This window comes from Salvelinus fontinalis, chromosome 14, assembly GCF_029448725.1.
Source record: "Salvelinus fontinalis isolate EN_2023a chromosome 14, ASM2944872v1, whole genome shotgun sequence".
In the NCBI taxonomy this organism is placed as follows: Eukaryota; Metazoa; Chordata; class Actinopteri; order Salmoniformes; family Salmonidae; genus Salvelinus; species Salvelinus fontinalis.
In genome coordinates, this window is record NC_074678.1 from 32,228,521 (window position 1) to 32,300,609 (window position 72,089).

A 72,089-nucleotide genomic window follows, 5' to 3' on the forward strand; every position below is an offset into this window, starting at 1 on the left:
ATGGTGACAATCAATAATCAAACAAGAAGACTTACTCTTACTTTCAAACACACATGGATGAAGAAGATGTAAATGCCAATGACACTGCCATGGTGGAGGGTCTTGGATCTGGAGAAAAAGCCATCCTGATGGATTTTGAAGAACTAGAGCAGTGGCCAGGTTAACCCTCCTTGCCTGACTTAACAGCAGAAGACTGGTATAAGCTTCAGCTGGAAGACCCACACCTCTCAGTGGTAATATGCTGTTTTGAAGTAGGTGAGAAGCATTGTGAGAAACAAAGGATGCAAGAACCTGCCGAAGTGGAGTGGAGTGGAGTGGAGTGGAGCTGAAGGGTGGGACTAATAACAAGATAAACAATGTAGGGCATACGGGATCTGTGAAATGTGTATAGGTGCGGAGCTTTTGTGAAATAGCACAGTTACAAGTGGAAATCAAACTGGATGGACAACAGAAATAGAGGAAGGACTAAGAACAAACAAGAGAGAACTATTATAAAGTAGACTGTGTCTGTAAAATGTGTATAAGATGTATAAATTGAAGGTAAAAACAGAAATGTTTATCAGTTTACTCCAATTGGGGGATCGGTGGTAGGGTTTGCGGGGAATAATAATAAAGGTATATTCTTTAAAAAAGTATGTATGTCTATATAGGTATGTGTATGTATATGTGTATATGTATGCATACGTGTATGGATATATATATTTACCCCAAAAAATATGGGGGATTGGAAATGATGCAGACAATTACATTGGAAGCAACATGCTTTCCGCAATATTAAGCTGATCCACCCCTAATTTTTTTAAAAATAAATAAATAAATAAAATAAAATAGAACCTTCCGAAGTCAGGATAATGCTCAGAGAATGGGATAAGTTTGTGGTCAGAAAAGGCATGATGTTTCGAAAAGTTTAAGAGCAGCGTGGAGAACCTTTCTTCCAAATGGTAATACCCATAAGGCAACGTGCACTAGAAGGTATCCATGATGAAGCTGGACACCTCAGTACTGACCGAACTCTTGATCTTGCAAAGGCTTGCTTCTACTGGCCTAGAATGGCATTCAAAGTCGACAAGAAGTATAAAGAATGTCTGAGGTGCATGTTACGCAAGGGTTGAGGGCAAAACCTAGTGAATATCAAAGCACAGCTACAGCTAAGAGTTCGGTAGATGAAGATCAGATAACATTTTATGACCAATTTATGCAGAAATCCAGGTCATTCCAAAAGGTTCACATACTTTTTCTTGACACTATATGTTACTAGAACTAGTCTGTATAGATTCTCTCACAAGAACCTGACAATTCAGACACCAGAAACATCTTAGTTGTCATGGCTGTTGAAAGATGAGGTCCAAGGTGCAGCGTTGTGAGCGTACATTTTCTCTTTATTTTAGAAATGACGCAGACAAAACAATAAACAATACAAAACAAACCGTGAAGCTCAAAGGCTATGTGCCCTAAATAAACTCAACTTCCCACAAAGAACGGTGGGAAAAAAAGCTACCTAAGTATGGTTCCCAATCAGAGACAACGAAATAGACAATCATAGAAACACAAAACATAGAATGCCCACCCCAACTCACGCCCTGACCATACCAAAATAGAGACATAAAAAGGATCTCTAAGTTCAGGGCGTGACAGTACCCCCCCCCCCCCCCCAAAGGTGCGGACTCCGGCCGCAAAACCTAAACCTATAGGGGAGGTGCACCTCTGGTGCGGGGACCCTCGCCGCCGACCCCGGACTTGGGACCCTCGTAGCGGGCCCCGGGCTGGGCACCCTCGTTGCGGGCCCCGGACTGGGCACCCTCGTTGCGGGCCCCGGACTGGGCACCCTCGCTGAAGACTCCGGGCTGGAGGCCGTCGCTGGAGGCTCCGGGCTGGAGACCGTCGCTGGAGGCTCTGGGTGGCTGGAGGCAGTCGCTGGAGGCTCTGGGTGGCTGGAGGCCGTCTCTGGAGGCTCTGGGTGGCTGGAGGCCGTCCCTGGAGGCTCCGGGCTGGAGGCCGTCCCTGGAGGCTCCGGGCTGGAGGCCGTCCCTGGAGGCTCCGGGCTGGAGGCCGTCTCTGGAGGTTCCGGGCTGGAGGCCGTCTCTGGAGGTTCCGGGCTGGAGGCCATCTCTGGAGTGGAGAGACACACAGGAGGCCTGGCTCTGGGAGCAGGCACAGGACTCACCAGGCTGGGGAGATATAGAGGAGGCTTCTTCCTTGGCCGAGGCACCGGATACACTGGGACGTGGAGGCGCACTGGCGGTCTTGAGCACAGAGCTGGCACAACTCGTTCTGTCTGGATGCCCACTTCCACCCGGCAAATGCGGGACGCTGGCACCGAGCACACCGGCATGTGAATGCTCAACCGAGACACAGTGCGCATCACCCCATAGCACGGGGCCTGACCAGTCACATGCTCGCCACGGTAAGCACGGGGAGTTGGCTCAGGTCTCCAACCTGACTCAGCCACACTCCCCATGTGCCCCAAAATCTTTTGGGGGTGGGCTGCCTCTCGGGCTTCCTTGCCAGCCGTGTTCCCCCATAACGCTGCCGCTCCGCCTTAGCTGCCTCCAGTTCCTCCTTTGGACGGCGATACTCCCCAGCCTGCCTCCAGGGTCCCTTACCATCCAGGATCTCTTCCATGTCCAGGAGTCCTCTCTACCACGCTGCTTGGTCCTTTGGTGGTGGGAAGTTCTGTCACGGCTGTTGAAAGATGAGGACCAAGGTGCAGCGTTGTGAGCGTACATTTTCTCTTTATTTTAGTAATGACGCCGACAAAACAATAAACAATACAAAACAAACCGTGAAGCTCAAAGGCTATGTGCCCTTAACAAAGTCAACTTCCCACAAAGAACGGTGGGAAAAAAATCTGCCTAAGTATGGTTCCCAATCAGAGACAACGATAGACAGCTGTCCCTGATTGAGAACCATACCCGGCCTAAACATAGAAATAGAAAATCATAGAAACACAAAACATAGAATGCCCACACCAACTCACGCCCTGACCAAACCAAAATAGAGACATAAAAAGGATCTCTAAGGTCAGGGCGTGACATTAGTAATGTCAGATCATTTTACAAAGTACTCTTTAGCTATCCCAACTAAAGGTCAAACCACCAAGACAGTAGCCAGAGCACTTTGAGAGAGTTTGATTTTACATTATGGATTTCCTCAGAGTATTCATAGTGACCAAGGAGCCAGTTTTGAGTTTGAGCTGATAGCGGACATATGCTCTATTGGAAATCACAAACAACCCCTTACCACCCTTGTGGTAATCCTGTTGAGAGCTTAAATAGGACTTTATTCGACATGTTAGGCACACTGAGTGACAAGAGAAAAGAAGAGTGGAGACATTATGTGAAACCCGTAGTGCATGCATACAATTGCACTCGCATTGACACAACAGGTGTGTCAATGCGAGTGCATTCATTCGACTCCATTCTTTCTCATCTTTGGGCCACAAGCTTGGTTACGCATTGACCTTTGTTTTGGCCTGAGGCCTGCTGGCCACAATGCAACCATGCATCAGAACTACACTAGACAGCTAAGAGATGACTGAAATACACTTACGAGTTGGCTGTGAAATCTGCAGAGAAGAGTCAGATGTCCAACAAATGCAGATGTGACTCAAAAGTGATTGCATCTACAATCACTTAAGGTGACAGAGTGCTCATCTAGAAGTGCATTCGAGAGAAACACAAGTTACTGATCGCTGGGAGTCTGAAGTGCACATTGTGGTACGGAAGATATCAGATGACATCACAGTGTTTGAGGTGAGGTCCAAGAGAGCCGACGGCCCAGAAAGAACCCTCCACTGTGATATGCTAAGACCCTGCGGCTTCCTGTCCCCACCTGATGATAACCAGCAGGAAGAAGTGAACGTCCTGACTCCACCTAACACCAGGCAGAGAATGCGGAAGCGTGGAGGTGATGTTTTAGAGAGATAGATAAGGATGTGGATGAAGACACCCTAGAGCCTTTCCCAAGTGGTCATGAGAGTCATGACATGGGAAAGGGTGTGTCAGTGGATTTCGAAGTTCTGGTAGATGATATTGCGAATGGTGAACCACAATCCTCACCATTAAGGCTTGATCATTAAGGCTTGATCTAGAAGCTGAAGAGTTATCTTAGCCCAATGGGGTGGAGTCCATTGTGGAGACAGTGGAGGAGGTCACTACTGCTCCAAGAAGTTTGACTCAGGAGCGCAGACCTTACAACAGATTGAGTTATCCTATGATGCTGGAGGAAATCACACCTATGGTATCAGACCGTGAGGATCTCAAAGAGCTCTCTGACCTAGGGAGGTTCTTAGTCAATTTTGTCACAAAACAAAGTGAATTAATGCAGCATCCGTGTAAAGTCATTAAAAAGCTAATAGAACTCTTAGCTCAAACGAACAATCATGTAACTTGATTGTCGGGACAACAATGTTAAGCAGTGGAGAGTGTAACACTGTGTTACTTTTGGATATCACAGTGCAGTTGATAGTGGACACTGCCCTGTGTAGGGTGCCGTCTTTCGGATGGGACGTTAAACGGGTGTCCTGACTCTCTGAGGTCATTAAAGATCCCATGGCACTTATCGTAAGAGTAGGGGTGTTAACCCCGGTGTCCTGGCTAAATTCCAAATCTGGCCCTCAAACCATCATGGTCACCTAGGGTCCCGTGTGGCTCAGTTGGTAGAGCATGGCGCTTGCAACGCCAGGGTTGTGGGTTCAATTCCCACGGGGGGACCAGGGTTCAATTCCCACGGGGGGACCAGGATGAATATGTATTTACTTTCCAATTTGTAAGTCACTCTGTCTGCTAAATGACTTAAATGTAAATGTTAAATGTACCTAATAATCCCCAGTTTACAATTGGCTCATTCATCCCCCTCTTCTCCCCTGTAACTATTCCCCAGGTCGTTGCTGCAAATGAGAACGTGTTCTCAGTCAACTTACCTGGTAAAATAAATAAATAGTAACAGTATAGCACTATAGTAAAATTGTGCGTTGCCCCTTTAAAGTTCCTCAATTTTCAACCAGAATTTGAGCGAGTCCTTAATTATTCTACGGCTGCTGCTTTATCCAGACGTGTTCTGTATTACTCGCAGAAGTATTCATGTGGGATGTTTTGTGAACGTGTTTGGAGCTACTGTTTTAGTCACATGGAACTCTGTTACTAGGTGAATTATGGATACCTGCACATCCTACACCATTGCTGTTGCTAAAAGGTGGAACTGGTTCTGAAGTCATCACGTGATCAGCGAGGGATCATCTCGTGTCCAACATAGTTCCACTTCCGTCACATCCCTGCTCTTCAAAGCCATTGTGCACAAAGTTTTACAGCTTAGATAGGCATTATATTTCTGGGTTTTCCTTTCCTTTGACCATAGGTTTATTTCTGAATGCTTGTATTTAGTTGTTAACTTGAGATTACTGTTTATTGTAATTCTTGAAAATAACATCAATCTAGCAGTAATCATTTGTCTCTGAAAATACTGTTGCATATTAACTTCTGCATAAGCACACAGCTATATTTGATTATATTGTCACGGAATACTAGGTGTGTGAGGGAAGAATCAGGCGCAGACAGCAGAGAGTTCCATAGGGAGAAGTGCACTTTAATATGGCACCAAAAGCAATGCCCAAAACACAGGGTGCGAAAAATATGGACCAACCCAAAACACAGGGTCCCCGGTCCGGAGCACGAACACACCCAACAACACAAACACGTAACACAAGAATAATCCCGCACAAAACAAGGGCGGGTAAACTAGCTTTAAATAAGGAAGCCCATCAGGCAAACACAAATAGACACAGGTGCAACTAATAAGACAAAACAAACAGAAAACGGAAAAAGGGAACGGTGGCGGCTAGTAGGCCGGTGACGAACAGGCAGGGGAGCCAACTTCGGCGGAAGTCGTGACAGTAACCCCCCCCTGACGCGCGGCTCCCGCAGCGCGCCGCCACCGGCCTCGAGGGCGGCCCGGAGGGCAAGGCGCCGGGCGATCCGGGTGGAGGCGGTGGAAGTCTCTCAGGAGTGAAGGGTCCAAAATGTCCCCCACCGGTACCCAGCACCTCTCCTCCAGACCGTACCCCTCCCAGTCCACGAGGTACTGTAGGCCCCTCACCCGGCGTCTCGAGTCCAGAATGCCACGTACTGTGTACGCCGGGGACCCCTCGATGTCCAGAGGGGGCGGAGGGACCTCAGGCACCTCACCTTCTTGAAGGGGACCAGCCACCACCGGCCTGGTTAATACGATAATACGTAGGAAGTTGTAACCTGTAACACACCTCGTTTATCCCCCTCAGGACTTTAAATGGCCCACACACTTTCGGCAGGGCAGGCAGAGGGGCAGGTTTCGGGTCGAGAGCTAGACCCGGTCCCCCGGTGCGAACACGGGGGCCTCACTGCGGTGCTGGTCAGCGCTCTTCTTCTGCCGTCCCCCCGCCAGTCTCAGCGATTCCTGGACGGCTTTCCAGGTGTACTTTGAGCGCTGTACCCATTCCTCTACCACAGGAGCCTCGGTCTGGCTCTGATGCCATGGGGCCAGGACCGGCTGATAGCCCAACACACACTGAAAAGGGGACATGTTCGTTGAGGAGTGGTGGAGGGAGTTCTGAGCAAGCTCAGCCCAAGGAACATACCTCGCCCACTCACCTGGCCGGTCCCGGCAATATGACCACAGAAACCTGCCCACATCCTGGTTTACTCACTCCACCCGCCCATTACTCTCGGGGTGGAAACCCAAGGTCAAGCTGACCGAGACCCCCAGTCTCTCCATAAACGGCCTCCAAACTCAGAACGTGAATTGGGGGCCCCGATCAGAATCGATATCCTCAGGCACCCCGTAGTGCCGGAAGACATGGGTAAACAGGGCCTCCGCAGTCTGCAGGGCCGTAGGGAGAACGGGCAACGGGATGAGACGGCAGGACTTAGAAAACCGATCCACAACGACCAGGATTGTCGTACTTCCCTGGGACGGGGGAAGGTTGGTGAGGAAGTCCACCGATAAGTGTGATCACGGCCGTTGTGGAACAGGGAGGGGCTGTAACTTCCCTCTAGGCAAGTGTCGAGGAGCCTTGCTCTGAGCGCACACCGAGCAGGAGGAGACATAAAATCTCACGTCCTTAGCCAACGTGGGCCACCAGTATCTCCCCCTAAGACTCCGCACTGTCCTCTCGATGCCAGGATGACCCGAGGAGGGTAGAGTATGAGCCCAATGTATTAGTTTATCACGGACCCCCGCGGCACGTACTGAGCCCCTGCTGGACACTGAGGGGGGGCCGGATCTAACTGTGATGCCCTCTGTATCTCCACGTCCACCTCCCATACCACCGGTGCTACGAGACATGAAGGTGGAAGGATGGGGGTCGGCTCGACGGACCGCTCCTCGGAATCATAGAGGCGGGACAGCGCGTCGGCTTTAGTGTTTTGGGAGCCTGGCCGGTACGAGATGGTGAAGCGAAACCGGGTAAAGAACATGGCACATCTAGCCTGACGCGGATTCAGTCTCCTCGCTGCCCGGATATACTCGAGATTACGATGGTCAGTCCAGATGAGAAAAGGGTGCTTAGCCCCCTCAAGCCAATGTCTCCACACCTTCAGAGCCTTGACTACAGCTAACAACTGCCGGTCCCCCGCGTCATAGTTTCGCTCCACCGGACCGAGCTTCCTCGAAAAGAAGGCACAAGGGCGGAGCTTTTGTGGCACGCCCGAGCGCTGGGACAGCACGGCCCCTACCCCAGCCTCGGACGCGTCCACCTCCCCTATGAACGCTAAAGAGGGGTCCAGATGCGCCAACACGGGCGCATTGGTGAACAGCTCCTTCAGACGACTGAAAGCTCTGCCCGCCTCTGCTGACCAACGCAAGCGCACCGGTCCTCCCTTCAGCAGTGAGGTAATGGGAGCAGCCACTTGACCAAAACCCCGGATAAACCTCCAGTAGTAATTGGCAAACCATAAAAACCGCTGCACCTCTTTCACAGTGGTCGGAGTCGGCCAATTACGCACGGCTGTAACGCGGTCACACTCCATCACCACCCCGGAGGTAGAAATACGATAACCCAGGAAGGAAACGGCCTATTTGAAGAACACACATTTCTCGGCCTTGACATACAGGTCATGCTCCAGCAGTCGCCCAAGTACCTTACGCACCAGAGACACGTGCACCGCGCGCGTGGCAGAATAGATCAGGATGTCATCGATGTACACTACCACTTCCTGCCCGGGCAGGTGTCGGAGAATCTCGTCAATGAAGGATTGGAAGACGGCTGGAGCATTCTTCAACCCATATGGCATGACGAGGTACTCATAATGGCCAGATGTAGTAGTAAATGTGGTTTTCCACTCATCTCCTCCCCAGAAACACACCAGATTATACGCACTCCTCAGGTCCAGTTTTGTGAAGAAGCGCGCCCCGTGAAATGATTCCACCGCCGTAGCGATGAGAGGTAGTTGGTAACTAAACCCCACTGTGATGTAATTTAGACCTCGATAATCAATGCATGGGCGCAGACCTCACTCCTTCTTCTTCACAAAAAAGAAGCTCGAGGAGACGGGTGATGCGGAGGGCCGAATGTACCCCTGTCCCAGCGATTCAGTGACATATGTCATATGTCTCTCCGACCACAACTGGTGCAGGAGGAAACTCCTCCTCTTGTCCCCCTCGATGCAGCCCCCCCTAACTCCATGGGGATGGGAGCAGGAGGGGCTGGGGGTAGAAACAACAGGGCCTGTTCCGGATGCCCGTGGGCAGCCAGCAGGTTGTCCAGACGAATGGACATGTCTATGAGTTCATCCAAGGTGAGGGTGGTGTCCCTACACGCTAGCTCCCTGCGGACATCCTCCCTGAGGCTACATCGGTAGTGGTCTATCAAAGCCCTGTCGTTCCACCCTGCTCTTGCGGCCAAGGTCCTGAACTCCAGGGCAAAGTCCTGTGCGCTCCTCGTCTCCTGTCGCAGGTGGAACAGCCAATCACCCGCCGCCCGACCCTCTGTTGGGTGATCGAACACAGCTCGGAATCGCCGGGTGAACTCGGGGTAGTGATCCCTCGCCGAGTCTGGGCCATTCCACACTGCGTTAGCCCACTCCAGGGCTCGTCCCATCAGACAGGAGACGAGGACGCTCACGCTCTCCTCCCCTGAGGGAGTAGGACGGACGGTCGCCAGGTATAGTTCTAGTTGGAGGAGGAACCCCTGACACCCAGCCGCCGTCCCATCATACTCCCTAGGGAGCGCCAGACGCAGAGCTCCGCAGCCGGATGCTGAAGAGGTAGGAGGTGCTGGTGGAGGGGGTGCTGGAGATGAGGTGGGAAGGCCACTCCTCTCCCATCGGTCCATCCTCTCCATCATCAGATCCATTGCCAATCCTATTCGGTGGAGAATGCTGGTGTGATGGAGGACCCTTTCCTCCATCGACGGGAGAGGAGGTGCGGCTGCTCCTGCTGATTCCATTTTGGTGGTGCGGGATTCTGTCACGGAATACTAGGTGTGTGAGGGAAGAATCAGGTGCAGAGAGCAGAGAGTTCCATAGGGAGAAGTGCACTTTAATATGGCACCAAAAGCAATGCCCAAAACACAGGGCGCGAAGAATTTGGACCAACCCAAAACACAGGGTCCCCGGTCTGGAGCACGAACACACCCAACAACACAAACACATAACACAAGAATAATCCCGCACAAAACAAGGGCGGGTAAACTAGCTTTAAATAAGGAAGCCCATCAGGCAAACACAAATAGACACAGGTGCAACTAATAAGACAAAACAAACAGAAAACGGAAAAAGGGAACGGTGGCGGCTAGTAGGCCGGTGACGACTACCGCCGAGCACCGCCCGAAGAGGCAGGGGAGCCAACTTCGGCGGAAGTCGTGACATATATACACAAATCTACAGTTACACATGCAAAAGAGAACTATTAATAATGTATTTTGAAACCGATGCTCTTTGAAAATTGACATAGAGCTAGGCATGTACTGTACAAACCAGGCTAAAAAAATCAAGACAAATAGGCCACAATAATTATTTACGTATTGAGGTAACCACCTGACAGGCTAAATCCCATTTTAAAGTGGAGCTACGAGTAAAATATCCTCAAAATTTGGACCGCCTACCCAAAAAGCCTTTTCTACAATCACATATCGGATGTTTCTCGTGATCCGAAGAAGCACCTTTGGCGTCTTTATATTTTACTACTGCACTATTGATGAATCGCACCCTGATTTATAGATCCATTGACACGAATGAATTGATTGACTTCAGCAGGCAGCAAGGTTTAAACATCTAAACTGGAACAACCATTTCAGTAACGGGTGCAAAAAGTCCAAATAACAGATTGGAATAGTTTTGAAAAATGTATGCTATTTATACTGTATTTGATTAGCGTAACATTTATTTATCAATCAACGTACATGCAAAAACAGATATTGAAACAAACAACTCTGCTTATTAACACCAGTGTTGGTTTTTCACCACTGAGTGTTAATTTAACTTTTTACAGTGTTAATTTAACTCCTGAATCAACACTAGAAATGTTACATGGAAAAATCAACACTTGTTAACACTGTGCTATAAAATAGACACATCTGCAGGCTTCCATACATTTCAATAACCTTTTAGAATTCTGAAGAACCATAGATGCCATGTGAAGAACCCCACACTTACCTCAAAGGTTTTTTATCAGGCAAGAGTTCTCGAAGGAACCTTAAGAGCTGAGGAAGAACCATTTAAGAACCTTTGTTTTTTTCAGTGTATAGTGTCCAACTTTTGCCACAATCACTGCATACACAGTGCATACAGCATATAGGCCTATTGCCTATACCTTTCAAGGGAATGTATGTTTTTTGTATGTTTTTATTTGCAAACATTTCTAAAAAACAGTTTTTGCTTTGTCATTATATGGTATTGTGTGTAGATTGATGAGGGAAAGAAGCGTTTTAAACAATTTTAGAATAAGGCTGTAACATCACAAAATATGGAAAAAGTGAAGGGGTCTGAATACTTTCCCGAATGCACTGTAAGTATTCACACCCCTGAGTCAATACATATTACAATCACATTTGGCAGCGATTACAGCTGTGAGTCTTTCTGGGTAAGTCTCTAAGAGTTTTGCACACCTGGATTGTACAATATTTGTCAATTATTATTTTCAAAATTCTTCAATCTCTGTTAAATTGGTTGTTGCTAGACAATGATTACAAGCATATCCATAGCATGACGCAGCCACCACTATGCTTGACAATATGGAGAGTGGTACTCAGTAATGTGTTGTATTGGATTTATGCCAAACATAACACTTTCTATTCAGGACAAAAGTTAATTGCTTTGACACATTTTTTCCAGTATTACTTAGTGCCTTGTTGCAAACAGTATGCATGTTTTGGAATATTTTTATTCTGTACATTGTTCCTTCTTTTCACTCTGTCAATTAGGTTTGTATTGTGGAGTAACTACAATGTTGTTGATCCACCCCCAGTTTTCTCCTATCACAGCCTTTAAACTCTGTAACTGTTTTAAAGTTACCATTAGCCTCATGGTGAAATCCCTGAGCGCTTTCCTTCCTCTCTGGCAACTGAGATAGGATGGACGCCTGTATCTTTGTGGTGCCTGGGTGTATTGATACACCATCCAAAGTGTAATTAATAACTTCACCATGTTCAAAGGGATATTCAATGTCTGCTTTTTAATTTGGACCCATCTATCAATAGGTGTCCTTCTTTGCGAGGCATTGGAAAACCTCCCTGGTTTTTGTGGTTGAATCTGTGTTTGAAATTCACATCTCCACTGAGGGACCTTACATATTATTGTATGTGGGGTAGAGAGATGAAGTAGTCATTCAAAAACCATGTTCTACACTATTATTGCACACAGAGTGAGTCCATGCAACTTATTATTTGACTTGTTAAGCACGTTTTTACTCCTGAACTTATTTAGGTTTGTCATAACAAAGGGATTGAATTCTTATTGACTCAAGACATTTCAGCTTTTCATTTTTCATTAATTTGTAAAAATGTCTAAAAATATATAAAACATCTCTATTTCATCTATTTTAAATTCCAGCTGTAACTCAACAAAATGTGGAAAAAGTCAAGGGGTGAATACTTTGTGGAGGCACTGTATGTCTTTCACACAACAAAATGCATAGCATTTTTCCAATGACTTCTCCCTAAATTTCTAACAAACAAACAACATATATCATGTGTGTGAAATAAACAATGTGTGCGTCCTCTCCTGACTGAAAACTCCAAGGTGTATAGGCTACCTTGCAATTTTATGAAGTGCAAGATTGTTTAGAAGAACAGAGCTTTTTATTCATGGCAGTAGCAGGATGTTAAGCATGTCAATTAATATTTAACCATTGAGAAATCACATGTCCTGGTGCCAAGTTAGGCAGCTTTATCAGGCTAAACCAAAGTCTCTTATCCAGGACTCCCAAATAGCTCAAGGTAAATGTTGCTTGGCGAGGGCTTGCAGTTTTGCTCAAGATACATGTCTGTCTCTTATCTCTTTAAATGTCTAATGTAATCTTGTTGAGGAATTCCAGGTTTAGTTTACAACATGAGCAAACCTCTGTCTGACAAAGGGCTAATGATGTCAGACAGCCCCAGACTGAATCAGTGGCGGACTGGGACCAGAAATCGGACCTGGGAGTTCTAACGCAACTGTCCATTTTTCTGTTGTGGCCACACTAGCCATTTTCTTCACCCGAGACACCCACACCGGACAATTTTTTCCTTGAGGCCCCCATTATTAGCCAGATAAAGATTATTTTGCCCATAAAACCCAAGTCAGATAGGGCCACTGGGCTAAAAATGGAACAGCCCATCTGGCATTTGCCCGAAATGCCAGATGGTCAGTCCACCTCTGGACTGAATGCTAACACTGTAACACAGTGCGTGCACACATGCACAGTCACGTTTTAACATTTGCGCGGGCACGTCAACATACACGCTGGAAGCACAGCCTTTGCTTTCGATAGTAGTGGTGCGCTACAGCGAATGGAATAGGTTACAAACAAGCAGGCACCATACCAGAAGTGTGATCAGTGGTTTGTGGCACAGCTCTGTCGCGGGCAACTGATCGCTTGAAATCATGCTGGATTGACTGAAGAGGCTACTACAATCAATGGCTTGGCTTTGAAATCGTTAACATTTTATTGGAAAGGAGTGTGTGAGACAGAGGGAGAGCGAGGGAACAAAAGAGTGCGCACGAGTGAGAGAGGGGAGAGAGAGGTGTAAATAAAGATTATTTCAACAATGGAACTTACAATGGAAAACATTGGAAATCTGCACGGCGTATCTCATTCTCATCAAACGGGTGACTTAATGAACTCTCCGCACCACGCACGGCAGTCCTTGGCGTCGCATCGGAACTTGGTGTCGCACGGACGGTCAGCCATGGTGTCCAGTATGGCCTCAATATTAGAGGGAGCTGGAGAATATCGCACAGACCATGCATTGTCCGGTCCCTTGCACCCCGCCATGACTATGTCCTGCGACTCCGGGATGACCATGAGCAGCACTTACACTACGCTAACACCGCTGCAGCACCTGCCTCCCATAGCCACCGTCTCGGATAAATTTCACCATCATCCTCACCCGCACGCTCACCACCATCCGGCCCATCAGCGTCTCACCGCCGGTAACGTCAGCGGCAGCTTCACGCTCATGCGGGACGACAGGAGCCTTGCCTCAATGAGCAACCTCTACGGCCACTACCCTAAAGACATGTCCGGCATGGGCCAGCCACTGTCCCCTCTCTCCAACGGCCTCGGGTCTTTGCACAACTCGCAGCAGACTCTTGGCCCCTATGGTCCGGGAGCCCACCTCTCCAACGACAAGATGCTCTCGTCGGGAGGCTTCGAGTCTCACGCAGCGATGCTGTCCCGGAGCGAAGAACACCTGGCCCGGGGATTTGGGGGCCACGGGGCCGGGATCATGTCATCCCTGAACGGTATGCACCATCACAGCCATCCGCACTCTCAGGCTAACGGATCCATGCTCTCTGACCGGGAGAGGCAGACGGCGGGGGGCGGGCAGGGAGGTGGGTCCGGGCAGGTGGAAGAAATAAACACCAAGGAGGTGGCACAGCGAATAACAGCGGAACTCAAGCGCTACAGCATTCCCCAGGCCATCTTCGCCCAGCGGATCTTGTGTCGGTCCCAAGGAACCCTGTCTGACCTGCTGAGGAACCCTAAGCCCTGGAGTAAACTCAAGTCTGGCCGGGAAACCTTCCGGAGGATGTGGAAGTGGCTGCAAGAACCCGAGTTCCAGAGAATGTCGGCACTCAGACTAGCAGGTGAGTAAAGAGACGTCCAAATGTGAAGGGATCTTAGAAGTCAATGTGGCGAGACTATCAATCGCTACTCAAACAGATATCACTGTAACAAGTGAGCATGGATTCTTTGAGGAGTTAACCATGGCTATTATTCTTTAAACTTTGTTAAACAAAGCATGTTGAATTGGTTGTTTGAAAAGATATATAAATCCAGATTGGATTGACTGCTTCATGCTCATATAATAAAGTATGAAAGAGTAAACAGTAGCTATGCTGTGGTAGTCTACTCTGCAGGTGATTTTCTAATTCGCGATTAAACTTGAAGAAAACAAATAGAATGAACTTGTTTGAAGTTTTTGAATACTCACTAGTATGCTTCCAACGTTATACTTGTATCAATTTTAAGCACGCGCGTAATGGGAAACACACACACACACACGACAAGGTGTTTAGACCACAGACAATAGGAAATCAAACAGGGAAAGTCCTGCATCAAATTGATTGTGCTTCTCTGTAACTGTATCATTGGGCCACAATAACGCATGTTGGCCTACACTGGTGGGATTATTGACCAGAAGTTCAACATGCACACATTCACTCTTCTTCTGGTGTTGAGTCGTTCCATTAGCCTCATGTTAAATATCGTTTTGTCAGCGTATTATGTATCAAATGGACCTGGAATTCTCGTGGGCTTTCCCTTCCCCTGTCTACTCCGCGAGGCGCAAACAAGGCGCGTCTGAGATGCTAGGGCCTAGCAGCGAGTCGGGAGCGTGACCTCTTGCGAATCGATACTTCGGGTCCCCGCGTCCCTTTTCAAAGTAGAACACTGATAAATGATCGATTTGCTCAACAAACAGATGCGGCTGTCTTTGATTTTCAACATTCTGCGGCTTACACTTTATTTATAAAGTCTTCAAGTCCTTTATGGGTGAACTAGAGACTTCATAGTGATATATTGTGATTATGAATAAGTAAAAGTAAAAGAAGAACTGAAAATAAGAACTGAATGGAGGTGAAATAAAAATAGGCCTAATGTCAGAATGAACCGTGAACGATGACTTTCCTTAAATCTACAACATACCAAGTCTAAAACATCAGCAATAACACTACAGCCGAAGTTGTACATTGTGTTGTAGCATGTACTGGCTCTAAAAATACATAAGCCTAGTATAGCAGCCTAAAATGTTGTTGTTTTTACATAGGTCTGTGCAACTCTAATGCACAAAACTAAAAAGTATTAAGGCCTACACTAACCTACTTAAGGATGGCAAAGCAAAAAAGCTAAAGGCGTTTACTTCAATAATGTTATTGGTATTAGTTGAACCCCAAACATAATCAATACTTGGTCTCAAGTTTGGAAATGCACCAGAAATGTACAATTTAATTGGCAATCGTTGCTATAATCACTCCACTTTGAGACTGAGAAATATATTTCGAGAGATGGGATGTTTATATAGCTACGATTGAACTATTTATCCATTATTTCCAAATTTACCTCTGAATTCACAAGTTATAACCATTTATTCATTCATCAGTTAATTTATTAATTTTGCCAGTGAGAGGTAAGAGTTTGGAACAATGACCACCGGGCTATCCCAAGCCCCTGCGGTGAAAGTTCCAAGAAGGCAAAAAAAAGCAACCGAAAATTGTGTTCTTGTACAAGCTATAAAGCTTAGGAGCTAATTAACGAGTAGGAAGTGAGGGCCACTTTCATTGATGTTTCTGCAAATGACTCGGTTTGGACATGCACGCGCTTCAAAACGCCAATCAGTACTTCTCTGTCTTATTTCAGTGGACAGTTCAATTAAGCAGATATAGTGGCATATTTTAGTTCCAGTCAATGCCCTATTGAAAAGCACTTAATGGCATGTAAATTGTTCCGCATTTAGTGGGGTTCTGGTAAATAAAGATTTAAACACTCTACAATTGTCTCTTTAAGTGCCCTTGCTGTTAAACCTAATTGAGCAGTGGGGTTTTAAAGCCCCCCCCCCCCCCACCCACCCACCCCACACACACACTATGATACAAACCTCTCAATGAATGGACTGGATGCACTGTACTAGAGCTATGGCACATAACTTCCCATACATGTGTATTTCTGCATGCATGTAGTCCTACAGTATGCCTGTGTATGTGTAGCATGCATGTAGTCCTACAGTATACCCGTGTATGTGTAGCATGCATGTAGTCCTACAGTATGACTGTGTATGTGTAGCATGCATGTAGTCCTACAGTATACCCGTGTATGTGTAGCATGCATGTAGTCCTACAGTATGCCTGTGTATGTGTAGCATGCATGTAGTCCTACAGTATACCCGTGTATGTGTAGCATGCATGCACGTTCGTATGCATTCATTTTAGAATTGATACGCCTATGCTCCATTTGTACCCCGATGGCTATTCTTCATACTTCATTAGTTTACAGGCTATAGGCCTAATAGGTATAGTGCAAGTATCATTATTTATTATCAAGTATCAATCAATATCATTCGTAGTAGTGATATTATCGTGATTGTTATGGTTATGATTATGGCTATGATTGTTTAATAGCTGAGCTCTTTGCGAGCGAGTGGTTATCCTCTGGCCCTGACGTGAGGTCTGTTGTCATGTGAGCTACCTTGTGCTGTCAGTTGCTCGCAGGCAAAATGACAAATGACTGTGGTATGTAAATGGTGGGAGCTACATTTTACTTATTGCATTTCAATTCGCCATTATCCACTGTGCGCATGTGGGTTGGGAGTGGGAGTTAGGATTCTAAAAGGGAGGGTGCGGATTCTCGGTCGGCCACATCAATCAATACATTCAAATTACTATTCCAAATTCATCATAGTCCCACAAATCAATGCCGCTTCCCTGCTTAGCTAATGTGAAAATGCCCGTGTCTGCACACTCACATAACAATCTTCCCCAGAAAATTAAAAACAGAGCACGATGTAGTCAAATGAGGGGGGCTGCGTGCCCTTTATTCGCACACCATAAAACACATGGTTACAAATGTGTGCTGCGTTGTCCGCGAGTGGAGGGCAAGGTGAATCTCATTAAAGTGCAAACCTATAGTATGGCCTACAATTAAGTCCAACCCGTGCCTCGTTACGCATTACGTTGATCATGTATCAAGCTGATTGGCTTTTTAGGACAGCTAATTTACAAAAACAAGCTCACAAAGTGTACATGTTGAAATGTTGAACCAACGAAAACAAGGATGCATTATAGGTAAAAACAACAACTTGGATTGTGTCGAGAAAGACACGGCAAAGTGAGGTCTGAGAGACATTTAAAGATTGCATTTACGATCAAAACAATTCGTATTTGCATCTGCGTTGAATTCCACACTCCATCTCAATGTATTTAGTCGGGTCAATATTGCAGTGATCGATAACGATAGCCAGTGCATCTATCAATTATTCCGCCTCAGCACTCTCTCCCATTGGACTCTCCCAGAGCGGTGGGGGGGTGTCGGGGAGCTAAAGGGGATGGAGAGACTGTAAAAATCCCCCATTGCACACCTTTTTCTCTCTCTGTTGTAATCATGTTACATCTGTAGACTGGATGGCAAACTCACTCTCAAAACACCCGTTGGGGGTTGGGTTATACAATCAGCCTGGATCTGTGTAAACATGTATTCACCAACGCATTGTTCCAGACACACTCGGGAGCCAAGAGGAAGACAATAGAGACAACAAAAATTATTCGATCCTGCCAAACCACCGTCATATAATACGACGCAATGAAACATTTCGCAAGACCATCATTCTCATTTATCCAAAATGTAAAGGGGGAATATCAAAATTGTATCGTTAGTAAAAATTCGATTGGGAAATTGAGGATGAGATTATTCTCTGTTCTGTTCTGTTCTCTACCAAAATACAGGCAGACTATGGATAGGGAGAGAATAGCTCAATCAACTTCATCACAGACTAGGCCTACATTCACATCAAGGGAGGTCAACCTCTGCTGCCCCCATACCTTTTCCTATTTCTGGATGGAGCAATATTTAAGATGGCTATGCTACTCATGAAAAGCTAATATAAGTAAAAGGAGTATTTTATGAATCTATCATCTAGCAGTCATCTTCATGCATGCATCCTTCATATACTCGGAATAATGGCTGCCTGCCTCTAAACATTTGGGACATAATCCCAATGCCATCACTGTACCTAAGCATCGACCAACCCAGCCTGTTCCACACACCACTAGCATTTCTATCCACCTCCAAGTGTATTTGCTACAGAAATGTTCACCCCCACCGACAAAAAAACATTTTCATTTGGGATCACCGCTGTCCATGGTTCTGAAATCTCATGCCTTTATGTACGGTACTGTTGGCCTATGTTTGTGGTAATGAATTTTGGCTTTGCTGTAGCCCTTTCCTGCAGTCAAGTGACCTAGTGAACCAATGGGTGACATTTTATTAATACTTGTCATAATTTCATAATTAATAAACTTTTTACGCCGAAAATCCGGTGTTTCTATGTCAAACAGTTTTGTTTTATTTCAGTCTTCTGTGATGTATATAAAGTGTAATATTGGGATGCAAACTCAACATGTAATACATTTCAACTATATATCTGACATGGTACGGTGTCTTCCTTTTTTAAGCCCATAACCATGTGTGGGGTGTATTGTGTATAGAGCTGTGTAGTAATAAAGGGCTGTACAACAATGTATGGTTGAGGTAGGCTATGGAGATACAGTATGTTAATATCCCAGATGAGTCAAATTCTTTATTTTGACATGTTCATATAGCCTGCGTCTAGCATACTGTATGTCCTTCACCCACCATCAACATGTCAAGATCAATAATATCACACAACGTCACAATCAGATCTGTCTCACCATCCTGTGTGAGCTATGTTAAGACACATAGTTCAGAGTCCATAGAATAAGGTCCATATTCTCAAATCTGGAAAACACTTTTCTGGGAGATTCTTCTCAAGAATGCACCTTTTCCGGTACTTATAAAAGCAAAAGGTTTAACCAAAAGACACTCAGCAACATATTAATCCAAAGCTGTGATGCAAGAATGTTGTTTATGTTCTATCCCGGAAATCCGGTTAGCGGTTTTGATTGAATAGAGCCTTTAGGCGTGATTGATTTAGAATAATCGAAAGCAGGCTTTTTCATGAAGAGACGGGTTGATGCAGGCCTGCGAAATGATCGATGCGAACTTTAATAATTGATAGGCATGGGGAACAGAAGGGGAGAGAATCATGCCGCTGCGGTTTCACAGACGCATTTTGTTAAGCACAGCAATGTGTGCTGTAAATAGGTCTACTGGGATTCACACACGCGCGCACGCATGCACGCACACGCACACACTGAAATCATGTGACTGTTGTGGACAATGGGGGCCATTTTCTCCGGGGCACTAATGAAAAGCTATTCACATTCTTAAAATCCATTCCAAATGTTTGTCAATGCAGCCAGATGACGAATTCTGATTTGTTTTTCTGCGTTTGAGGAGGCGAATTGAGTATAGTGATGGAGAACGTGCACTCACAGACACGGCTCCCCATTTTTCCAGTGTAGCCTATGTGCCTGCATGTGTGTATGTGATCGGGATACTGAGTGCGTCTGCGCCATACATTGTTAAGGCCGATCTGGCGAGCTCTGAATCTGTATCGATTTCCATTCCCGGGTCTCTCCCTTCCATCGCTGGAGCTACGCCATGCAGGCATAGGCCTACTCCCGCTACCCCTTCCCCCCTCCGCTCATGTGCAACACCATTTTCCCCATTAACAGCCCACCCTTCATAACGTACAACGGAATTACTATTAAACGCATGCTTTCATTGGCACTTGCATTTACACGACCAAATCCTAACTAGTATTCCGCTAATCATAGGCTATGTTATGTTGACTTTTCACTAAAATGGTGAAGCGGTATTCTATGGATAAGGGAATAGCCTAAAATGAGATTAGGCCTATGCCCAGACAGACCTACTCTGAAAATTACAATGTCACCATTAGACAAAGTGATCAATAAATGATAAAGTAAATCTCTGAGACAGAAGACTGTTCCGTGCCTTACACAAGAAAATGTGGGCAGTCGCAACTGCCTGCGCCCTACTCACACTGTACAGTACTCTTGCTGCATATTAAGGGACCAATATCGTTCAGATTTTCATCCTGTATGCACATTCTGACACAGGCTACACACAGTACACACACAGCACGCGCTCGCGCACACACACACAGTCAGGCAGAGAGAGAATTCACACCGGGGCATGCAATTATAAATGCAGCACATATAGGTCTATCTAACCCGTTTGCCTCAATAGGCCTACAGTTTAGAATACCGTCTATTCTATTTTAGATGATCAATTCCTCCGCTTTTCCGTCGCCCCCTCGCCAAACCGGATCGATAGGAGAGAATGACCTTTAAATCAAATTGCTAGGAGACTGAACTGTGCGCACGAGGCTAGCATCTAAGGGTTAAATGGCGTTGCGTCACCGATTCCAAACATAAAACAGTAAGAGAAGCCATTTGCTGAATTACTGGATCATTGTTGTAGCCTGAAATCACAGCAACATTTCCCAGCCAGATAATAGAAAAAGTATTCTGTTTGTAGGCCTATCATATGTTTTCTAGGGACACATTGAATAGTCTATCCAAAATCACTTTGCTACTGTAAACTATGACTCCAATTATCAACACGTGAATTGGCATATGGCTGAAACAAAGGCTGTTCGGTTTAATCGATTTCCCAAAATATTTTGGTGAAGTGGAATGAGTAGCTAACGAGACAACATTATAGCCAAGCTAACGAGACAAAATGTATAGCATAAATTGGGTATTTGTAGTGTGAAAAATTTGTGACAACAATCAACCAAGCCAATGCGCGTGCATGTGATGATGGAATCTGAGCTCATGCAAGTCAACTGCATCCACTTCTATGGGTGCGTATACTGTCCAATACAGCACTTCCCGTGCGCCCTGCGTGACCTGGGCCTGGTAGTAAATCGCTGAGCAGTGGTGCTGAAATGCTCTCTCTCTCCTGTTAGCAGTAGACGCTTATCTGACGTCAGACAGGACATTGGTTATTAAAGGTCCGATAATGGCTTGTTTAATGCCCGATCTAAGGCGAATACTGCAACGTTCAAAGAACAAGGGAAAGACAATACCCACGCAATTCTTTGAAGGAGAGAAATTGCACACATCCCCATTTAAGCCTGAACGAATAGGTTAATAGTAGGGCAGCATTAGCCAATAGCCAACAAATTAGGCTGCACTGATAATTGAATGGCAACATGCAATGACAGCAGCCTTATGCATAGACCAATACTGAATTCATAGTGATTTAACAAACACGACCGTGTCTGCATATTACAGGTTCGGTTGTAGACAATAGGCCTACACAAATTCTAAGGCAGTATCACGGATGATAGAAATAATATGTTTTATGAGTATGCTTTTGTAAAATTGTGATTAAAACTGACTTCAGAAAAGGGTCACATTAGGCCCTTATTACCATAAAACGTGCTCGGGCTCTGCATGCCAACAATCATCTGCAGACAGAATTGGCTTAATCGATTATTGTCGAAAGAGGATCATGCTTTTTAAGAGGACAGCAAAGAGATAAATAAGCAGTCGAGGGGCGTAATGTTGTGCATGCATGTATCAAGATTATTTGCACAAGAACACATGGTTGTGTCTACATTTTACAGTGGTGTGAATAGTAAAACAAATCAAAAATACGGGAGATGTTACGCCTCCTTTTCATTTTTTTTTTTTTTTACATCATACACATTTTTTCCAACATAGAAACTTTTCATTTAACTCAGAGTTGAACGGTAGACAGGTAATTCCGAAGAGCATGCAGCTTGACTCATTGAAGACGGAAAACTCAAAGTTAGCACTTATTGTTATTATCCATAATTTCACAATAACAAATATTTGATCATATTACGGACATATTATTGAATAAATAAATCATTAAAGAGCCTGAAAAGGACAAATATTTGAATGTCCAAACGGCCTAACCTGAGAGAGCCGAGCCTGCATGCGCTCAAATACACTGACTGTAACCTGGGTCGATCACCAGCAGATCGCAGAAGAAACCGCAGTCACACACACACAGTACCACAGACGCAACCCGAAACTCCAGTTGGGCAAACCCACACAAATCAACAAAGGAACAAAACGACCGTGAAATCAATTGATGAAATAATCAATGCTATATTACATGCGAAATAAACAAACGGAGTGTAGTCCAATATAAAAATTTGAATTGATGTTTGAATATATATTCAGTGAGGCTATCGTTTTGATTATTCAGGCCTATACTGAGCCGGAATCTTTAGACCCCTTTTCTACTATTGGCTACAAATGAAAAATGTTGCTGCTTATAGAAGCTATATATATACATAATTACATAAAATGCATATATCACATTCAATAATCCAATATCAAAATGAACACACCTAATATATGTGTGCGTGTGCTTGTAGGTAAATAATTCCCATGCATGGCATTAATTGCGGTTTATTACTATTCGTTCAGGATTTTCACACGGCACAATAATTACACCACGGTGTATATCTCAATCATATAATGCAGGCAAGCTCCTTTAGCTTATTTGTTTTGGGTCCAATGCAGATAATTATGTTACCTAAACTAGCCACACGAGTGTTGCCATTGTTGATACTTTCACGCCATCGTTTGCAGTGTTTTAGTTGTTAATGATACAGGTCTTGTCTCCAATTGCATTAACGCAACTCACACCCACATATTATGTGACTTCAAGCCCAACTTTTTTACCATGCTCCACTTTTGATCGATAGACTATAGTTATATAATTGATAAAATATTGGATTAATTTTCATTCAATTTACTCTGACTTGTTAATTCTAATAATAATAATCATCATTATTACAATTATTATTATTAGTAGTAGTAGTAGTATTTATTGATACTACAATTCTGCTTTTATTGCATAGGCTACTATTTAGTCATATTTGCAGCCATTTGAGCTGCCTCGTTGGTTGAATAACATTTTCCATACAAGTTCTCATCTGCACTGTTTTTTCAGCTGACTGCAGAATTAAATCCATCAAAATTGACCTTTGAGATGATTAGCAGGCTGCTTCAGTGATAAAAATGTTCAGACCTTCCCATAAATCACTAAAAATAAGAAAAATACTCGAAGAGTGACGAAAAGTAAATCAACTTAAGGTTTAACTTAATAAACAGAGGTAGGACTGGTACCCTAGGCCTAAGCAATATGTTTTATGGCGTTACAGAGCAAATTAAAGTTCTGAACATGCCAGGAACAGTAGGCCTATATGAGTACGGAGGAACAAACACCACTGTGACGTTTGAACAAGCATTTCGCTACACTCGCATTAACATCTGCTAACCATGTGTATGTAACAAACACAATTTGATTTGAACAAGATTCCCTTACAATGTTGATAGGCGGGTACGCAGTGTTAATGTTGGCCACACAACTCACTCAAAACCGATATGCATGGTTTCCTGTGGTAACCATGCATAAATCATCCATACTGCCAATGAAATAACCCTGAGTGTTTTGTCTTCATTTTATTTGAAAACGTAAAACAACATTCCTCAACATAGTCTCTGGGCCAGGGTATTGGAGTTTTTCATTGTCTATTGGAGTTTTTCATTGTCTATTTGATGTTGTGGCCTGTAGGCATATATATATATATCACTTGATGGTGTATTTTTGTTAACCAACCCATCTATACAGATTTGTTGCTATAAAACAACTTAAGAATAGGATAGGCTATGCAAAAAAAATGCATAAGTACGATCACACAAGAACAGACTGCCCACCTTCACAATATCAACATAATATAACTGCAATTAAATAATCGAAAACGATGAGGTGATGCTGTAATAATCCCTATTGCAATAAACAAAATAACAGCCCATATTAATGATTTGAAAAGCATATTGCATGTCCACCTCTTACATTGACCCAATGACTTGTTACAAGCCAGTTATTCGTAGTAAGTAATTAGGAACAACAGGTTGAGTCCATGGTTGACATAGTGACTGTTTCTCGCCCGCAGTAGCCCGGCCTCTGCGGGAGAGAGTCGCACCGCACCCAATTTCAGATCAGCCCCATTCAAGCCATCGATCCCAGGCAGACCGGTTGGCTGAACGGTGCGGTTAGTTATCGATTCCCCCACCATACCCCACCCCCTCTGCTCTCCCACTTCAAATCCGACAGAGCACACACCTCTAGCCTGGCTGCTGAGACAGCTTTCACACGCTCACATATTTATTTATTTCAGAAATGTGTTTATTTATTTATATAGGCCTACCTGTTTGTTTATTTTTTAAAAAGTCATCTGTAAGCATGAAGTGTCTTTTACTAAAATTGAGGATTTGTAACTCAGGTATAACCTAAAAATAATAACAATGAGATCAAACGTGTTATGATTATATACATCAAATAAGTTCACAATTAATTTACAACGAATCCCATAATATCAAATGATTTATAAACTGACAATGTCGTCCAAATTTGAGATACATCTGTTGTTATTTAGGATTTAGATAAGAAACTCACAGACACGACAGACCTCTTGATGTAAACATTATATTATTATTATTATTATGTAGTCTTAAGTATAGATCAAGCTAATCTCACCGAAGTTAGTCAATGTACTAACATGATCCCACTCTTGCAAACATGTTGCACTAGTACTTGTATTGCTGTTTCACATGAACTGTATTTCTCCAACAAGAAGAATCAGTCGGTTATTGCCTTTCTTAATTCAGGGAAACACCAACATGACAGAGTGCATAATATAAAGTAATGAGGTGTCACTCAATTCTAAATGTTTAATCATAAAACAAAAGTAGAGTTTACATCACTATTGCAATCTATAGATGGGCACTCCTACTTTTCCCCTGCAGTCTGACTGCTGTGTTACTGAGAAATGCCACCATATTTCATTGTGCAACTTTCACTGACAATTATGATACGCTTTATCAATCAATTTAAGCATGACGTCTACAACATTTGCCAAGTCACTAATTCAGTCATATTTGACTTCAGTTAAACATTACCGGTAATAATCTGAACGTTTCCATCGATAATCTGAACACTTGAGCACTGTTATCACAAGTAATGAGGTGCGTACATATTGTATTATTTTGATATTGTATCACATCAGGTTCTGGGCCTGCGTACTTCATAATATGTATCTTAAGGTGATTAAGGAAGTGCTCACTTGGCTTCTATTTAAGAGCAAATATTAAAACAAACAAAAAAACATTTGATTGGTGAATGTTGCACACAAAGAAATCTCTTTGTCTGATGATCTCATATATAATGGTAGCCTAATGACTGGTAAAATATGAACTATCAATAACATAATATTTTTTTATTTTTTTTAAAAAGGTCAAATGAAAACGTAGGCTACCACTGAATTTATCCTGAACTGCAGTTAGAACCATTCATCTTCCATCAAGTGATTTGAGCCGGGTGACTTTCAAAGTGTTATTAAAGTTGTGGGGGAATGCCTTGCAGCAGAGCAGTGTGCAAGGTAAACAAACACATTGTATCAAGTTATCAGTATATTAGCATCAACTCTGCCTCATTACATTAAGGAGTATTGAGTTGGAAGTACTTTGCATTGGGAAACCTTGGCACTGCCCTGCGGTCTGAATGGAATAAATACTGTACAAACTAGCCTTTAAAGTGCAGCCCAGTCGATACACATACTATCAATCTTTGTGCAACACAACATAAGTGAAAAACAAAAACCATTCCTTTATAATAGTGCACGTCCCATCTTACAGCACTATTCAAGGTCTGGAGAAAAGGTGCATCCGATTCTGTGGCATCTAGAATCCTGCAGGGGCAAATAATAGAGTTTTAGATAACACATTGATACATGCCAACTGGCAGTGCATATAAGGCAGAGATAAGTGCCTCGGGTTCTTTTCTGTAAGGGCAATGGAAGCAGGACTTGAAGGTGGCTTTATAGTGTGTATGATGTTGAACCGCAGCCAGTAAAAATGTTTATTGGTAGATTAATTACATCAGTAGTCTAGTGCTAGAGTAGATCATACACCCTATACACTTTAACCAGAAGTCCTAAACGGACATCTGTTTTACATTTAGGACTGTTGACATTAAATATTTAGCCATCGCTATTAGACATTATTAGCCATATTGTAGGACTAGATGACCATAGCGCTACCGGGCTGGATATTCTTTCTGCATGGACAATAACCAAAACTCATTACAAAATGTCGTTCATTCCATAGATCCAATGTGATTTCAATGTCTAAAGATTAGGCTACTTCTATCTTTTGACTCGAACTTTATTTTACACATAGTAGGTTTCTGTTTTTCTCATACAAATAGAAAGGCAGCACAAAATGAGCAACATGGCCTTTGGATGGCCTTTGGATGACCCAGGAACTGTAAAGCGAAGTCCTTGGAATAACATGCTTCATAGGCAAGTGCAATTACATAGCGGTTTATGAGAACCATTGTTTCTACAAAATTTTAGCAAATAAAACCTACAATTAACCAACTCGAGAGACGCTTGCTCCATGGCGCGTCACGACTAGGGTCTGTAGATTATTTAGCATCCGTTTCCTTTCCCTGCATATTTTGTGTCCCTGCCCCACCTCTTCCCATTCTCCTTCCGATGCATATTTAATTGGACGAACTGATTTTCACACATTAATTATTCACAAATCTACCAACCGATATTGAACACCCAGGGCCTTTCCCGTAACCTCTGTAATGCTAGCAGTAATAACTTCCAGAGAAAGAGGAAAGTTAGTCTATTTTTTTTGTTTTTACTCAACTTTCAACTTTATATTGACTCACATTTAGACTTTACATTGTGGTTCAATACAAATGAGTTCAAGTCAGGATCCTCCCGTCTATTGTGAGATTGTTTTGAGTGACCATGACAAAAGCCGACACCCATAGGCTATATTATGCTAAACCCTATACCAACCCAAATGTATCGATTGGTAATTATGATGATTAATTGAGTAGGCTAGGCCTATACTCTGATGGCTATTCTGATTACCATCGCTAAAATGTGTTAAATGGCATCTTACAGAAATGTGAGAACTTAGGCTCGTATTCTGCACAATATGTCAATACTAATAAGAGGAGTAGGTACATATAGCTTCAATCTTATATGAACACATTTCAGAGCACATTTTGCTTCTGCCAAAGCATGAGGAATGAGTTGCTTTTATAGCAACTTCCCCCTAACCTTATACGCATGCCAAACGTAGGCTATGGGCGATTATTCAATACAATTCTCAAGTTTAGGACGGAAAAATATTGAATAAACAAAACATATATAATTGTATATATTTAGTTTATATATTTATTAATTTTACTACGATGATTCCACTGCAGCAAAAGCTAAGTAACGAACGGGTAGAATAATTGCCAGGGTGTGAGGCCGGAAAGAGTAGACCAACTTGAAAGCCAGAAATAAAAGCCAAATATATTTCTATTATGAGTCCAATGTGGGTAGTTCTTTGTGCATGAGTTTATGTCTGTCTCTGTGCCTACTGTAGCTCTAAAAGCTGCAGTGATCGATTTTCTTCTTCTCTACGGCGCGCTTGGTTCAGTAATCAGGGCCCCCTTCCTCATCGATCGATCGCTATTGATTACTAAATCCAGCGCCTGTAGCAAGGCAGCCCAGTATGGGGCCCCATACGGCCAGGGCACAGCGCTAGTGACACCTTCTGACTGACTAAGAGACGATAAAACAACGGGGCCAAAAGTCTCCCACAGAGCTCTGTGTACAACTCGAACATAATGAGATGAAGGGGCTGGATGGAGAGAGGGATAAGAGTGGATAGCTGTGTTAATAATTATACACTACACACATCAATAGCCTGTTGAATCTAATGTCATCTGTTGCTCAAGCTAACTACAAGGATGATACATCCAGACTATATGAAACTATCATCATCACCACCATACATCACCACCACAACCAAATCAGCAGCACTAACTGATGATCTATACATTTATGTCAATAGGATAGGCTAAACACTGTACAAGTGTGTCTATAGTGCAGACCCAGTGTGTAGTGTATGTGGGTACAGTAGGAGAGGCCTGTAGTGTTGATGTGAAATATGAATATGATGGATGTGCTGGTGTGGAGGTTAGACGGCTGTAGTAAACAGATTTGACATGCAATGGCTGATCAATGGGCTCTGGACCACTGTAATTAGACACACAGCGCCAAAGCCTGGCTCCAGCCACTTCAGCACAATCACACACACACAGGCGCACACACATCAGAGAAAGTGAAGAATAAAGGAATAAAGGAATATTGGAGTGAAAAAAAGGTAGAAAAGAGGGTAATTATGGCAACAGCAGGGGAAATAACCCACTGCCTTGAATCCTCAGGGACGAAGCGCACCTCCTCCGCATCTATACCTGTCTCATCATGTTTTCACGGTTCATTTCACCTTTATACATAGTTCATACTTAGTTCACTGTACATTACATATTCTGTACATTTTTATTTAGTGCCTCTAAGTATTACTAGATGTTTTCTCTTCAAATTGCTCCTCATAGAAGTCAGTACACACTCAACACTCCATTTTGTGTTGGAGGCAGTTATAAATACCACCTCAGAGCTCAATGGATAGGGCTCCAGTGGCTCTCTGTTTGATGTAGCAGACGGCAGACCTGCTGGAGGGGATTCTGACCTCAGTCCCTGTAGAGAACCCCCCAATTCCTACAGCAATGTGGGTCAATATATCCCTCTCTACCACTCCCTCTCTCATACACACATGCACACACAGTAAGCTCTCTTTCTCCCTTCTCTCACTCTCTGTCTCTCACTCACGCGGATGTGTGCGTGTGCACACACACGCGCACATACACACACATACACACAGGCACACAAACACACACACACAAACGCTCACTTTTGTGTAACAGTCACTCAGTCTCCCATTGCGACCCAAACTGCATTAATATTGAATCAAACAGCAGTGTCTCCACCAGGCAGCCAGAGCAGCTCACCGCAGGCTAGCTCCCTGTCTGCACTCTGCAGGATGGAAGGAATATTCCCACTGGGCACCAAGTTTAATACATGGCAATATAAGGGAGCTCAATCTATCTTGCTGCTGTTGAAACCTGTTTTTATCTCTGGCTAATGGCTCATTTCCCACACCTTCCCCTAATTCTCCCTCTGCATCTCTCACCATTTTACTCTATCTGAAATACTCATATTCATATAGTATTACAGTACTATAACTATAACACTGCATTTCTGCTATGTTTATCTCTTCCCTTTTGTCTTCCCAACCCCAACTCTACCACCACTTACAGCCTGCAAGCGCAAAGAGCAGGAGCAGCACAAAGACTGCAACATGGCGCCCAAAAAGCAGCGGCTGGTCTTCACAGACCTGCAGCGTCGCACGCTCATCGCCATCTTCAAGGAGAACAAGCGCCCGTCCAAAGAGATGCAGATCACCATCTCCCAGCAGCTGGGCCTGGAGCTCAACACCGTCAGCAACTTCTTCATGAATGCCCGGCGCCGCTGCGTGGACCGCTGGCACGACGAGCACGGCACCAGCCCCGGCCAGCCGGGCACCTCGGCCACCACCTTCTCCAAAGCCTGAGAGGCCCGGGGGGAGCCACGGGGTGGGATGGGGATGGGAAGGTAATACCTCCTGTAGCCCACTCCGTTCCCAATCACCATGTTGATGCCTCATTCGTTCCATGCAACCACCTCTTGGTCAGTTGTAACTTTAACCACAACGATCTGAAAGTCTCACCACTGGACTGTTATGAAGCAAGTGAAACGTAAAGGTAACATGTAGTCAGGTCCACACAAGGACAATCATCTTTTTTTTGATTGAATTGGGTTTCTGTTGATGGTGTCAGTCCATCTACACTACAGGCACCATGATATGTTGCTATGTTTAAACGATCTCAACATCAAGCCTCGGCCAGTCTCCCTATCCAGGTAGCTGCTGCTCAATCCCTCCCAGCTGTCCCCTTTGTGTCTGCTATGAGTCTGCTCAGCCCCATTCTCTACTCACATTTCTCAACAAAGACAAAAGAACGTCAATAAACCTGACAGCACACAGCCCTGTTATCTAACCCAGTCCTGTGCGCAAGACCATCCTAGAGAAAACAACACAACCCCATGAAAAAACAAAAGCTCGACCGGTCTTCTCCTCCCTCTCTCCACTCCTTCTTCGCCAAAGGTATTCCCTGATGGCCAGCCATTTCAGCGAGCCACTCGGATCATACGCCGGCAAACTAATGAATTGAAAAATGAATCGATGCAGACAGGGAGAGGGAGCAGGGCCTTGACCCTTCCTGAAGGTGAAACAGAAGACGCTTGGCAGTAAAGATACTCAGGTCTGCCCGGCTGCCCAGGTCTATATTTTTGCACAGATGTTGGAGGCCTGCAGGGAGACTGTCATTGCTTTGGAGAAGCAGAAGCGTCTGTGTTTGTGACCATCGGGGAGGCGATATGTCTGGACATGCTCTTTGTTCAGGAGGGAGCTGCTTTTCACTGATCAATACAGAAACCAAGCGACAACACGGCCAGGCAGGCGTCCAGCCAACTGTATTACAGCTGCTGCAGAGAAGAATGTAAGAAGAGCACATGGGGAACTCAATGGAGGTGGCGACACAATGGCCTCACCCGGCGGCAGCGTCCAGTCTACTGCACTGAAGGTGCCCTAGTGCCCCCTGCTGGTTATAGGAGAAGCTGCAGACCGCAGTCCTCAGAGGAGAAGCTTCTCAGTTTGTTCCAGGGCTGAGGAGAGAGAGGCCATGGCACAACATTTTCAGGCCCTCGCACCTCTCTGAAGGCAGATCAATAGAGAGCCATTATCCTATTGTTGTTCCTCATCCAACAAGGACTGGTGAAGTAGGAGGAGGGGATGGTTCAACCAGCAGCCTATACACTGGGAAAAAGAAGAGGCAGATTTTAGCAAACACTCCAAATACGTTACCTTGATAACACTCACCAAGCAAATAGATTACCTTGTGTCACAACATACACGTCAGGTTATTGAAAAGATACACTCAGAAACACATACAGTTGATATAGGAATATCTCAGTTTAATTTATTGGACAGAGGGGTAATGATGGATCCAGAAACATTTGAGGTGCTACAGAGATTTAGTATTACATCATCGTTTACGCAAAAAATGGTGGGGAGGCTTCCTGTTTTGAAACTGAATGACACACAGTTTAGATGCATCATCCGTCTTTTACCAAAAATAGGGATCAGCAGATTTGGATAAGAGCCAATCTTCCACTTGATATTCCCACCCAATGGTTATTGTTTGTGGCTTGCCGCGACATACTACAGTCACAAATGCGACAAGAACTAGTGCCAATGCTAACTGCCTTAATGATAATCAGAGAATATGGCATTGCATTCACATACAGCTACAGTGTGCCCTACTCCTAATGAGAGGCAGTATGTGCCATAGCAACCCACAATAAACTTTTAAGTGAATTAGAATCTGCTTTTTTAGAAGGAAAAAAAATGTACCCGATTTTATTAAGGCATACAATACCAAACCTCAAAACTACAAAGATACCACAATATGTTACAAAGAAAATCGACCGACACATACTGGACACATTTTGAAACAGAGGAAAATCTCTCTCGCTTTCATTCTATCTTTGGTTATCTACTTCCTCTTCCCCTACCCCCTCTTTTCCCTCTCTTTCTTTCTTACACTCTATAATATTGATGCGGGTAATTAGTACCATAGACACAAAGTTTATATTTCTTGTTACTTTTGTGCTCTGTCGTGCATAAGTAAGGCACCTTGTTGATAAATCAAAAAAATACAAATGTAAGGACTTTTTAAAAGAAAAAAAGATGGATGCAAGGACTGAGACCAATGAAGGACATCTTTTTTTGCATTATATGTGAATATTGACGAGGAGGAGACATCTCCCAGGAGAAGGAGAAACCAGGGAGATGGATGATGTATTCTTTCGTGGCGTTTCATGTCGGGCGGCGGTCCGTACATCAGCACCCCTTTAATCTGAGCCTCAAAATTGGCTGTGGAAAGGGGAAGCAGCATGACCTCCATACGTCCTTTCTGGTTATGTGTGTGTATGGGGGGGGGGGGGGGGATGAAGGTTAAAGGGGAGTTGGGACATGGATGCTATCTGAATGGTCTTAAAATGCAACTGTAGCATTTCCAACAATATAGTTAGATTAACTGTGCAGATTAGATAAGACATTGTCATGGTAAATGGTTTGATAAAATGGCTGTAAACTCACTTTGCTATAAGCAGTGAGTTTGAAGTCTCGAACGATGAGAAAAATTGATTTGTGGTACACAGTTCAGCAAGGATAGGATTCAGCTCTATGTCCGTGGCTGAAAAAATGACCTTTGTTTGTAGTGAGAACCAATGTGGCTACCTCACTAAGCTGAGTGGTTTGTGAAACCGCCACGAATACCAAAGATTACTCCAGCCTGCCAGTCCAATGCTGCCTGGGGGACACACCAAAAAGAGCCCCCCTCTGCCCCAATGCTGTTACAGACAGACACAATGACACAGTTAGACACACTGACATATTCCATACACACACAGTGCAGTCAGGCTGCATTGTGCCACAAAGGAGGAGGTGGCTACCATGCAGATTGAGTTGAGTGCCTTTTTCCTTCAACCACGGGTGGGACTGCTCTGGACACACACACGCACACGCACACGCACACACTCATACATAGACATTACATTCAGTATTAGATGGACAGAAAGGGGGGCCAAATAAAGGGCGTGGGGGCTGTGTCAGCATCTTCTTTCATGTTGACTTTCCATCTTGATACACTAGAATCCAAGCACTTTATCATGAAGGAAGTCTAGAAAACATTTTCTATTCACTATTTATTTGAGACAAAAAATATGTTACTTCGAATTCCTTCAATCGCTTTGTTACCGCACAGTAGTTGCTGTCGGAGTAGCGCAGAGCCCTAGTTTCTGTAGCCTGGTGTTCTTCTGCTCTTTGTCCCTTTACCCCTCCCAACAGAGATATTTTTATGTAACAGAAAGGGAGGAGGTTAAGGGCTTGACAAAAGTCAGAAGTGACCAGGTTGTAGTTGTAATATCTCACCACTGCATGCCACTCTCTCTCCACACCTGGTGCCAGAACTAATGCTGCACTGGGCACTGGAACAGTCATTGACAATTATAGACTGACACAACTTCCCTCTCCCTCCACCCCCACCCTGTCTACTCTTCTCACACATCAACCTCTCCCCCTGGCCAGAGCTAAGACTTGGTAGGCATGTGTTGACAATTAATTCTGAAATACCTCAAACCTTTCATGTAAAGTTTATGTAATTTAACTTAAAATAGTAATGCTAATGATAACAATGATTATGATACTACGATACTATGATAGTTAGTTTTGGAACTTGTAACTTGAAGCTTTATACTGTTACATTTTTGAATTTGTTTGCTCATTTTCTTGTCTGTTTCCTGCTTGTTTTGCTACGGCATGTACTTAATGTTTTCATAAAGGAAAGACATTGTGAATGTTTCTGTGGAAGTTAAAATGGGAAAAGAACAAGGGACAGGAGAGAAGGCTATAAGAGGAAGGAGAGAGAGAAAGAGTGCTACAAGAGCTACTTTAACACATAGTTAGCTCAACTCTGAGAGGTGTGTTTTTTCAAAGACAAAAAACCCCAGATTTGGATCGAATTCAAAAAAGTATCATTTGAATATCAACCAAAGGAAGACCTTTTTTACTCATCCTAAGCTTTCTTCTGCCATTTTGTTCTCTTTTCTCCAAAACAATTTCACAGTTACTTTTGAAGGTTCCTGAGTGTGTTCAAGTACTCCTGATGTTATTAAAATATAAAAAACAGCACCTCTCACTGAAAGGGGGGTGCAACCTTTTTTTCTGCATGGATATTGTATAACTGTATAGAAACCTACAGGAATTACCTGTGATTTTGTGGGAGAGGAGGAAGGAAAGACTGGGGGTGGGGGGGTGGGGGGGTATTTGGTAAAAGGGTGGGGTTGGGGTTTGGCGTTGGAGGGGTCTTTGTTTTTAGACTTTTTGTCACTGTTGGATTCACTGGTTGTGTGCATGTGTTGTTTCAACCCTTTCCCCCTCCCCAATGTATATACATCCTGACAATAGGGGGCAGTGTGCTGGGGAGATTCCACTCCTCCTCTCCAATCAATCTCATTCAATCTCATTCCTCAGCCTGGCTACTAACAAGGTCCTGTTGGTGGCTGTCCTGCTTTTCCAAGGCCGGGTTGTTTCCTTGGAGTTAATCAGAGGGACTAAGCCACAGGCCTGGGTGTAGCTGCCTATATGTACTGTATGTCTCATCCTTTTCTTTCATCTGTGTGTGTATGTGCGTGTGCATTTGAATTTATGTGGGTTCTAATCTTTTTCATGCAAAATGTAAACATTTACCAACCAACCAGTACGTTGGCAACTGACCCCTCCAACCAGAGATGTTCTCATCTTCTGTCAAACAGCATATGTGCATCATTTCCCCTTGGGATGTAAAGTTGCCAGTCGGCCTGCAGTCAGACCCCGTTACCACCCCCAGTCACACTGTGCTCTCCCTCTTCTGGTACCTGTTAATCAATCAGAACCAAGTGTCTTTGTGATGGTAGAAGACAATCAGTTTCAAAACAAGGAAAAGGTAGAGAGAGGACAGGCCGGTAGGGGGGATTGGGAGGAGAAATCGGGAAAAGAGGCTCTCCGGGTCGTTTACTGCTGTAGTGCCCCAACTGCCAAAATAAGCCCACAACCCACTACCCCACACTCCAATCCGCTCCCTATCATAAATGTCATCACAAGCCACACATGTAGTAGGGTGGCAAGTAGCCCAGTGGTTTAGACTGTTAAATCCTGAGCTGACTAGGTGAAAAATCTGTCAATGCGCCCTTCAACAAGGCGCTTAACCATAATTGCTCCTGTAAAAACCACATTTTTAAAACACAAAAAAACAGTATTCACTTGACTCCATGTTAACCCCACAGAACAAAGTTATACAAGCAGAAACTGTATTTAAACCATTAACTTGTATTTGCTGAATAACAGTAATGTTTTAGCTAGTTGCTTTTGTTTGAATTTACACTAACGAAATACAAAGCTCTGTCTGCTAAATTACTAAAATGTAAAATCATCCCAAACATTTAGCCCTTACCTTGAGAAACTCTTACTCTGACATCCCTTGTCTATAATAAGAACCAATTTCTGTTCAAGAAGGACACACGACAACATTCCCTCTCACCTGTCGGTCTCACGTGCCTTCACTCACTGGCACTGCATTGTGTGGGAGAAAAACTACACAATTCAGTGCAAAACAGCTATCACTACATTTCCCATCTAACCCCTCTCCTTCTGATCTAATGTTGACAAAACCAGCCGTGAGAGATAAGAGGATCTGGCTGGTGGCTTTTGCACAGAAATCTATGCAAACACCTGACCCCCCAATCATAGTCATTGCTGCTGGGTCAGAGTGTACAACCTTCTATCCCCCACCTACCCTTTCCATTTCATAACCCCTGCCCCCTCCCGGTTTCTCCCAGAGTGGGTCTAGCAGCTCCAGACACTCAGGGTACCGTTGAGTGCCTGGAGAGGAGAGGCACTACAGCACTGACTCTCTAGTGGGTACCAGACTGTGTTTTTACTAGATTTTAGAACGGCCCCAAACTGCCATTGACATGACATGGAGTCCATGCCCATACACGGGTAGCCTAAATCATTTTGCTACATGGTCACATGTTACAATGTTGGATAGTCTCTGTTTAGGGACACGGAAGGCCCCAGTCAATCAATGCAGACATCCAAATGGACCATCATTTTCACAAGTTTCAAAAGGCAAGGGTGACTTTCAGTAAACACATACAAACTCATACAGACACACACACTCACATACATGGAATTAAAGTCTGCCATTTGAGAGCGTATGCTAAAAACCAAAGACGAAATCAGAGGTATGAAAATCTGACGACTGAACCAAGACAATGGCCAGCTCTCAAAGCTGCTCTATTGATTCCGTGAATGATTCTAACACTGGCCATGTAAACATTCACTCACACACACACACACACACACACACACACACACACACACACACACACACACACACACACACACACACACACACACACACACACACACACACACACACACACACACACCTGTGCGCCCAGCCTCTGGTCTGAGAGCCTCTTTTCCCTCCTCCCACTGCAGAAGCCGGAGAGCCTGTGGATAACTTTTTGTTTAGCTCTAATGGAGACTTTTGAGATGGGACAAAAATCTGAGTAATAGCTAACTGTTACAGAAAATAAAAACTTAAAAGGATAATATGGGTAAATTGCGTGTTTTGAAATAAATTAACAAATAAAACAAGGATAAACATCTTTGCTGTCTCAGTTTGGTTTGTTGCTTTTGAAAGGATGGAATCTTCTATGGGCAAACACAAAAATATATCCCAAAGCATGGTGCACACATCCTATCAGTGGAGGCCCCTCAGAGGAAGAAGGGGAGGACCATCCTCAAATCAAAGTTAATTTCATAAAAATAATAATAGTGAAACATTAAAAAAGTTATCCTTTTCAAAAAAACTATATAAAATACACTATATATACAAAAGTATGTGGATACCCCTTCAAATTAGTGTATTTGGCTATTTCATGCTGACAGGTGTATAAAATCATGCATACAGCCATGCAATCTCCATAGACAAACATTGGCAGTAGAATGGCCTTACTGAAGAGCTCAGTGACTTTCAACATGGAACTGTCGTAGGATGCCACCTTTCCAACAAATCAGTTTATCAAATTTCTGCCCTGCTAGAGCTTCCCCGGTCAACTGTAAGTGCTGTTATTGTGAAGTGGAAACGTCTAGGAACAACAACGGCTCAGCTGCGAAGTGGTAGGCTACACAAGCTCACAGAACGAGACCGGCGAGTGCTGTAGAGCGTAAAAATCGTCTGTTCTCATTTGCAACACTCACTACCAAGTTCCAAACTGCCTCTGGAAGCAACGTCAGCACAAGAACTGTTCGTTGGGAGCTTCATGAAATGTGTTTCCATGGACGAGCAGCCGCACACAAGCCTAAGATCACTATGCGCAATACCAAGCGTCGACTGGAGTGGTGTAAAGCTCACCGCTATTGGACTCTGGAGCAGTGGAAATGCGTTCTCTAGAGTGATGAATCACGCTTCACAATCTGGCAGTCCGACAGATGAATCTTGGTTTGGCGGATGCCAGGAGAACTCTACCGGCCCCAATGCATAGTGCCAACTGTAAGGTTTGGTGGAGGAGGAATCTGGGGCTGTTTTTCGTGCTTCGGGCTAGGCCCCTTAGTTCCAGTGAAGGGAAATCTTAACGCTACAGCATACAATGACATTCTGTGCTTCCAACTTCGTGGCAACAGTTTGGGGAAGGCCCGTTCCTGTTCCAGCATGACAATGCCCCTGTGCACAAAGCGAGGTCCATACAGAAATGGTTTGTCCAGATTGGAGTGGAAGAACTTGACCGGCCTGAACAGAGCCCTGATCTCAACCCCATCAAACATCTTTGGGATGAATTGGAGCACCGACTGCAAGCCAGGCCTAATTGCCGAACATCAGTGCTTGACCTCACTAATGCTCTTGTTGCTGAATGGAAACAAGTCCCTGCAGCAATGTTCCAACATCTAGTGCAAATCCTTCCCAGAAGAGTGGAAGATGTTATAGCAGCAAAGGGGGACCAACTCCATATTATTGACCATGATTTTGGAATGAGATGTTCGATGAGGAGGTGTCCACATACTTTTGGTCATGTAGTATATCACCAAATAATTGATTAAAACACGCTGTTTTGTAATGAAGGTCTACAGTAGCGTCAGCAGCACTCTGTATGATAGCACCATGGTGTAGCCGAAAGAGAGCTAGCTTCCGTCCTCTTGGTACATTGTCTTCAAATGGGGCGGCAGGGTAGCCTAGTGGTTAGAGTGTTGGTCTAGTAACCGAAAGGTTGCAAGTTCTAATCCCTGAGCTGACAAGGTACAAATCTGTCATTCTGTCCCTGACCTGGCAGTTAACCCACTGTTCTTAGACTGTCACTGAAAATAAGAATTTGTTCTTAACTGACTTGCCTAAAAAAATACAAAGCCTAGGCTCATGGTTCTCACCCCCTTCCATAGACAGTAATTTTGACAACTTCCGGAGTACGTACTCCAACAAATCAGAGCTCTTGCAGCATGAACTGACATGTTGTCCACCCAATCAAAGGATCATAGAATTAATCTAATACTGAAAGCATAAGCTACAGCTAGCTAGCACTGCAGTGCATAAAATGTGGTGAGTAGTTGACTCAATGAGAGAGAAAGACAAAAGTTGAACAGTTTTGAACAAATTCATTTCTTCCAAAATTAAGGAGAAGCAAGAGAGAGAGCGAGAGAGAGAGAGAGAGAGAGAGAGAGAGAGAGAGAGAGAGAGAGATAGCTAGCTCTACGCAGCCACACTCCACAGTCCTGTGTCTGGTCAGGAGAATAATCTAAGGAACACAAACCAAAATACAATATATATAAAATATTATATCATACATTCATATCATAATCATCACATTCAATCTGCAGCCTTAGACAACAATCAACAGTGATTGCTAAACTCCACAGGCCTCTGTTGACGTCCATTCCATGAATTCTAACCACAATGGTGGCAGAGAACACTGATGCTAAGGTGACGGTAACGGCCATGGTCTGGTAGTCCAGAGCAGAGTTATAGAAAACCCCCAGGGGCATGAAGAAGAGGACCAGGGAGGTGTAGAGGGCATAGAACAGGGTGGCAGTCAGCAGCCAGGGGTTGAACAGCTCCTGTCACTGGCCAACCTTATGGAGCTCAGACTGCCCTCTGCACTCATCTCCTGTAGCAGGGAGGAGATCAACAACAGTATGGTAAGGGTCAGGAGTGTTTCCATGACCACATGGAGTAAAATAAACTCTGGGCCCCTAGGGCCCTACCCTAGGGGGAGGCCTTTCTCTTATCTCTTACCTTCTCAAAAAAGCCCAGGCATTCTACTGGCATGTCGGTGTAGAAGACGTTGTACAGGATGATGAACCAATTCTCATACAGAGACTGGAAGAAAACAGCCCAGAAAAAGGCAAAAACATTGGGGTCTGTTAAAAAAGGTTGTAGTTCCATTTATGATGCAAAACCAATGTGACCAGTTGGACCATCTAACCTGGGCACTGAAGCCATTGAAGAAGCTGAACCAGATGTGTACCAGAGCAAAGCCGCTACCTACATTACCTCTACTAACCTGTACCCCAGCGCATTGACTCGGTACCGGTACCCTCTGTATATAGCCTCATTATTGATATTTACATTTTTTATTTTTAAAAATGTATTTTATTTGGTCAATATTTTCTTAACTCTTTCTTGAACTGCACTGTTGGTTAAGGGCTTGTAAGTACGCATTTCACGGTTGTATTCGGCGCAGGTGACAAATAAAGTTTGATTTGATTTGTACAGGAAGTAGCGCAGGAAGACAGCAATGTTGCGGTACGACCAGCTTCTGTGGACCAATAGGAGTCTCTATAGGAAGCTGAACTGGGGCAGGGCATAGTCAGCATTCTGCACTGCCTGACCCCCCTCTACACCAGCCAAACCTACCCCTATATGAGCCGGTAGAGGAAGGAGAAGGGGGAGAGGGAGCGAGAGAGAGGGAGAGAGAAAACATGTTAAATACAACCTGCCTTCGAACAGACATAATTTCACTGCCAACCTCTCTGTCCATCACACTCACCGTTGATCAGGTTCACATTGTTGGCATCTTCGCCTATCGCCATGGTGATGGAGGTGGTGTGTTTCCAAATGAGCATGACCACATCAGCCTTCTGGCCCGGAGTGACACGACAACACAGCACTGACTGGCACAGCCCTCCCAGGGACATGAACCTGGCGTCAAACTCTGCCTGAACACTATCAACATGACACTGCCTTTTGTGTGATGCTTTTCTTGAGAAGAAGCAACAAGAGAAGGCAGCCTTCAGATAAAAATAGTGTTTACTAGACTCAGAGCAAAGAAATTATACAGATCATCACTAAGCTATAAGATATTCAGTCTTGTAGTCTTAAGACGAGCTCTAATAGTCCTTATCCATATGTTTACCAGTTCAGGGCCGGTGAGGACCAATGCTGATTTCTCTCCAGCCATCTTTCTGTCCACACGCCATAGTTATGTCTCTTTGCCCTTGGAGAAAGTCCTCTCTGGATCAGGAGAAGACTGCCTGCGGGAGGAAACACACTAATAGATACAGCATATTGGAAAAATATAGTCAATGTGTGTGTGTGTCCGTGCATGTTGTGTAGCCGTGTGTGTGTCTGTGTGTGTCATGTAGCTGTGTGTGTGTAGTGTAGCTGTGTGTGTGTGTGTGTGTGTGTGTGTGTGTGTGTGTGTGTGTGTGTGTGTGTACATATGTCTGACCTCAGTTCCTCCCCTTCTAATAGTCTGGTATCAGGATCCAGAAGTCTGCAGGAGTATCATATGTTCACCGCTGTCTCTTCAGAGAGAAAGAGAGAGACAGTGACAGAGAGACAGACAGAGGGATTGATGACTGAGAAGAACAGAACATTGAGTTTTCTCCACTCAGTATGGTGTGGTTCCATACCTTTCTTGTCCCCGGTCAGCACCCAGACTTGGAGTCCAGTCTGTCTGAGCAAGGAGATGGTCTCAAGGACCCCGTCCTGCAGCCAGTCCTCTGTAGCCGTCACCCTTAAACCTAGCACCTGCACAACAGGAACCAGGATATACAGAGAGTTTATCACTATGATAGTGGATCACATTACAATTATGTAAAGCTTTCATGAGTTTCCTTGATTGGCATCATCCGTTGGAGCATAGTGGTTTTCATCAAATCCCATCGTATGAACATACTGTAACGCAGTACCCTGATTATGAGGATTCCTTTACATCTCTCTCCATGTCGTCAGACAGCTGATCCAGCATGTCCTCATGGTTACGGGTTGTCAAGGCAGTTCCACTCCTCCCATTAGGCCTAGGTACAGTATGTTCAATATGTTTAGTATGTTCAGTGTGTTCAGTATGTTCAGTATATGTTCAGTATGTTCAGTACGTTCAGTACGTTCAGTACGTTCAGTACGTTCAGTACGTTCAGTACGTTCAGTACGTTCAGTACGTTTAGTACGTTTAGTACGTTCAGTACGTTCAGTACGTTTAGTATTTTTAGTATGTTCAGTATGTTCAGTATGTTTAGTATTTTTAGTATGTTCAGTATGTTCAGTATTTTTAGTAGGTTCAGTAGGTTCAGTATGTTCAGTATGTTTAGTATGTTTAGTATGTTTAGTATGTTTAGTATGTTTAGTAGGTTCAGTAGGTTCAGTAGGTTCAGTAGGTTCAGTAGGTTCAGTAGGTTCAGTAGGTTCAGTATGTTTAGTATGTTTAGTATGTTCAGTAGGTTCAGTAGGTTCAGTATGTTTAGTATGTTCAGTAGGTTCAGTAGGTTCAGTATGTTTAGTATGTTTAGTATGTTTAGTATTTTTAGTATGTTCAGTATGTTCAGTATGTTTAGTATTTTTAGTATTTTTAGTATGTTCAGTATTTTTAGTATGTTCAGTATGTTCAGTATGTTTAGTATGTTTAGTATGTTCAGTAGGTTCAGTAGGTTCAGTAGGTTCAGTATGTTTAGTATGTTTAGTATGTTTAGTATGTTCAGTATGTTCAGTATGTTCAGTATGTTTAGTATGTTTAGTATGTTCAGTATGTTTAGTATGTTTAGTATGTTTAGTATGTTTAGTATGTTCAGTATGTTCAGTGTGTTCAGTGTGTTCAGTGTGTTTAGTATGTTCAGTATGTTTAGTATGTTTAGTGTGTTTAGTATGTTCAGTGTGTTCAGTGTGTTCAGTGTGTTTAGTATGTTCAGTATGTTTAGTATGTTCAGTATGTTTAGTATGTTCAGTGTGTTCAGTATGTTTAGTATGTTCAGTATGTTTAGTATGTTCAGTATGTTTAGTGTGTTTAGTATGTTCAGTGTGTTCAGTGTGTTCAGTGTGTTTAGTATGTTCAGTATGTTTAGTATGTTCAGTATGTTTAGTATGTTCAGTATGTTCAGTATGTTCAGTGTGTTTAGTATGTTCAGTATGTTTAGTATGTGTAGTTTGTTCAGTATGTTCAGTAGGTTCAGTATGTTTAGTATGTTTAGTATTTTTAGTATGTTCAGTATGTTCAGTATTTTTAGTATGTTCAGTATGTTCAGTATGTTCAGTATTTTTAGTATGTTCAGTATGTTCGGTATGTTCAGTATTTTTAGTATGTTCAGTATGTTCAGTATGTTTAGTATGTTTAGTATGTTTAGTATGTTCAGTATGTTCGGTATGTTCAGTATTTTTAGTATGTTCAGTATGTTCGGTATGTTCAGTATTTTTAGTATGTTCAGTATGTTCAGTATGTTTAGTATGTTCAGTATGTTCGGTATGTTCAGTATTTTTAGTATGTTAAGTATGTTCAGTATGTTTAGTATGTTCAGTATGTTCAGTATGTTTAGTATGTTCAGTATGTTCGGTATGTTCAGTATTTTTAGTATGTTAAGTATGTTCAGTATGTTTAGTATGTTCAGTATGTTCAGTATGTATAGTATTGTATTTTTAGTATGTTCAGTATGTTCAGTATGTTCAGTATGTTCAGTATGTTTAGTATGTTTAGTATGTTCAGTATGTTTAGTATGTTTAGTATGTTCAGTATGTTCAGTATTGTATTTTTAGTATGTTTAGTATGTTCAGTATGTTTAGTATGTTCAGTATGTTCAGTATGTTTAGTATTTTCAGTATGTTCAGTATGTTTAGTATGTGTAGTATGTTCAGTATGTTCAGTATGTTTAGTATGTTCAGTATGTTAAGTATGTTTAGTATGTTCAGTATGTTTAGTATTGTATTTTTAGTATGTTTAGTATGTTCAGTATGTTCAGTATGCTCAGTATGTTCAGTATGTTTAGTATGTTCAGTATGTTTAGTATGTTCAGTATGTTCAGTATGTTTAGTATTGTATTTTTAGTATGTTTAGTATGTTCAGTATGTTTAGTATTGTATTTTTAGTATGTTTAGTATGTTTAGTTTGTTCAGTATGTTCAGTATGTTCAGTATGTTCAGTATGTTCAGTATGTTTAGTATGTGTAGTATGTTCAGTATGTTCAGTATGTTTAGTATGTTCAGTATGTTTAGTATGTTCAGTATGTTTAGTATTGTATTTTTAGTATGTTCAGTATGTTTAGTATGTTCAGTATGTTCAGTATGTTCAGTATGTTTAGTATGTTTAGTATGTTCAGTATGTTCGGTATGTTCAGTATTTTTAGTATGTTCAGTATGTTCGGTATGTTCGGTATGTTCAGTATTTTTAGTATGTTCAGTATGTTTAGTATGTTCAGTATGTTTAGTATGTTCAGTATGTTTAGTATGTTCAGTATGTTTAGTATTGTATTTTTAGTATGTTCAGTATGTTTAGTATGTTCAGTATGTTCAGTATGTTTAGTATGTTTAGTATGTTCAGTATGTTCGGTATGTTCAGTATTTTTAGTATGTTCAGTATGTTCAGTATGTTTAGTATGTTCAGTATGTTCAGTATGTTCAGTATGTTTAGTATGTTCAGTATGTTCAGTATGTTTAGTATGTTTAGTATGTTCAGTATGTTCGGTATGTTCAGTATGTTTAGTATGTTCAGTATGTTCAGTATGTTTAGTATGTTCAGTATGTTCAGTATGTTTAGTATTGTATTTTTAGTATGTTTAGTATGTTCAGTATGTTCGGTATGTTCAGTATTTTTAGTATGTTCAGTATGTTCAGTATGTTTAGTATGTTCAGTATGTTCGGTATGTTCAGTATTTTTAGTATGTTAAGTATGTTCAGTATGTTTAGTATGTTCAGTATGTTCAGTATGTTCAGTATGTATAGTATTGTATTTTTAGTATGTTCAGTATGTTCAGTATGTTCAGTATGTTCAGTATGTTTAGTATGTTTAGTATGTTTAGTATGTTTAGTATGTTCAGTATGTTCAGTATTGTATTTTTAGTATGTTTAGTATGTTCAGTAGGTTCAGTAGGTTCAGTATGTTCAGTATGTTTAGTATGTTCAGTATGTTTAGTATGTTCAGTATGTTTAGTATTGTATTTTTAGTATGTTTAGTATGTTCAGTATGTTCAGTATGTTTAGTTTGTTCAGTATGTTCAGTATGTTTAGTATGTTCAGTATGTTTAGTATGTGTAGTATGTTCAGTATGTTCAGTATGTTTAGTATGTTCAGTATGTTAAGTATGTTTAGTATGTTCAGTATGTTTAGTATGTTCAGTATTTTTAGTATGTTTAGTATGTTCAGTATGTTCAGTATGCTCAGTATGTTCAGTATGTTTAGTATGTTCAGTATGTTTAGTATGTTCAGTATGTTCAGTATGTTTAGTATTGTATTTTTAGTATGTTTAGTATGTTCAGTATGTTTAGTATTGTATTTTTAGTATGTTTAGTATGTTCAGTATGTTCAGTATGTTTAGTTTGTTCAGTATGTTCAGTATGTTTAGTATGTTCAGTATGTTTAGTATGTGTAGTATGTTCAGTATGTTCAGTATGTTTAGTATGTTCAGTATGTTTAGTATGTTCAGTATGTTTAGTATTGTATTTTTAGTATGTTCAGTATGTTCAGTATGTTCAGTATGTGTAGTATGTTCAGTATGTTTAGTATGTTTAGTATGTTCAGTATGTTTAGTATGTTTAGTATGTTCAGTATGTTTAGTATTGTATTTTTAGTATGTTCAGTATGTTTAGTATGTTCAGTATGTTGAGTATTGTATTTTTAGTATGTTCAGTATGTTTAGTATGTTCAGTATGTTTAGTATGTTCAGTATGTTTAGTATGTTTAGTATGTTCAGTATGTTCGGTATGTTCAGTATGTTCAGTATGTTCAGTATGTTCAGTATGTGTAGTATGTTCAGTATGTTCAGTATGCTCAGTATGTTCAGTGTGTTTAGTGTGTTCAGTATGTTCAGTATGTTTAGTATGTTCAGTATGTTCAGTATGTTCAGTATGTTCAAGGCTCTCAGACAGGACAGGGCAACAGCTAGAAGAGGGCAGGAATATACCTGACGAGATGTTGCATGAGATCTGTTTGTTCTGCTTACTCTATGTAGTGTGTGTGTGTGTGTGTGTGTGTGTGTGTGTGTGTGTGTGTGTGTGTGTGTGTGTGTGTGTGTGTGTGTGTGTGTGTGTGTGTGTGTGTGTGTGTGTGTGCGTGTGCGTGCGTGTGCGTGCGCGTGCACGTGCATGTGCGTGCGTGTGCACGTGTATGTTTGTGTTTTACATCTAAGGCTTTCTCAGTGCTCTCCAGATGTGGACAGTCTTTTTGTAGTCTCTCCAAGATCACTATGTCAGCACCTTTACAGTATAACTTCAGCCCTCCCTCTGGCTCCCGCACTGCACACACAACAACATACATCAGAGGATAGAACAGAGCTACACATGTCAGGAGAATACATCAAGACCAGAGACTGGGGGATAGAGAGATGAAGGGAGAGAAAGGGAAAGGTGCCAGGATATGGGAGCTGTGGGGCAGATGCATCCAGTCTCACTCAGGTAGTCACTAGATAGCCATGCTAGAACGTACAAAAGAGGCAATTCTGTCAGATCTTTTGAGAAAGTACATAATTAGGGTATATTTGTTAGGGGTAAGCTCAGGGTTATATATTCATCCTTCTAGCATGGTCAAATGGTAACGTCAGTCTCACCCAGTACAGACATGTCTGGTGAAGTCGAGCAGGGTGAGGGAGCTGGTAGTGGCGTTTGAGGCCCAGCTCACTGACTGTCAGAGAGTCCCTGGTCCTGGAGAGGAAGACCCAGCCCAGCTCCCTGCCTGCCCACACCAGGACCTCTTCGTCTGGGGATGCAGCCTGGTACACCAGGGCGCCTGGAACAAACACCATAAAACAGAACTGTATTTCTGTATCAGGATGACATGCAGTTTCCTACTTCTTGAGAGAGTTTAGTACAATTTTGTTTTACTGTATAGGAAATGATTTACCTAGTTAAACTAACTACACAACAATTACTTGTTTGCCTTCACATTTCTTCCATTCTGGCAGAGTGTCAGTGCAGTGAGGAACTTTCTGCTCTGTGTGCACTGCTGCCCCCTCAACCTGTCCTCCCCCGCTGGTCAGACAGATACAGACCCCCTCAGGAGAATAGGTTCCAGCTCAGGTCTAATGTCTGGGGGAGCCAGAGGTGGGGCAGAGGGGACAAAGGTTTGTTTGTTTGTTTACTTTACTTTATTTAACCATTATTTAACTAGGCAAGTAAGTTAAGAACAAAATCTTATTTACAATGAAGGCCTGCCCTGGTCAAACCCTAACCCGGATGACGCTGGGCCAATTGTGCGCCGCCCTATGGGACTCCCAATCACGGCCGGTTGTGATACAGCCTGGAATGGAACCAGGTACTGTACTGACACATCCAGCACTGAGATGCAGTGCCTTACACTGCTGCGCCACCCGGGAGCCCTTCCTTCCTGACGGATTTGACTATGTGCAAATAATACTGGACTGAACCTCATAACGTATATAGTATGTTTTTCTCGACAATAATATGGAACATCTAAACCTGGATCATTACCTGTGATTCCTCTGCACTGATTGACGCATCTCCTGAAAAAATAGAAGAAAGAGAAATGAAGGCATTTGCAGATAGAGTGGGATAGGGGGCTGTCTATTCTAATACCAGACAAAGAGTAGTAGTAGACAGTGGGCAGATGGGGAGTGTGATTCCAGCCACATTTCAGATCACACCTTGACTCTAGAGGGCTGGACCATCATTAAATATTTAGCACTTACAGGCGTTTCTATTTGAATATTTAAACATTTACGAGGGTGCCATGATTTGTCAAACAGTGCCCAGAACTTCCAGTCAGCCTGTAACTCAAACTCTGAGTCTGACACTCACATATGTAGGTCTGGGTCATTGGTCAGATGCAAACAAAAGTGAGTTCAGTCTTTCCAAACCAGGGACCAAACTGAGAACCCTCTGCACAATAACACAAGGTACTTCAGACCCTAGTAGTGGTGAAACCAAATCTAACACATACAGACAGATGAAGGCTGCTTCCAGGTCATAGGCCATCCGTACTAGATAGTACTAGATGTGTGACAGACAGAGACATTTCAGATGAAGTATGTGTATACAGTAATATAGGATTGGAGGAGTCAATTCCAATCCCCCCCCCCCCCCCCTCCGACCCCACAGCCAGCAGTAGAGCCACCAGCAGCAGGAGCAGCACTATCTGAGATCACAGACATAGTACATGAAGTTAAACACACAATAATACACAAAAACACTTTTAATACACGAATAAAACACGTTAGTGTGTTTAGTGAGACAAGACAAGAGGCGCATATAACTCAACAGATAAAACCATCTATCTCCATAACTCTCACACTGCTTTACTTCATCATCCTCTCCAGGTTTCTATCACTCACCTCAATGACGACCTCGTTCAGAGCCTATCACTCACCACAATGATGACCTCGTTCACGTCTCTATCACTCACCACAATGACAGCCTCGTTCAGAGCCTATCACTCACCACAATGACGACCTCGTTCAGGTCTCTATCACTCACCACAATGATGACCTCGTTCAGGTCTCTATCACTCAACACAATGACGACCTCGTTCCGGTCTCTATCACTCACCACAATGACGACCTCGTTCAGGTCCAAATCACTCACCACAATGATGACCTCGTCCAGGTCTCTATCACTCACCACAATGATGACCTCGTTCAGGTCTCTATCACTCACCACAATGATGACCTCGTTCAGGTCTCTATCACTCACCACTATGATGACCTCGTTCAGGTCTCTATCACTCACCACAATGAGGACCTCGTTCACGTCTCTATCACTCACCACAATGACAGCCTCGTTCAGAGCCTATCACTCACCACAATGACGACCTCGTTCAGGTCCCTTTCACTCACCACAATGACAACCTCGTTCAGAGCCTATCACTCACCACAATGATGACCTCGTTCAGGTCTCTATCACTCACCACAATGATGCCCTCGTTCAGGGCCTATCACTCACCACAATGATGACCTCGTTCAGGGCCTATCACTCAACACAATGATGACCTCGTTCAGGTCTCTATCACTCACCACAATGATGACCTCGTTCAGGTCTCTATCACTCACCACATTGATGACCTCGTTCAGGGCCTATCACTCACCACAATGACGACCTCGTTCAGGGCTTATCACTCACCACAATGACGACCTCGTTCAGAGCCTATCACTCACCACAATGACGTCCTCGTTCAGGGCCTATCACTCAACACAATGATGACCTCGTTGAGGGCATATCACTCACTATCACTCACCACAATGACGACCTCGCTCAGGGCCTATCACTCAGCACAATGATGACCTCGTTCAGGTCTCTATCACTCACCACAATGATGCCCTCGTTCAGGGCCTATCACTCACCACAATGACGACCTCGTTCAGGGCCTATCACTCAACACAATGATGACCTCGTTGAGGGCATATCACTCACTATCACTCACCACAATGACGACCTCGTTCAGGGCCTATCACTCACCACAATGACAACCTCGTTCAGAGCCTATCACTCACCACAATGATGACCTCGTTCAGGTCTCTATCACTCACCACAATGATGCCCTCGTTCAGGGCCTATCACTCAACACAATGATGACCTCGTTCAGGTCTCTATCACTCACCACAATGATGACCTCGTTCAGGTCTCTATCACTCACCACATTGATGACCTCGTTCAGGTCTCTATCACTCACCACATTGATGACCTCGTTCAGGGCCTATCACTCACCACAATGACGACCTCGTTCAGGGCTTATCACTCACCACAATGACGACCTCGTTCAGGGCCTATCACTCAACACAATGAGGACCTCGTTGAGGGCATATCACTTACTATCACTCACCACAATGACGACCTCGTTCAGGGCCTATCACTCACCACAATGACGACCTCGCTCAGGGCCTATCACTCACCACAATGACGACCTCGTTCAGGGCCTATCACTCACCACAATGACGACCTCGCTCAGGTCCTATCACTCACCACAATGATGACCTCGTTCAGGTCCTATCACTCACCACAATGATGACCTCGTTCACGTCTCTATCACTCACCACTATGATGACCTCGTTCAGGTCTCTATCACTCACCACAATGATGACCTCGTTCAGGTCTCTATCACTCACCACTATGATGACCTCGTTCAGGTCTCTATCACTCACCACAATGAGGACCTCGTTCACGTCTCTATCACTCACCACAATGACAGCCTCGTTCAGAGCCTATCACTCACCACAATGACGACCTCGTTCAGGTCCCTTTCACTCACCACAATGACAACCTCGTTCAGAGCCTATCACTCACCACAATGATGACCTCGTTCAGGTCTCTATCACTCACCACAATGATGCCCTCGTTCAGGGCCTATCACTCACCACAATGATGACCTCGTTCAGGGCCTATCACTCACCACAATGACGACCTCGTTCAGGGCTTATCACTCACCACAATGACGACCTCGTTCAGAGCCTATCACTCACCACAATGACGACCTCGTTCAGGGCCTATCACTCAACACAATGATGACCTCGTTGAGGGCATATCACTCACTATCACTCACCACAATGACGACCTCGTTCAGGGCCTATCACTCACCACAATGACGACCTCGCTCAGGGCCTATCACTCAGCACAATGATGACCTCGTTCAGGTCTCTATCACTCACCACAATGATGCCCTCGTTCAGGGCCTATCACTCACCACAATGACGACCTCGTTCAGGGCCTATCAACACAATGATGACCTCGTTGAGTGCATATCACTCACTATCACTCACCACAATGACGACCTCGTTCAGGGCCTATCACTCACCACAATGACGACCTCGTTCAGAGCCTATCACTCACCACAATGATGACCTCGTTCAGGTCTCTATCACTCACCACAATGATACCCTCGTTCAGGGCCTATCACTCAACACAATGATGACCTCGTTCAGGTCTCTATCACTCACCACAATGATGACCTCGTTCAGGTCTCTATCACTCACCACATTGATGACCTCGTTCAGGTCTCTATCACTCACCACATTGATGACCTCGTTCAGGGCCTATCACTCACCACAATGACGACCTCGTTCAGGGCTTATCACTCACCACAATGACGACCTCGTTCAGGGCCTATCACTCACCACAATGACGACCTCGCTCAGGGCCTATCACTCAGCACAATGATGACCTCGTTGAGGGCATATCACTCACTATCACTCACCACAATGATGACCTCGTTCAGGTCTCTATCACTCACCACAATGATGACCTTGTCCAGGTCTCTATCACTCACCACAATGACGACCTCGTTCAGGTCTCTATCACTCACCTCAATGACGACCTCGTTCAGGTCTCTATCACTCACCACTATGACGATCTCGTTCAGGGCCTATCACTCACCACAATGACGATCTCGTTCAGGGCCTATCACTCACCACAATGATGACCTTGTTCAGATCTCTATCACTCACCACAATGACGATCTCGTTCAGGTCTCTATCACTCACCACAATGACGACCTTGTTCAGGGCCTTTTCAATCTGAGTCATCTTGACTCTGAGCCGACCAACATTACACAGTATCTTACTGTCTGAAACTGAGGGGCAGGAAGATATGTCTCATTTCAACTTTCAATTTTCTATTTCATAGTCCTTATAATTAATCTGTTTGGGGAGGAAAAGAGGATCCATTTTAAAGTATTGGAGCAGGGCCTATGTATGTGTGCTGAGTACCGGTGTATATGAACATGCCATAGGCTGTGTCTGCATTGCAAAGGACTGTTCCGCTCAGCAGGATGTGTTCACCGTCCAGAGGGTGGTGCTCTCCCCTCTAGTGGAGCTCTCCTCAGATGGTGCGCGGATGACTGTTGGGCCCCTCACACAACACAATGCCTGAGAGATGGAGGGAGAGAGGGAGAGATAGGGGTGGGGAGCGAATAAGAGAGGGAAGGAGGGAGGGAGAGAGTGAAAGGGAAGGAGAGAGAGGGGCAGAAAGAAAATGATGCAGGGATAAAGTGAAAGGGAGGGAGAGAGAGGGGCAGAATGAAAATGATGCAGGGGTAGAGTGAAAGGGAGGGAGAGAGAGGGGCAGAAAGAAAATTATGCAGGGAGAGAGTGAAAGGGAGGGAGAGAGAGGGGCAGAAAGAAAATGATGCAGGGAGAGAGTGAAAGGGAGGGAGAGAGAGGGGCAGAAAGAAAATGATGCAGGGGTAGAGTGAAAGGGAGGGAGAGAGAGGGGCAGAAAGAAAATGATGCAGGGGTAGAGTGAAAGGGAGGGAGAGAGAGGGGCAGAAAGAAAATTATGCAGGGAGAGTGAAAGGGAGAGAGAGGGGCAGAAAGAAAATTATGCAGGGAGAGTGAAAGGGAGAGAGAGGGGCAGAAAGAAAATGATGCAGGGGTAGAGTGAAATGGAGGGAGAGAGAGGGGCAGAAAGAAAATGATGCAGGGAGAGAGTGAAAGAAAGGCCTGTTTACATTTCTAACCTGACACTGACATATAGTTATTAGGAGCTCACCATATTTTGAATACACTTTGCATTTGAACCTAATTCCCCTTACTTCCTAGTGCTCTGGGTCAGGGTGGTGTTTACCATTGAAGGCAGCTACGGTCTGCTTGAAATTTGAGCTCACCCTATTTTTTATAAACGTAGAATTTTTTCCTAATTACTGTAATGCTTTGAGTCAGGAGGCAGCCAGGGCCTGCTCTGTTGGGTCAGTGGTCATCTCTGTGCGGGTGGCGGCCAGGGCCTGCTCTGTTGGGTCAGTGGTCATCTCTGTGCGGGTGGCGGCCAGGGCCTGCTCTGTTGGGTCAGTGGTCATCTCTGTGCGGGTGGCAGCCAGGGTCTGCTCTGTTGGGTCAGTGGTCATCTCTGTGCGGGTGGCGGCCAGGGCCTGCTCTGTTGGGTCAGTGGTCATCTCTGTGCTTGTGGCGGCCAGAGCCTGCTCTGTTGGGTCAGTGGTCATCTTTGTGTGGGTGGCGGCCAGGACCTGCAGCTACTTCATGTTGGTCTCTCTGCAAAAACAACACTGCAGTGACTGCATAATAGAAGTATTATAATATGAATATAATATGTGTATGAGGAAGACACATACTACTGGGGAGCTGTGCTCGCATAACAATGATATCAATCTCAGAATAAAAGCCAAGTGCATTGTTAGAACACAGACGTTCCTGTACCTTATCCACCACTGTCAGCTGTCTCCAAGTAGCACAGGCTGTGAGGCTCGGAGCTGCAGAGGAGAAGCAGATCGCCTGTACAAGAGATACAATGAGAGAAGCGGGAATAGAGAGGATCAAAGGTAGAGGGGGAGAAAGGGGAATAAGAGTCAGGGACAGGAGACCAGAACGCAAGAGACACAGGTTTTGGATTACCATTACTTTACACAATCTGTGACTGTTCGTAAACCTGCAGGTGGTGCTGAGTAAACTGAAGCATCAGCCTAGGCCTACAAACTCACCGGAATGATCTGGTCTATGTGAAGCCGCAACACATCTCCCACACATCCTTCCACTGGGATGGGCTGAAACTGAGACTGGAGTGGAGAGAGACAGAAGGACAAAGGAACTGATATTGATTTACACAGAAGTTTGAGGGTTTGACAGTACACATGGGTGTCTCAAGTTAGGTTTTTTCCCTGAGAGACAGAGCTGGCCTCTTTGTGCTCACCTCTGGGAGATGAGGACATCACAGGGTTATTAATCTGAGAGTCACTGCATCTCCTGGCCTGATGGAGAAAGAGAGGAGAAATAGACAGATAGATCGATACATAGATATATATTAAAAGCCAACTGACATTTACTCCTGAGGTGCTGACCTGTTGCACCCTTTTCAACCGCTGTGATTATTATTATTATTATTTGACCCTGCTGGTCATCTATGAACGTTTGAACATCTTGGCCATGTACTGTTATAGTCTCCACCCGGCACAGCTAGAAGAGGACTGGCCCCCCCTCAGAGCCTTGTTCCTCTCTAGGTTTCTTCTTAGGTTCCTGCCTTTCTAGGGAGTTTTTCCTAGCCACCGTGCTTCTACATCTGCATTGCTTGCTGTTTGGGGTATTAGGCTGGGTTTCTGTCCAGCACTTTGTGACATCAGCTGATGTAAAAAGGGCTTTATAAATAAATTTGATTGATTGATTGATGAGATGGCAGAGATATACTGGAAACACACACACAAGTGTACATATGCATGCGCACACACACACACACACACACACACACACACACACACACACACACACACACACACACACACACACACACACACACACACACACACACACACACACACACACACACACACACACACACACACACACACACAGATATTGATCATTCATTGAATCACAAATATGAACTGCACATTAATAAGACCTGCTCACAAGAACCTTAGTCCAAAACTTTTGTCTAAAACAACCAAAAATATAAAACTATTACGACTGAGAGTTGAAACCTAGAGTTTGACCTACATCACCACGATGAGGAGGAAGTAGTGGTTGGCTTCTCACTGGAACTGTTTGTACAGTGTGAGGGGAAGTCCTGACAACAAAATACAGGGGACAGACACAGAGAAACACAGAGAGAGAGGGAGAGAGAGAGAGAGAGAGAGAGACAGGGAGGTGTGAGAGTTTGTCAATTAGTGGGTTAGCATGTTTGTGCCAGCAGTGTTGGATCACAACACAGTGTAGACAGAAGGACAAAGGAACTTATATTGATTTACACAGAAGTTTGAGGGTTTGACAGTACACATGGGTGTCTCAAGTTAGGTTTTTGCCCTGAGAGACAGTGTACTCTGTGACTCAAGGTATATCGGTCCCAGCGGAAACACAGAGAGGATCTCCTCTGTCGATGTTTGTGGAAGCGGCGGCTGTTTGCTCTCACCTCCCACGTGATACCTGTTATAAACAGAGTTAAAGAAAAGCCTTATATAACTGCAAATGTGCTTTATCTATTACTAGGTCAGGTCACTCTCCATCGCAGATGGAGTAGGATGAGATCATGTGTGTGTGTGTGTGTGTGTGTGTGTGTGTCTGTGTGTGTGTGTGTGTGTGTGTGTGTGTGTGTGTGTGTGTGTGTGTGAGAGTGACAGACTGTAGTGTGTTATTATGCCATCTCTCAGGGGGAATCTTGCAGGCCCCTATTTGCCCATACCGTGCCTGGAGAAGACAGAAATTACTCTAATAGCTTCTTCTGAGGAAACCGGACCGCTTAAAACACTCCGTCATTATCAAACTAGGTCAAAGGTCATATATTGGATGCTTTATTTGACATCTAAACACTTTTCTTTGTTTCATGCAAATATGGATGGACACAAAGACTGGACTGACCGGTTTCAGGGTTGGTGGTATTATCCCCTTTTGGGCACGGTGCCATAATGACCACAGTTGCTGTTCTGGAGGAGTGAAACATCAGAAAACAACAGACAAGTTATTTATAACATTGACTCTGTCACGATCGTGTGGAGGATTGACGGACCAAAACGCAGCATTTGGAAAATAAGCCATCTTCCTTTTATTGAGAAGAAGGAAAACCGAAAAACAAAACACTATTACAAAACTAACAAAACAAACAAACGTGAAGCTATGAACGTCGTGCACACACATGCTACAAACGTATAACATAGACAATTACCCACATCAAACGAAAGCCTATGGCTACCCTAAATATGGCTCCCAATCAGAGACAACAGAAATCAGCTGTCTCTAATTGGGAACCCATTCAGGTAACCATAGACTCTCCTAGACAACTACACCAACATAGACACAGCTAGACACATGCACTCAACACAAACCCATACACTACACCCAACACCCCCTTTACCATATAACCACCCAAAACCGATAAAACACAAACATTCCCCATGTCACACCCTGACCTAACTAAAATAATAAAGAAAACAAATAATACTAAGGCCAGGGCGTGACAGACTCGCATGCCAGCCAACTCATTACATTGCTGCCATGTTTACTACCTCAAAGAACACACAGAGAAAGGGAAACGTGACTCCTCAAATAATTGTCTGTGACCTATTCTCAATAGAAAGACACAAAATCCGATGTTACTACTGGTCATTTGAGGTGACTGAGTGTCAAATCAAATGGTCCCAAGATTTAATATTTAAGATGTTCGATTAGTAGTAGACAAAATACCTAGCGAACATGAGTTAACCCAGCTTGAGTTGAAAGTTTTCTTTCGGTAAGCGCTTGATAAAAACGTGTCGATCCAACAATTTGAGCATAAATCCTTTTAAGCCAGGACTCTCAGCAGGTAACGCAACAAGAGGTGGTGAATTCTGCTTCGGAAGTAGATATCCTGTTTTCATCTGTCGTCATAACCTAAAGAGGAGACAGGATCATATTCAGTGGAATGAAAGTCAACCCAGTTCACCTCAGACAGGCCTGAGAGAGGGGCTCCACCTCCGTAGCTGTAACTCTCTAATGCCTATTCTCCTTACAATGAAAATAGATAACAGGTGTTATCTGATGTCCTTGAACTCTAACCCTAAACACTAACCCTCCTTCACACTTCAGCATAACAGCACAAACTCGAATATGCTCCCACCATGAATAAATAAACTAATAAATCCATAGCTCAATGTTAAAATGTTTTTGTATTGTCTCACACACAAACACCTGTGTAGGTGATTGTTAACAACTCTCACCTGTAAACAGCGTCTCTGGAGTATCCCTCCGTAGCGTGTGTGTCCCATGGGTGTCACATAAGACCTGTGACCAAGTGACTGTGGCGCGCACCAACAACCTCAGCAGAGTCAGACCACAGCTGAACATTAACGTGGTGGTAGCTTTCCATCCACCCTCCACAGCATTTCATAACATTCACCTGCTTGGGAGTGTTCCCTCTCTTCTCCCTCGCTACCTTTCTCTCTGTCTCTGTCTCTGTCTCTGTCTCTGCCCCTCTCCCAGGTAGCTTCACTATCAACATGTTCTACCTGTACCTGCCAGAAAGAGAGGGGGGAAGAGAGGGCAGGGACAAAGCGTGAGGAGAGAGACGGGAGAAAAACAGGCAAATATAAAGCTGGAAAGGTTATCAGTGCTTAGTTTGAGAACAGAAACACCAGTGGTCCCTCATTTCCCAGCTCCTTTTCCATGTCCATTCAACACTAGACCATTCAGATATCCTCATCTGCACTGAAGATCTCACTGACGTCTTTGACTGACTCTCAATAGTGTAAGGAGAACGGGAGAGGTCAAGAGGAAACAAGGAAATTATTTTGAGATTCATCCTTTGTCACAATGCTAATAAGGTTAACATTGGACTAAAGGTCTGATGAGAGTATCTATGAGCAGGAAGGCCTGTGTGGAGAAACTGAAACACTATGTCTTTGTTCTGGAAATATCTGGCCAAACTCACAGTTCTGATTTTCTTTCACCATGGGTTTTATATTATTTCCCCTCACAATACAGAGGTCTCATTTTCTTCCCCATATCACCCCCCTCTCTGCCTCTTCCCTCATCTCCCCCTCTTTCTCCCACTCGCTCTATTTCTTCCTCTCTCTCTCTCATTCTCTCTCTCTGAGGGAGGACAAACAGTGGGGCTGTGGATGTGTCTCTAAGCTCCAGATAATCAGCCTGTCATAAGGAGGGCCTATTAGTGCACTCTGAGCTGCAGGAGGACTGAGATGAGGACGAAGGGTCACAATGAGCTCCCTCCCAAGGGTGGCCACCAAGTCTTCCTCCTTAAACGGAAGGTCCTCTCTACAAAAAGACCATTTATTGACACCGGTCATTTATTGACACCGGTCACACAATTACATTGTTTATGGCATAACATTGTCCACTTATTAGTACCATTTTAGATTTTCTGTTAAATCTCTATGTTAAATCAGTAATCACTATGCATGTGAAAATCAATGATGTTTGTGAAAGAAAATATGTTACAATAAGAAGCCCATTACATTCAATGTGTATGATATACTGTATTTAAATAGCCATTCTGGTCTAAATTCTCTTTCCATTCCTCTTGTGCATCTCAAGTTCTCAACCCCATTCAGAGGACTGATGCTGACCAGAAAACCAAGGTGGTCACAACAGTGGAAACTACTAAGTGGCCTGGAATCGTGATGGAACCACAGCAACTGCCAGGATTGTATATCAAAACAGTATGTCAATTCCTTTAGGTCAAAAGGCAAATGATCACCATTACTGTTCAAAAGGCAACATGCAATGAAATATAAACTTATATAAAAGCCACAAAGATATATAGCTAAATAGCTCAAAGCATGTTTTAGGTTATAAAGGCATATGTAAGAAGATGCATGTATTTAGATGGATCTGTATGTAAAACTACAAACTAATCCATTGTTCAGTCAGCACACATTCTTGTGCTTTTCTCTGTTGCATTGCCATCTGGTGGTTGTTAATATCTACTGCAGCTTGATAATCCACTAAACAGTTTTTTACCGGTTTCTAAACTTTACTAAGATGTCATCATGTGTCATCACATAAATATCTTACATCCAGTTCAATTGTATGTACTCTATCTAACATAGTGTTAAATGTGCTTATGTGTTTTACTCGTACCCTCCGTTGAATTATCCTCAAAAGGGCCAGAGTCTAAACCTTGAACGCGAATGTCTGTGTGTTCATGTAGCACATGGAGATGTGTGAAACTTACTCCTCAGCCTTAAATGTCCTGCTTGTGTCGCCTCAATACCTAGCTTTTGCAGTGACGCGATTGGCTAAGACACTTGAAGGAGGGCTGTCAGTGTGCTAGCAAGGAGGGGGTCCTGAGTTCGTGACAGGTATGGGCCGAATCGGGAGGAAGTGGTACTCGCTAAGGAGGCAGCATGACTGCCTTTTCATTCGCAACAGTGTATTTTCATCAAGTACAATCAGTCCAATCTATTTTTAAATGTGGGCTTGCAGCCGAGTGGTTTTCTGAGATGTGTTGTGGCATGGAGTCTCAAACCTCCACAAACAATAAAACCAGTCGGCCAGGCTTTTTACACTTCAGTTTAACTGCTGCCTGTTATACTTGCTAAACCTCATATCCCTCAGCAGGCATTCACACATACACACATACACACTTCAATGTGAATCCATCACACCATTAGAAATAGTTCAACAGGTGGAGGCCTACTTACCATATAACAGTTGGGATGGTTGCTAATTGATGTCCACACCAAAGTAACAGAGAGATGGATGGACAGATATACTGCAGTATCTTTGGTACATTTTACAGAGCGATATCACTGTAGGGTCAAACTGGCGAATTAGCACACAACAGACAGTTGACACGCAGGCCTTCTGAGAGAGGGCTGGAGGCCCTTTTGACCAAGCTCCATTCCACCTGGTTACTGTAGATCAAACCCATACTCAATCACTAAGGCATCTTCCACATGAGATCAGAACCAGAGTAACTCCATGACCCAAAATGAGGTACTTGTACACTTGCACAAACTGTGGGGTCAAACTTTGTCAAACTAGAATCTCTGTAGCCCATTACATATTACTGGATCTGTACAGTACCATCACTTGTCTATGCTTGGTCCATCTTTTTCATGAATGAGTGGATTGGTGTGGGAAAACTGTGCTTTTCTGTTGGAGGGGTCTACCAGCCGGGCTCTGGTAGACCCAGTCACACTGCATCTGAAGCAGAAGGTTACACCCAGTGAGCTAAATGAGGCAGTGAAACTTCCTGTGAAAAGTGGTTAGCAGCTTCGCTGACAGGATAGGAGTAGGAATCATGCAAAGACCATTTCAGATTGGCCTTTTAACCAAGATGGTGAATATAAAAACATGACCTGGTTTAAAATAGAACCACGTCTTGTCATTCACACATACTCTATTGTCAACATGCACACACTTCTGATAGCTAGCACAAGAAACAAGGCTTTTTCAAAAGTATTTTAGATACTCCCTACTCTTTAGCCATGTAAGATGAGGAGTCATAACCTGGCTAACAATACTTGACGTGTACTGGTATACACCACAATGAGTCACTGTGTGGAAGTACTGTATTTGAGACTGTATGTGGACACAGCATCATGTGTACGTTAGCTGTGATGGTGTTGGGAGGGTGAACGGGTGAGATGGACGGGGTTCTGCTACTTGCCTAGAGGGTCACTTTGTTGATATATGGTTGGCCTATGTAGACAGAGGGGAATTCCATCCCAGCATAAAGGCAGGAAGTGGTTTTGCCACACAATGAACTGAAACCTGGGCTGCATCTCAACAGTTTAAAGTGACTTTCTCTCCTCATATCCTCCCTTCCATCTGCACTAATGTGAAAGAACCGGACAGGTACCTGCAAATACCTGAAAGGCCGTCCACCACATTGTTTTCAGCCACCATATGTTATCAGTTCAGTGCAGGTAAATGAAGAGGAAACCACTTCAGACTATGGTGATGCCACCTGGTACCTGTAATATAATGAATCCTGAAATCACTACCATGCACAAGTCTGAGCACCACAACAAGCCCTGCCACTGTCTACAAAATCTCTAAATGTATCCCTACTCTCACAGACAGTTGCTTTTTCACTTCTACAGTAATGGCATAAAAGGCATACTTGTGGTAAGTGAAACTAGAAATTTATACAGGTGAATGTCTGTGGTTTAACCCTTTCAGTTCTAGGAAATAGAGACTTTATGAGTCATTATGACCACAGAATCTGTCAGGTTGTTGAGCTTCAGCAGTTTAGAACTAAGGAAGACCTATGGATGAGTCACAAGTGCAAGAGAGTGCAAGCAACATGTTCACCGCAACTGCTCCCTTTTCTCACAGGACAGTCCCCCACTTACTGCCTGGACAATCCCCCACTCACCACATGCCCATAGGCCAATCCACAGATACATGATAAAGTACACAAACACTGGCCCATTTCTGTGGAGAGGATGCTTGTAAGGTAGGCTACGGCTACATTGACAATACATAGGACAGGTCATTTAGATCCTTTCTTGATTTACTTTTTACAAAGTTGATCTGGATTTCACCTTTCAGAACTCCTGAAGAAACGAGGCACAACCATTGATAATGACCATTGTTTCTGTCAACCACACAGACGAGCGCGCTTGCACAGAAATAAACACACAACATGCACAAAAGTTTCACAGCTCAGAGCGAAATATGCGCCTTGCCTCATTATCACTTCAGCACTTCACATCGTGACAGCGACAAAAAGGTAGGCCTGCTAGAGCTTGTAGCCTAACTATATTTCAAACCTCAACTCCTCTTACACTTCCTAAAAACTCACTAAACAGAATTTATATGTCATGGCAAAATGTATAGGATGCAGAAAACACACGACAAAAGCCCAAAATGCCGTTCAGATTTACTTAACTTTTTGTAAAAGTTACATATCTAAATGGTCACTTGCTTACCAAAACTGTATTTAAACATAACCTAGAGCACTAGGTGTAGTTAATGGTTTTAGTTTTTTCCCATCAGCATTTTCAGTGTATTTTGTTGAAATTCCAGCCTTGGCTACTTTTGTATAAATATTTTGTATAAAGTCTAATATATTTTTTAATAACATTTTCTGCAGCCTTTGAATTAGGCTTAGGTTGCAGACCCACTATGCAACACATCACAAGTAATAAATCAGGTGTGAATAATTTCTTCAAAAGCAATTGTACTATAGAGCCTTTACAGCCTCTTTGTCCTCTCATAGCCTACTGAGTGACATGTCTACCCCACGGAGTAGCGAAGGGCCCCTGGAGGATATGGGCCAGCCCTCCTTCTCAGTGGAGAGCAGTGGTGGGGAGGAGGAGATGTGGGACCCTGGCCTCCTCTTCCCAGTGGCCCGGCCGTGCCTTCTGGCCCACAGACAACTGAGGCTCCGGACCTGCCAGAGCCAGCTGTACCCCAGCACGCGCCGCAAAAGAGAGATGACCCCTGCCGATAAGAAGGACGCCAACTACTGGGATAAGCGCCACAAGAACAACGAATCGGCCAAGCGCTCACAGGAGAAGAGGAGGGTGAATGACCTGATGCTGGAGGGCCAGCTGCTGGCCCTGAGTAAGGAGAATGCCCGGCTGAGGGCTGAGTTGATCACCCTGCAGTACCACATGGGCCTGGGGAAAGAGGCAGACCCAGCCACCCTGCCTTCCCATGGCACGGTTCCACTGCACAGCCTGCTGCCCTGTCTGAGTCACTCATCAGTGCCTACCAATCTGTTGATGCCCTGGGGCTCCCTCTGCCTCCCCCAGCCAGCCCTGTACCCCAGCCTGCCTCTCTACCTGCCACACTGGAGGAGCATGAGCGGCAGAACTAGGTTCAGGACATACACAGAAGCTTCAGGGGCAGGTTCAACAAATTGACTCAGATCAGAAGGTACCTCAGTCCAGACAGCTGCTAGCTAATGGATTGGCTTAGAACAAATCAACCCCAGATTATACATAGGCCTACTTTAATGGCATGTATTAAATGTCAGATCATGTCAAATAATACATGGACACTGTATTTTTTGAATGGTTGCTAATCAACAATTGCAAATCATAGTTTAAAATATTGTTATACATACCATATGTGTATTAATTACATTTTGAGAGTGAACTGGGAGTTTATTAAATTAATCTCAGACTGTTACATGAGGAATATGACATTGGTATTTTCGGTGAATTTGTGGTGATTTTCTGTTTAGTTGAATAGGTTATAGAAGATAATATGTAGAAATTAGACCTCTTGCATATCTTAAAAATTAGCAGTTTGGTTTTTATATTTTATATTTAGGACAGCAAATAAGTAGGCTATATTCTGTGGAGTACAAGATGGGGCTCCATAGAATGTCCTCTTCTTATTCTGCAGTATATCTAATACAAGTGTTCTTTTTCAAATGACACATCAATACAACTGGTTTAACCACTTTTACAATTACAGTGAAGATTCAATTATTCAGGGGTAAAATAGACCGACTGCATTTTTCCCCCAATTAAATGTTGCATTTTTAACACCAATGGAATAAAAAATAGAGCACAAAATATTTTTCACATTCTCATTTAAGCAAGTAGTGTAGTAATGAAAGCAATCAAAGATACATTTTCAATCACTTTTAATTCAATGGCTCGTTTTGTTCTGTACACAAATACAATTGCTTTATTAGCCTAATGGCAAGAATTAGAAAAACTAACATGTCAATCAACCTTCTAAAATACACTCTGCATCTATGGATTTAAAATGCTTGGACAGCTACAAAACGGAGATGAGCAATATTGGTTTGAATTTTACTGTTCAAAAAGCCGTTTTTCTGCGGTGTGAAGCATCGAATAAGGCTTCACTGAAACTAGGTGCTCTTTTTGGTTGGTTGGTAGGTGGTAATCCCCACGCTGTGAATTCCCTTATTGCCAACTATTGCACATTAGTTAGATATACAGTGCCATTCAAAAGTTTGAACACGCCTACTCATTCAATGTTTTTTCTTTATTTTTACTATTTTCTACATTGTAGAATAATAGTGAAGACATCAAAACTATGAAATAACACATATGGAATCATGTAGTAACCAACAAATTGTGAAACATGAATTTGTTAAAGGCTTAGTGCTTTTCTTACTACTGATTAGAACATTGGTGGCCACCCTTTGCCTTGATGACAGCTTTGCACACTCTTGGTTCCCATATATGCTGAGCACTTGTTGGCTGCTTTTCCTTCCCTCTGCGGTCCAACTCACCCCAAACCATCTCAATTGGGTTAAGGTCGGGTGATTGTGGAGGCCAGGTCATCTGATGCAGCACTCCATCACTCTCCTTATTGGTCAAATAGCCCTTACACAGCCTGGAGGTGTGTTGGGTCATTGTCCTGTTGAAAAACAAAATGATAGTGCCACTAAGCGCGAACCAGATGGGATGGCATATCGCTGCAGAATGCTGTGGTAGCCATGCTGGTTAAGTGTGCCTTGAATTCTAAATAAATCACTGCCAGTGTCACCAGCAAAGCACCCCCACACCATCACACCTCTTCCTCCATGCTTCACGGTGGGAACCACACATGTAGAGAACATCCATTCACCTACTCTGTGTCTCACAAAGACACGGTGGTTGGAACCCGTAATCTCAAATTTGGACCCATCAGACCGAAGGACAGATTTCCACCGGTCTAATGTCCATTGCTCGTGTTTCTTGGCCTAAGCAAGTCTCTTCTTATTATTGGTGTCCTTTAGTAGTGGATTTGAAGCAGTTCAACCATGAAGGCCTGATTCACAGTCTCCTCTGAACAGTTGATGTTTAAATGTCTGTTTCTTGAACTCTGTGAAGCATTTATTTGGGCTGCAATTTCTGAGGCTGGTAACTCTAATGAACTAATCCTCTGTAGCAGAGGTAACTGTGGGTCTTTCTTCCTGTGGCGGTCCTCATGAGAGCCAGTTTCATCATAGCGCCTGATGGTTTTTGTGACTGTTGTGACTGCACTTGAAGAAACGTTCAAAGTTCTTGAATATTTCCAGATTGACTGACCTTCATGTCTTAAAGTAATGATGGACTGCGTTTCTCTTTACTTATTTGCGCTGTTCTTGCCATAATATGGACTTGCTATTTAACCATATAAGGCAATCTTCTGTACACCACCACTACCTTGTCACAACACAACTGATTAGCTCATACGCATTAAGAAGGAAAGAAATTACACAAATGTACTTTTAACAAGGCACACCTGTTAATTGAAATGCATTCCAGGTGACTACCTCATGAAGCTGGTTGAGAGAATGCTAAGAGTGTGCAAAGCTGTCATTAAGGCAAAGGGTGGCTACTTTGAAGAATCTCAAATATAAAATATATTATGATTTATTTAACACTTTTTTGGTTACTACATGATTCCATATATGTTATTTCATAGTTTTGATGTCTTCACTATTATTCTACAATGTAGAAAATAGTAAAAATATAGAAAAACCCTAAATGATTAGATTTGTCCAAACTTGACTGGCAGGCTAATTCAATGCATTTTTATGGAAAAGCGGGCGTTTTACCAATTCACATGCTGATATGTTTTAGAATGGCTGGCTGGTTGCTGGCTGGCTGCAACCTGGTCTCAGAGCATTTCGTATTTTTCTGTAGGTAAATCCCAGACATATGTTACGAATATGCAAAACATACAATATGTTACGAATTTGCAAAACTTATAGTATGTTACGAATTCTAGCTAGGTGGCCAAGTGGCTAACGTTAGCTAGCTGGCCAACGCTAGCTAGGCTAGGGGTTAGGGTTAAGTTTAGGAGTTAGGTTAAAGGGTTAAGGTAACCTTTCCCCTAACCTTAACCCTTTTCCTAAAGCACGTTTAACACCTTGAAGTATGGCGATTCACAGTATACCCTTCAGTAGCTTTAACTGCACATCTAAGATGCTGCCACCGATGTTCTCAACAGTAGTAAGAAAAGCACTAAGCTTATGATTAATTCATCTTTTCACTCTTTTGCACATAGACCTCTCACCATTATAAACTGTGCACCTACAGGTGTTTCAGTACAGACTTTCCAAGATAATAGCAAGCGATTCTAGAACACCAAATTCCTACAGTAACCTACTTCTAAGTGTACAGTAGCCTACTCAATGTCAAATAACAAAATACAATACTTCTATATGAGTTATTTATACCAGCCATATGTGAACTCTATTTCATGTGGGTGAGGAGAGCTCACGAGAGGAGAGTGTAATTTCCATGCTGCTTTGGGGTGTGAAACCAATGGTGCTGAATGGTGACAGCATGGACACGTCTGTTAACACCAGACTCTTTTGAGCACATCTCATTTTTGACTGAGGCCCTTCACACTCATGTGAGAACATCACTCATTCAATATGAGATATGGTTTACCCATCATCACCTCCTGCCTGCTGCTATGGCAGTAAATAGCTGAATGTATAACTACAATTAAAACCAAACTAAAGCCATTTAGTGCACAGTAACTACAAAACGAGTATAGCAACAGTTATAGTAACAAAACAACTACTTGTAATAGTAAGAAAACGAGATGACATTGGAGAACTAATTGGGTAACTAATGAACCATTGAAGCATGGTCGTCACTCAACGGAAAGAATATTCAGAGTTGACCAGATGTCTCCATAGGTCCCGTAATGGTTGATTTCCACTGGCCACATTCTACGGGCTGGTTTCCCAGAACCTAGATTAAACATATTGCTACTCTAAAAAGCATGCCAATTGGATATTCTTCATTGAAAGTGCTTTCTAGTACAGGACTAGGCTTGGCCTGAATCAGGAAAACGCGCTATTCTTCATGCGTAAACCCTTACTAGGCATCCAGCAGAAGGCACTGCAGTATAGCATTGTACTGCACAACACATTATAATCTATGGCAATCCATGCAATAATGTCTACCTGTAGACTGCAGTTACTACAAGGAACGCCCAGCAAGAAACGCCTATTAGCATTGCCTCACTACATGCCACGCCCACTGTCATTGAGGCTGCTTCTAACAGTAGGCCTGCCTGCGGCCCGCGGATAGACCCTTCTCAAGAAAATACAAGACTTATTTCTATGATAAGCCACTAGATGGAGTACTGTACAACATGACATGCTTGGTCAATAAAGTATTGTTTGTCAAAATCTTCCAAATCATACAGGTTAACCCCCCTAAAAAATGTATGTCAAATTGCAAGAAGTAATTATGAATTAGTTGTTAACAAACTAGAAAGATCATGACAGTTGTGTACAAATGTAGCCTAACTGTTGACGCTGGATAATTAAAACGTTCGCTGACACAATAGGACTACGCTATTTTACCATTGCACTGGAATTTCCCAATCTTAGCAGGATTATTCTTGACCTCAGATTTACAACATAATCCTTTATAACAAAGCTATACAAAGTTTTCCACAGGATCCCACTTCCAGTGTTTACCCCAGTAGACAAAGAAATGTCACCCCTAGTATGACAAAGGACAGACATTTTATTGAAAGTTGTTGTAAAACTTGTGGTCATATGAGGGATGTTTTGCATCTTTAAGTAAATTGCCTTATCACAACAAAGAATACAGAGTGATTGGTAAGGGGCTAGAAAGAGAGAAAAAGGAAGGACCTGGTAAGCCAGGTATCAGATCTAATGGCTGACACTTCCAGCCTCCCTCTGCTCAAACACATCTCCCAGACGATGAAAATAAGTAAGCCACGACTACCACATTGAGGGGGACTGAGGAGGATACAGACACACAGAACAGAAGGGGTGGGCTAGGCTAGGTGGAGTGGGGGTAGACAGACAAACAGGCAGACAGACAGATATAATATGCTAAGAAAGAGAAAAAAGGTTAAGTGTGAGGTCACACATTGTGGTGGTCTGTGACGAAGCCTCTTTACCGTAGGTGAACTTCAGGTGAGATACAGGGGAGGGATGAGTATACAGTTCTGTAAGTTACCGTCTGCTGCTCACAGAGACACAATGGGCGGGCGGTGGAACATTGACTGAGGTCATTGTCACATTGTGTCAGTGGTGGACTTACTGGAATATAGTTGCCAGCAGCAGAAGGTAAGGTCCTGTGTTCATTTTCACTCACCTCTGTGGTGGACAGACAATGTCTAAATTAAAGTTCCCTATACATATGACATATAGAGCGACAGAGAGTAAGGTAAATGGGTACAATATGTGATTTTTCTTACCCATGCACTGGCAGTCCACAGCTTGACTTACCGCTGGCACTCTCAAGCCTCAACTTGGAGCAGTAATCAGAGAATAATACTTTCAAAACTGAAACGTTTGTCTTAACTTACAGTATTCTGGTTTTCAGACTTGTTGGAGGTGTTATAATACCAAGTCTATTTTAGACGTGGTATCTCAGATCTGGGTATATTTTAAATGAGGTGACTTCCCTATTAAAAAAAGATAACACATTTGATAAAACTTTGATACTGGATATGATCTAGTTCTTGAAACAAATTAACAACTTTCTTTAACTTATTTAGAATACTTTTGTGCAACATACAAAAAGCAATAGAATAATGCTATTTTGGGCATTTTTTTTGCATAAGTGAGAAATGTGAAACATTCGTCAGCCTGTGTAGGACATGTAAGACCTTTCCAAGTTTACATAGTAAAAGTGATTATAGCAATAACAAAATGTTTTTAAGTGACCATTTACTGTTCTAAATAAGAGGGGGAAAAGGTATAATTGAAAAAAGAGACATCAGCAGATAATATTATCTTCAAGTAAACATTTATTTTGGTATTTTATTCCCTGTAGAAAACAGTACAAACTTTGCAGATTTACAAAGGCTTAGTTAGTCTGGCTCTACATGTAGATGGTAGAAGAACCAGAGAATGAATAATGGAGCTTTTTGCTGTTCTTCTTCTGTCGACGAGCAAATTAAAAAGCGTCAATAAAAGTGTTAGTAAAGTACTTTTACAAAAAACAGTGTTTATAAAAAAGTACTTTTCCTATAGACTCTAGACACATACAATGCAAGAAAGATGCTACAGTACATCCCTAACTAATTTGATATGTTATATTTCAAGGAATGTATGTGTTAAACTGAAAAGGCATGCTTGTGGTGAAGGCAATATTCTCTGGAGAATTTAAGAGGTACTGGACATCCATTGTTTGTTATTGCCGCCATGACAGATCGCTGAAAACATTAACAGTAAAAGTCAGGAGGTTAACCAATGGTTTCCTATTAGGAACCAGGGAGAGAGACTCAAGTACTTCACAAAGCAAGGAAGGAAACAACAACAGACCAACTGGTGCTGTGACTTATGCTGTAAAAACAGATAGGTGTCAAAAGAAGAAGTTTAAAAGTTCCTTACTAAAAAGCAGTGTCTATAATTAGCGTGTCAATAAGCAGCAGGTGCAGTAACTCACGCAGTAAGGGACTCGTCTCTGGAGAGGACTGTTCAGGAAGCTGAGCAACACTCTGCTGCAGTCCTCTGTTGTCCTACTCCCTACACAGTAGCACTGCTCTCCACTTGCTAGGCCTCAGCCCTTGACCCCTGACAAATGTCCTCCAACTCACCGTTGGGGCAAGTTTTAGGCCACTCTGCCATCCCGACACAGCTCTGCTCTACCTCCAGCAACTTTAGCAACCAGCAACTCTAGCACCTGGCTATAAACATGCAGCACCCCATGAAATACTTTAGCAATGTCAATGAGGTTTAAAATGGTTTGGGTATGATTGTACACTCCATAAGCAGATTGTTTGCTTCTAGTTATGAATTGATGAAGAAGAGTCATAAGTAATTATGGTTTGCAATTTTTCTAGCTTGTTGTACAACAATGTAAAGAGAAGGCACAACAGCATGGGAACTTGAAAACAAAGGAGAGCCGCACGCAAAAATGTAATGTCCAACGTTTCGACAGCCAAGCTGTCTTCATCAGGGTATAAGCATGGGAAACCTTGAGAAGTTTGCCCACAAGCCTTGGACAGAGGTCCATCTACAGTATATTTAGTGCAGGGGATTGGGCAGACAGTGCATTTTCAACCTCAAGGTGCATGTACTCTCCACCACAAGGCAGAGCTTTACTCTCTGTCTCTCACCTCAGTCTTTGGGTACATTTTGATGCCCTTCGCTCTGACTGCCACTTCAAAGACTAAGTATAGCAGCAAAGCACAACAGAGTTGGTCTACTGTAAACTTGAAGAAGAAATCATATTTTTATCACAAAGCTGTATTTTCTGGGATTCTCGTACTTGCAACATGTTCCTTTTCAATATTGTTAGTAATCATAATATTGCATTTTTGCTTCAGGCTATGCCAAGATCTACATAATGAATCTGTCACGCGGGTGAGCATTCTAGTTTCTTTATTTCTATGTTTTCTATTTCTTTGTGTTTGGCCGGGTAGGGTTCTCAATCAGGGGCAGCTGTCTATCATTGTCTATGATTGAGAACCATACTTAGGTAGCCCTTTTTTCCACCTGTCTTATTGGGAAGTTAACTTTGTTTGATGGCACATAGCCTTAAGCTTCACGGTTTGTTTTGGTATTGTTTATTGTTTTGTTGGCAACATCTACTATTAAAAGTATGTACGCTCACCACGCTGCACCTTGGTCCTCTTCTTACAACAGCCGTGACAGAATCTAATAGAAGGATAGGACAGACTTCTCGCAAAGTATTAATAAAAAAGAGAACTTGCAGGACATTTCACGATAAGTCGAGGTAACATTATAAGAAGCTATAATAGCTATGTTATGTGGCAAAAAGGAAAACACGAAGCAGACTCAACTCTTTAAAAACCTGCTTTAGGTAAAATATTGTGTGCTATAGCTTGGAAAATGAAAACGTGACTCTGAATGACAACATAAGGCTGTTTGTTTATTTCCAATATTACAACGGTTATTCTCAAGAAATGTAGTGCGCTTCATGTTTTATTTGCTTACCATGATACTTCTGAATATCATGACACTGGCAACCCCTCTGACGCATAGAAATGAACAAGTCATTGTTATTTTGACCTTTGGGGAATTTTGTAAAACACACAGATGTAGTTTTTTGCTTTGAAATACAGACCAAATATCTAAAGTGCACAGAGAGAGCCATGTTGTCATCAAACACAGGATATCTTACACATCTAGATAATGATACCTGTGTGTTAGCATCTGTAATCATTCTCATTTCATTAGTTATCTTCAGATGATGTACCTGCCAGTATAATTACACCAGTTTAGGATGGACACACTGTATTATGCACAATTGTGATTGTGATCAGACTTTGATAAAACATATGAGTAAGTAGTGTCACCCAAGTGCACAGTCATTTCTGGGATGTTTAAAGCATTGGAAATCCTCCCTGATCTTTGTGGTTGAATCTGTGTTTTAAACGCACTGCTCGATTGAGGGACCTTAACAATAATTGTATATGTGGGGTACAGAGATGAGGTAGACATTCAAAAATCATGTTAAACACTATTTTTGCACACAGAGCGAGTCCATTCAACTTATTATGTAACTTGTTAAGCAAATTTTTACTCCGGAACTTATTTTGGCTTGCCATAGCAAAGGACTTGAATACGTATTGACTCAAAACTTTTCAGCTTTTCATTATTAACTAAATTGTAACAACTTCTAAAAACATAATTCCTCTTTGACATTATGGGGTATTGTGTGTAGGCCAGTGACAGTTTTAAATTCAGGCTGTAACACCAGGCTGTAACACAATGACACAATGACATTTAGAAAAAGTCTAGGTGTGTGTATACTTTCTGAAGGCACTGTATGTGTGTGTTGGAGTGTCAGTGTAGTATATGTGAGTAAAGTCCAGTGAGTGTGCATACAGCCAACGCAAGAGAGTTAGTGCAAAAAGAAGGGGATCAATGCGAATAGTTCGGGTAGCCATTTGATGAACTGTTCAGCAGTCATAAGGCTTGCGGGTAGAAGCTGTTCAGGAGCCCTTTGGTCCCAGACTGGGATCTTTGATGATTTTTAGGGCCCTGACACTAACTTGTATAGAGGTCCTGGATGGCAGGAAGCTTGGCCCCAGTGATGTACTGGGCAGTGCGCACTACTGCCCAGTACAGTAGTGCCTTGCGGTCGGATGCCAAGCAGTTGTCATACCAAGCAGTGATGCAGCCAGTCAATATGCTCTCAATGGTGCAGCTGGAGAACCTTTTGAGGATCTGAGAGGCCATGCTAAATCTTTTCAGCCTCCTGAGGGGACTCTGTTGGTGTGTTTGGACCATGATAGGTCCTCAGTGCTGTGGACACCGAGGAACTCTCGACCCGATCCACTACAGCCCTGTCGATGTGAATGTGGGCGTGCTCGCCATCTGTTTCCTGTGGTCTACGATCAGCTCCTTTGTCATGACGTTGAGGGAGCGGTTGTTGTCCTGGCACCACCATGTCAGGTCTTTGACTTCCTCCCTGTAGGCTGTCTCATTGTCGTCGGTGATCAGGCCTACCACCGTCGTGTTGTCGGCAAACTTAATGAAGGTGTTGGAGTGGTGGGTGAATAGGGAGTACTGGAAGGGACTAAACATGCACCCCTGAGGGGCCCCCGTGTTGAGGGTTAGCGTGGTGGATGTGTTGTTGCCTACCCTCACTACCTGTGGAGCCCGTCAGGAAATCCATGATAGAGTTGCAGAGGAAGGTGTTTAATCCCAGCGTCCTCAAATCAAATTAAATGTTATTTGTCACATGCGCCGAACACAACTGCCGTAGACTTTACAGGGTCCTTAGCTTGGAGGGCACTATGGTGTTGTATGCTGAGCTGCAGTGAATGAACAGCATTCTCACATACTGTAGGTGTTCTTTTTGTCGTGTGGGAAAGGGCAGTGAGGAGTGCAACAGAGAATGCGTCATCTGTGGATCTGTAGTGCAAATCTCTAGTGTATTTTGTCTATGTCACACATGCACTTATCTCAATTGCAACACACCACTACAGGACCTTAGCTTGTACATTCATCTGGTCACCTTCGGAGGATTCTAGTAGTTATTATGTTGCTCTAGTGGTTATGATGCTGGTATCACGGGGCTGACAGCTGGTACAGAATGGTCTCAGCTCTCTCTTCTGTAGGGAAACATGGTGGCCAAACAACATCAATCAGCAGCCAACATTGAAATCCAAACCAATCAATCAAACTATTGAGTTGCATACACTGACATTCAGACAGATCAGAGTTCACATTGGGACATGGTGCTCTTATTAATAAGCCTGTAACGGTTCAGGAGTGGCTTCACACTGGCTAAACAGATGAACATGAATAATAGCTTGATAACATGTAACTGTAGGAATTCTGTTTCAGATGTTCCCAGATTGATTAAGAATATCTCAGTCTGATCTTTCTGCATATGTGTGTGAGAGAGTGCATCTGTGTATTCACTTCACACACTACACACACAGGCCGCGTAGTCTCATAGCTGTGGTTAAGCAAATCTAACAT

General features: G+C 43.3%; 1 protein-coding gene across 1 annotated transcript; it reads left to right on the forward strand.

The window, feature by feature from the left end:
* Window positions 1–12,903: 12,903 nt before the first annotated feature.
* Window positions 12,904–29,921, forward strand: LOC129810650 (hepatocyte nuclear factor 6-like). The gene is made up of 2 exons (XM_055861380.1): window positions 12,904–14,258; window positions 29,551–29,921. Exons 1-2 carry the CDS (start codon window positions 13,217–13,219, stop codon window positions 29,841–29,843), a joined length of 1,335 nt encoding a protein of 444 aa, XP_055717355.1. The 5' UTR covers window positions 12,904–13,216; the 3' UTR covers window positions 29,844–29,921.
* Window positions 29,922–72,089: the final 42,168 nt, after the last annotated feature.

Excerpts from the sequence above, each read along its gene's own strand:
- LOC129810650 (XM_055861380.1), top strand. The coding sequence starts at position 13,217 with ATGGAACTTACAATGGAAAACATTGGAAATCTGCACGGCGTATCTCAT. Across the intron at positions 14,259-29,550 it reads GTCGGCACTCAGACTAGCAG|CCTGCAAGCGCAAAGAGCAG; the intron begins GTGAGTAAAGAG and ends CACCACTTACAG.